The sequence below is a fragment of the Clytia hemisphaerica genome, unplaced genomic scaffold, assembly GCF_902728285.1.
Source record: "Clytia hemisphaerica strain Z4C2 unplaced genomic scaffold, Clytia hemisphaerica genome assembly, whole genome shotgun sequence".
Lineage (NCBI taxonomy): Eukaryota > Metazoa > Cnidaria > Hydrozoa > Leptothecata > Clytiidae > Clytia > Clytia hemisphaerica.
In genome coordinates, this window is record NW_027103968.1 from 2,087,268 (window position 1) to 2,159,356 (window position 72,089).

The 72,089-nt window shown below is 34.9% G+C and overlaps 3 protein-coding genes and 4 long non-coding RNA genes across 7 annotated transcripts; 4 read left to right on the top strand and 3 right to left on the bottom strand.

The window, feature by feature from the left end:
* Positions 1–18,180: 18,180 nt before the first annotated feature.
* On the bottom strand, positions 18,181–19,416 carry LOC136810532 (uncharacterized). The gene is made up of 3 exons (XR_010847126.1): positions 19,341–19,416; positions 19,042–19,101; positions 18,181–18,348 (listed from the first exon to the last, which is right to left on the bottom strand). It is a non-coding gene; the product is annotated as an uncharacterized lncRNA (long non-coding RNA).
* LOC136810563 (uncharacterized) lies at positions 19,415–25,390 on the bottom strand. The gene is made up of 9 exons (XM_067067126.1): positions 25,238–25,390; positions 24,401–24,575; positions 23,665–23,910; positions 23,006–23,121; positions 22,478–22,584; positions 21,617–21,899; positions 20,824–20,997; positions 20,014–20,264; positions 19,415–19,664 (listed from the first exon to the last, which is right to left on the bottom strand). The coding sequence occupies exons 1-9, from the start codon at positions 25,388–25,390 to the stop codon at positions 19,415–19,417; spliced, it is 1,755 nt and encodes a 584-aa protein (XP_066923227.1).
* A 13,137-nt stretch (positions 25,391–38,527) lies between these two features.
* Positions 38,528–41,232, bottom strand: LOC136810534 (uncharacterized). The gene is made up of 3 exons (XR_010847127.1): positions 41,084–41,232; positions 40,638–40,688; positions 38,528–38,823 (listed from the first exon to the last, which is right to left on the bottom strand). It is a non-coding gene; the product is annotated as an uncharacterized lncRNA (long non-coding RNA).
* A 924-nt stretch (positions 41,233–42,156) lies between these two features.
* On the top strand, positions 42,157–42,612 carry LOC136810564 (uncharacterized). The gene has a single exon (XM_067067127.1). It carries the CDS (start codon positions 42,157–42,159, stop codon positions 42,610–42,612), a length of 456 nt encoding a protein of 151 aa, XP_066923228.1.
* A 2,775-nt stretch (positions 42,613–45,387) lies between these two features.
* LOC136810381 (uncharacterized) lies at positions 45,388–45,892 on the top strand. Its single transcript, XR_010847101.1, has 3 exons — positions 45,388–45,429; positions 45,602–45,679; positions 45,866–45,892. It is a non-coding gene; the product is annotated as an uncharacterized lncRNA (long non-coding RNA).
* A 4,137-nt stretch (positions 45,893–50,029) lies between these two features.
* LOC136810535 (uncharacterized) lies at positions 50,030–50,659 on the top strand. Its single transcript, XR_010847128.1, has 3 exons — positions 50,030–50,043; positions 50,245–50,322; positions 50,595–50,659. It is a non-coding gene; the product is annotated as an uncharacterized lncRNA (long non-coding RNA).
* A 12,424-nt stretch (positions 50,660–63,083) lies between these two features.
* Positions 63,084–64,328, top strand: LOC136810565 (zinc finger MYM-type protein 3-like). Its single transcript, XM_067067128.1, has one exon. It carries the CDS (start codon positions 63,084–63,086, stop codon positions 64,326–64,328), a length of 1,245 nt encoding a protein of 414 aa, XP_066923229.1.
* The last annotated feature ends 7,761 nt before the right edge of the window (positions 64,329–72,089 follow it).

The following is a 72,089-nucleotide window of genomic DNA, read 5'->3' on the forward strand; positions in this document are numbered from 1 at the left end:
AAGCCTCTTTTTCATAACTTACACGGAAATATCCTCTCTTTCATCCATTCCCAACTCAAACTCCTGGGCACTGTGTCTAATCTCCTTTTTTGCTCTTTTCAGGAAAAGCCACCTTTTGCCGGTTTCCCAGAGGGTCTTCTCGTCGAGTACCTTTCTCAGTAGGTCTGATTTTTCGTTTGTTGGTTCCGGGGTGCATATCAGAGTGAGCTGGAGCAAAACCATCCAGTTTGGTCAACGTACTGTTACTATACCACTGGTCTCCATACCCTCTTCTCATCTCTGTCCGGTTTTGGCTGTGTCCCGTGCCTTTTCCCTCACCCCAGGGGACCTTCCTTGCGATCAAGCCTTTTGTTGGAGGGATTCCCACCTTGCCTCGAATCGGGTTTTTGTGTACCGGGATTTCATGTGCATCCTTCAGGCTCACCTCTCTCGTTCTGGGCTCTCACCCCGTCAATATGGGTCACACTTGTTCAGACGTGGTGGGGCCACCTTTGCTTTTGAGGCCCGGGTACCTCTTGACTCCATTGCAGTCATGGGTGATTGGAAGTCTGATGCACTATTTACATATGCCCCTGTTCCAGCACTTGCACGCCCAGCATTCTATTTCTTCATATATTTAATCTTTACCTAACTAACACCCACATTGGATTTGGACATTTAATTCAATATAATTAGGAAAACAGTTCTTTTTGGGGGTTTTAAATCAAGTATATACAACACTGTCAAAATACAAATTCAAGTTTAATGCATGCATGCCACTTTACCAAACTTTGCACCCATTTTAGAGAAAAAACCTGAACTTATTAGGTTGGTTGAAGTAAAGAGTTAAACATCAAGAGACTTGGGTTAGTTAAAGTTTCAAAGAAATCAATAAAGCGTAAACCAGCAGAGATAAGGATAAAAATAAATTTCAATGAAATTACCTTGGAACTTAATCTTAATTATGTCATATGTATTCAAAGTACAATCTGGAACTGTTCGTCGTTTGTTCTTGACATTAAGACCTGTTGGCCAATATAGCATTCTTTCATCTTTAGATAGCCACCTTTTTGGTACTGCACACTCGCTCTCCACCTCTCCCTTTTTTCTCTCCATGAAAACCACAACGCAAATATCATTTTCATCACTCATTTTTATTTCTATTTTTTATATGTCTGTTGAATTGAATAAAACAACATTAATGGATACAATTTGAATATACTTGCCCAGAACATTAGAAAATATGAATTACCACATTAGGTGGTCAGGTAATACTTTTGGTGAGAATAAATTTCATGATTTTTTGTCCTTTTTTAAATCAACGCAAAACTCCTGGCTTGCAAAATTTAGTCTTCCAAAAATTGACAAATGATTGCATTGTATTTCAAAGCTGTTCTATAAAATATCAAATTTTTAAGTTATGCAACAACCTTTCTGAAAATTGACTTGTTACTAATATCTGCAATAGTAAAGTTTTGTTGAACTGAGTCCTTGAGAACAAAAATGCCAAATGTTTTTGATTGACATGGAAATCATATTTATAGAAACTAGATTGCTGACGTGTGGAAAAGAATTTCGGCATGACTGATCCTTTTGTCTCGATAATAACATCGAAGCGTGAATTAATTTTCTTTTCGTTTCTTTCTTTCTTTTTTATTTCTTATCAGTTCACGCTTTCCCTCGCCGCCTACAAAGCGTGGCTAGCTCAAGCTCGGGGTTCCGAGTTCGACTGCAATGGATGTCCAACTTTTCAATTCTTCAATTTTCTTTTTTTTTATTATTCAAGGCTGAGATATAGGCGTTTGCTCCTGCGTTTGCTAACTGACAGTCTCAGTTTCACTTTCACTTTCAGCCAGCGAGTGGGGGAGCGATTCTTCTTTCAGAATCATTGAACTTCTCGTTTTATACTTAAAAGGCAGAATAATAATTGATTTCCGGGTCAAAATGTTTGACACTTGAACCAATCATTTGCTTATCTTTCTTGAGTGGTCGTTATTTGAATTTCAGTATTCAATGCTTATATTGAACGCGTAATTACTAATACCAATTAACATTACATAAAGCGTCGATATCTCTTCACTCTAATGAAAATAAGATACAAAATTAAAGTGATGAGAGAATCACAAAAACAAAATCAAGAATTGAAAAAATTGGACACCCATTGGAATCGAACTCGGAACCCCGAGCATATGAGACAGACGATCTAACCGCTTGAGCTAACCACGCTTTAAAAGTAATGAGAGAAAGGGTGAACTGGTAAGAAAGAAAAAGGAAAGAAAGAAACAAGAAGAAAATTAATTCCCGTTGTTATTATCGAAACGAAAGGGTCAGTCATGCCGAAATTCTTTTCCACACGTCAGTAATCTAGTTTCTATAAATATGAAAACTAGATTGTAAGGAAAATTCTAATAAATAGTAGCTGTTTTCTTAGACGACTACGTTTAAGTATTAGTTTCTGTTTTTTATTTGACGTCAAATAGTCAAGACGTGTTCTACATCGCTTTCAAAAAAATGGTGGAAACTCAAAGAAGCATCGAAATTCGCTAAATATGAACAAAAATCGCGACAAAAACACCCAAGACCCACAAATTGAAACAACAAACACAACTGCAACATGCACCCTTGTTAGGTGTATTGATGATAAAGATCAAAATCGACTCAAATGCCGTAGCTGCCAACGTATGGTACATTACGAGTGCACACAATTGCCACTTGAGCAACTGCAAATATTCGCTAACACGTATAATAATCAATATGTATGTCACAATTGTGAGCGAATAACGAGATCCTTAACCCTATTCAACCTTGGCTTTTAGGGGCGGTCCAAACCTAGGGGGGGGGGCTTTTCCTGTACCACCCCTTAACGTTTGATCTAGTGGGTCTTTTTGGATGAAATTTGGCACATAAGATCATTGTCACTCCAGGAAACTTTTGACAACAAATTTTTTTTGATGACAATCATGCCCAAAGTGAGCAAAAACCGAAAATATAAATGGCTATTGTATTCTAACAAAGGCTTTAACAAAAATTTGCCTGAGTTTAAAAGGCTTATTTTATCCTAAATATTCAATAAATTACGGTTTAATCGATATATTTGACATAAATTATAAATTTGTATTGGAAAAGTGTCAATTTTTATGACACCCTACTGTCAGAAATATCATCATGCTCAAGGTGTGAAATTTTTTAGTAGTCAAATTTTTATTTATTTTGAAGCTAAATAAAAGTTAGGAATTTACAGAAAATTTCATGGCAAAAGCTCTATTATTTCAGGAGCTAAGATGAGCGACTTAGAAGGGTATGCACTTCATATAGTACAATATATAGTGTCTTTTTATCTCTTTTATCTCAATAATGATATGACTCTTTATTCCCCTGTTCCTCTGTCACCTTGTGTTCCTCTTGTCTTCTAACACCAACAAGAGACTTTGTTCCCCTGTTCCTCTGTCACCTTGTGTTCCTCTTGTCTTCTAACACCAACAAGAGACTTTGTTCCCCTGTTCCTCCGTCACCTTGTGTTCCTCTTCTTCTCTAACACCAACAAGAGACTTTGTTCCCCTGTTCCTCTGTCACCTTGTGTTCCTCTTGTCTTCTAACACCAACAAGAGACTTTGTTCCCCTGTTCCTCTGTCACCTTGTGTTCCTCTTGTCTTCTAACACCAACAAGAGACTTTGTTCCCCTGTTCCTCCGTCACCTTGTGTTCCTCTTCTTCTCTAACACCAACAAGAGACTTTGTTCCCCTGTTCCTCTGTCACCTTGTGTTCCTCTTGTCTTCTAACACCAACAAGAGACTTTGTTTCCCTGTTCCTCTGTCACCTTGTGTTCCTCTTTTTCTATAACACCAACAAGAGACTTTGTTCCCCTGTTCCTCCGTCACCTTGTGTTCCTCTTCTTCTCTAACACCAACAAGAGACTTTGTTCCCCTGTTCCTCCGTCACCTTGTGTTCCTCTTCTTCTCTAACACCAACAAGAGACTTTGTTCCCCTGTTCCTCTGTCACCTTGTGTTCTCTTGTCTTCTAACACCAACAAGAGACTTTGTTCCCCTGTTCCTCTGTCACCTTGTGTTCCTCTTATTCTATAACACCAACAAGAGACTTTGTTCCCCTGTTCCTCCGTCACCTTGTGTTCCTCTTCTTCTCTAACACCAACAAGAGACTTTGTTCCCCTGTTCCTCCGTCACCTTGTGTTCCTCTTCTTCTCTAACACCAACAAGAGACTTTGTTCCCTGTTCCTCTGTCACCTTGTGTTCCTCTTGTCTTCTAACACCAACAAGAGACTTTGTTCCCCTGTTCCTCCGTCACCTTGTGTTCCTCTTGTCTCTAACACCAACAAGAGACTTTGTTCCCCTGTTCCTCTGTCACCTTGTGTTCCTCTTGTCTTCTAACACCAACAAGAGACTTTGTTCCCCTGTTCCTCTGTCACCTTGTGTTCCTCTTCTCTCTAACACCAACAAGAGACTTTGTTCCCCTGTTCCTCTGTCACCTTGTGTTCCTCTTGTCTTCTAACACCAACAAGAGACGTTGTTCCCCTGTTCCTCTGTCACCTTGTGTTCCTCTTGTCTTCTAACACCAACAAGAGACTTTGTTTCCCTGTTCCTCTGTCACCTTGTGTTCCTCTTATTCTCTAACACCAACAAGAGACTTTGTTTCCCTGTTCCTCTGTCACCTTGTGTTCCTCTTATTCTATAACACCAACAAGAGACTTTGTTCCCCTGTTCCTCCGTCACCTTGTGTTCCTCTTCTTCTCTAACACCAACAAGAGACTTTGTTTCCCTGTTCCTCTGTCACCTTGTGTTCCTCTTATTCTTTAACGCCAACAAGAGACTTTGTTCCCCTGTTCCTCTGTCACCTTTGTGTTCCTCTTATTCTCTAACGCCAACAAGAGACTTTGTTCCCCTGTTCCTCCGTCACCTTGTGTTCCTCTTCTTCTCTAACACCAACAAGAGACTTTGTTTCCCTGTTCCTCTGTCACCTTGTGTTCCTCTTCTTCTCTAATGCCAACAAGAGACTTTGTTCCCCTGTTCCTCTGTCACCTTGTGTTCCTCTTATTCTCTAACACCAACAAGAGACTTTGTTCCCCTGTTCCTCCGTCACCTTGTGTTCCTTATATTCTCTAACGCCAAAAAGAGACTTTGTTCCCCTGTTCCTCCGTCACCTTGTGTTTTCTTATATTCTCTAACGCCAAAAAGAGACTTTGTTCCCCTGTTCCTCCGTCACCTTGTGTTCCTCTTGTTTCTCCGTCTCCTTGTTAACCTCGTGTCTCTGTTTGCCCGCTAAACGGAAATCGTCGGGCCACACGCACTGAATATTTTCTTTAGCTTTAGAGGGTATAAGATGCATGAATCGAGTGACCACGATTCGAAGGATTTTTTTCCGGTGGCATGGGATAGGAAGCCCAAAATGGCGGGAGTTCTTGATGTATGGAGACCTGGTTGTGGAAGATATATCCTGTTTTATCAGCATCAATACTGGGACAGCTCTAAAGGAATCAATTCTAAAAAAACAGGCTGGTGCTCTTTAAAGGCAAGAACGCAATAGTTTTTTGTTTGAAGTATTTTTTTCTCTTGTAAAAGGCAGATGTGTGATGACCAAAAAATGGAAAACTATGCAATTTTGGAGGATTAATTTAAACCATCATAACATTGTTCCCAAACATGTTTGTTCTAAAAACGTTTACTTTAATGTCTGAAAGTGTTGCAATCAAATTTTTCATCAGTCCCTTTTGGGCTTGTGGTTGCAAATATGGGAAAAATCAATGATGCTAGAAAATATTTTTGAAATCTTGGATTTCCGCCTCATAACAGATTTTTTAATGAAAAAACCCCAGATTTTTCTATACCTGACAATGGGCTATTCCATTTTTAAACTGTACAGGGGTATTGATAGCTAAGACAAATCAGCCACTTTTTTTACTTTTGATATAGTGGCTGAGTTGCAGCGAGGATGCCAAAATGGCATCCTCGGCTAAAATTTACCTTCGTCGCTGGACTTTTTTACTATATTTCTTGGCCAAGAAAAATGAAGAAGTTTTGATTTAGTAAATACGAACAAGGAAAAGTAAACAAGAAGTTTGCGAAATTTGATTGGTTCTTTTTATCAACTGCCTAAATTCAAACTTACTGGTGCAACCATGCTACTTTTTCATCAGAATCATAAAAAAAGAAGTAAGAGGTCTCCATGCTAGGGTATTGACAAACCTGTTTCAAGCTCCCCTCTAAAAATTTCCTCAAACAACCTTTTTTCTCCATGTCAATATAGTATGGTTTTCGGGAGGGTTTTCTTGTGTCTCTTAGCTGTTATCCATAATGCATGACATTTTCACAGGGTTTGATGCTAATCCTCCTTTGGACACGGGAGTATTCCTAGATATTTCAAAGGTATTCGATAGAGTTTGACATGAATGAGGGTTTGATCTAAAACTCAAATCTTACAGGGGATCTGGCCAGTCTGGAATTTGTGCACAGTACGCTGATTATATTCGGAGTGAGAATGCCCTCAGATTAGCGTAATCTGTCTTTACCCTCAAAACATCTTCGGCGTGGCTTTTGCACAGATTCCATACTGGGGATCTGGCCCCTTGCTTTCCCTTTTGAGCATTCTGCCAGAGGTGTCAGAGGGTTGTTTTGAATGGTAAAACTTCCGAGTGGAAACAAATTAAGGCAGGAGTTCCTCAATGCTCAATTCTTGGTCCTCTGTTCTTTCTTCTTTCTAATAGAGTTCACGACCCTGGACACCGCCGTTCTTTGTACGGTGTTGTCTGGTGGGCGGTTTTGGAGTGTATTATACGGTGGAATTTTAGGTTAGAATGCCAAAACACCGTAGATTTTCCCATATCGTACATTAAAAACACCATGTACCGTACAAAGTATGGCAGTGTTGTTAGAGTTCACATGCATGTACCAATAAAATCCCTGCTTACATTATACAAATCTTACATCAGACCGTATTTAGACTATGGGGATGTCATATATGACCATCCTGGTAATTCTACTATTGTGTGTAAACTAGAGTCTATTCAATATAATGCATGTCTGCCTTGCTATAACAGGCTTTTTTCTCAAGAAAAACTCTATTCTGAACTTGGTTTTGAGAGTCTTGCTAATCATCGCTTTAGTAGAGAATGATCTTCTACAAAATCTTAAATAACTTTGATTTATTAATGTTAATAACTCAATTTTTATTTCTCAGGAATATGCAAAAAAATGGTTATATTAGGTCATGAATATCAACAGACAATCAATAAACTAATGAAAAGTGTCAAATCTGACCCAAAGAACCCAAGATATTTTGAAGAATTTTTATTCAACAAATATGAATGTGGAACTCCTTTGCATATTTTTATCTGGAACCCTTTGGAAGCTTTCACGAACACTACCGTTAAATGTTTGAAACATGATTGTGAATTTTATGGTGCTGATTGGACATGCAATGTAACAACACCTAATTCTAGGCTGAATCCACGATTGGTGTTTTGTTTATTCTACAACGTTATTCTTATTCAAAGGTATTATAAATGCTCAAACAAGGAACATCCCTGCTTGATGGCTTCAGGGTCAAGAGATTTTATGGACCTACTTGATAGAAATGTATCAACTAGTTTTCCTTACAAGCTATACCATCGATCTGCTTACTCCTTTAAGTTGATCAATTTTTTGTTTGAAATGTTGGTAAGTGGTAACAACTTCAGCCAAATAGCCCAATCAATTGCAAACATCAAAGCAGTGCAATTTGGGTCATTAAAAGGTTTGACAAATCCTTTGATGAGCTTTCCATCTCCATCAAAGCTAGAAACTATGTTCCTTGATATATTTCAGTCCAAAAAACACTCCTACATGCTTGCTTTGGAAAAAGTAGTACCAGAACATGTCATTTCAGTGGATCATACATTTAAGGTTGGAAAGAATGTTGGGGGTTTCAGGTCAACAGATGGAAAGTTCGTTAGAGCCGAAAAAAAACTGTTCATTGTATTGGACGAAACATTAAGAATTGCTTCGTGGAAAATGACTTCGTCCACGACACATGAAGAAGTAAGGGGTATTTTGGAAAATTTGAACGAAAGGTGTAAAGAAATATTTATGATATTAACAGATAATTGTTGTAAAGATAGACAATTTTATGTTGAAATATTTGGTGACGTACTGGTGAGATTGGATTTATTTCATGGTGTTCAAAGGGTTGTGAACACGATCCCTGTGAATCATTTTTGTACTGAAACAAGAAATTTTTTAAACGACTTTGGACTTGTTTTTCGAGCGGCTGGAGACTTAGAACAATCCCGTGGAAAACCTACTCCCCAGAAAGATGAAATACTGAGTAACATTGACAATTTCATATTACTGAATTCAGAATTTATTTCAAATCTTCCTCAATCCAAGAAAGACGATTTTAATAAGGCAATTGAATCAATCAAAAAACATGTCAATAAAGAATGTTTATCAGATATTGGTGTTGGTCATGGTACCGAGGGTAATGAAGGATTGCATCGACTCTTGAATCGAAGCTGTTTGAGAGGTTTGTACTCTTACCTCACACACATGGGAACCATGGTGTCCTCAGGGTCTCAACTCCCCAATAAAAGTTTTTTATGCTTAAGTTTTATTTTGTTTTTTATCACCAAGGGCACCACGATTAAGATATCATTTGTAGGGTTCCTGCATGGTTCTTCCCTAAAAGAAGGCAAGACAAATTTAATTTTTTATCTCAAACTTTTTGGGGAGTTGGAAAGCTCTTATTTTCTCAGCTACAAAAAATAGCAGAAGTTTTTTCCTTAAATCTCAAGTGGTCAGGAGTTATGGCCAAAAGACTGGGTACCGGTAAAACAACCTTTTCGAAACGTATATATACGTAGTCTGCGTGGAAAAGGTTAAACCATATTAACAAAATCTTTTGAGCGCCAAAATTAATATGCGCAATCCAAAAATTTCTACAAATAAGGTAGTACTGCCAAAAATGTAATAAAAATTAATGATTTCGAATTTCAGGTGCAACTGTTATAAGTCCAGAACTGATGGAATCAATATTATTTGTTCTGTTCTACTATCATAACAGCAAGATCGATGGGAAGCCGCATACATGTAATGTTTCAATTATCCCTGTATTTCCTCCTGAACATATTGATTTTGACAAAAAGGATCCAGTATGTCAGATTGAAGATTCTATGCTGAACTCTGTGAAACAGATAAACAAACCATCACAACTGAATCAAAAGAATGAACAAGAGAAAGTAGTTATCGAAAAAGCACTTGATCAAATTAAAGTTATTGTGAAAACACTGGTTGCGGTCGAGCAAATGATAAAGCTAAGACATGTCAATCCAGAGTTCTTATTCAGAAGAGCAAATGCATCCTCATCACTTTGCACTGTCGGCCAACACACACAATTAGAATTCAACCTCAGTGCATTTGGTCTCCAACAAGATCCAATGGAGGGGCTCAACTTTATAAAGATGATCATTGTTCACTTGTATCAAAGTGTGAGTTTTGAAACTGATTGCCCTTTGGTTCAATACTTCAAAAGCATTGGTTTGACTGGCTTGGTTGATGAAGACTCATCGTGTATAAGGTAAGATTTCAAAAAGTATTAAATAAAGGAATTTCAGATGTACCCAGTTAATTTTTTTTTCAATGAAAATCTTTTTCAAAACTTGTTTATCAAAAAGTCAAGTTTACAGCATAAGGATCAGATCCTTATGCTGTAAACTTGACTTTTTGATGATTAAAGTTTTGAAGGAAGAAGTATTATGAGATTTCAGTAACAGTCCCCAGGGCTCAAACCTGTACCTTGACTCACCCTTGTATTTTTAAGGTGCGCATTAAACCAACTGAGCTAACCACCACAAAATAAGCATAACTGTTATAAGCATATTCAGGTTGAATTTGATAAAATAATTAAGTAAATACTAAGCATATCTCCAGTGCAAACTTACAAGACCTGTTTGAAAAGAGAACTGTTTCCTGTCATTAACAAGACATACCCAAGAAATGATTGGATGTTTACTATTCAGGATGGACATATCAGCAACATCGTTGAAAGTAGAAACATTGAAACATTATATTTAATTTCAATTTTAACCATGAAATATTGACGTCAATTCTATAAACAAGTAATTTTTCACTCATCTTAGGGAAAAGACCATATTTCTGAAACTACATTTGCAAACTTAATAAAACTTTCAGGAAAATTTTGAAATGTGATAGTGATTATACCTGTAACTTTTCAAGTATATAGCATAAGTAGAAAAATTTACTATCTACTATCTATATGTTTCAGTTCAAATACATGCTTGAATTTGGATGTGGCAGACCACAATGAAATGAATGAAGACAAGCAATTTCAAATCCTCAACTTGTGCAGTAACTTACTCAAAATACCTATCATTGTTATTCAACCGTTTTATCGACTATCTGTATTTACCATTCTCCCTGAACATCAATTAACAGACAAACCAATCATTTTGTCTTATGATTCAGAGAACAGACGCATTATGGGAACAAAACCACTTAAAAAGATTTGACTTCGGAATCGGAACTTCACGGTAAGTTTACTTTGTTGATACATTTTCGTATTAAAATTGTGCTCACTTATATTTTTTGGTCTTCAATAACCATTTGATTGAAATAGCCAGTCAAAAAGTTTGTATCAACTAAAAGGTTTTTTAGGGTTTTCTCGAAATTGGTTCATTTGTTTTTTTTGGATTTTTTGCACAAATATGGTTATCTGGATACCCTAACTAACATATGATGGAACCTGATTCTTTTGGGGAAAAAATTTTCACTGCCGATTATAGCCAAAAATGGCCCGAAAAATTGGATTATGTCAATAGATTCTGAAAATATCCTCGAGATTTCATAATGAGTTGAACTACTTGTTCTTAGGTTTGTTTAAGATTATTTTGAATTCTTACATGCCTGCTGTGGTTATCTTAGCATATGATTTTCATCATGCATGTTGATTCAAAGTTGCTTATTTTATTTATCAATTTTTTAGTTCCTTGTCACTGTAAAAAAGGCTGCACAGAGAGTACAAGCAAGAGGAAATGCCCTTGTGTATGCAGTGGCAAAGAGTGCAGCATGCAATGCAAATGTCGAAATTGTCGAAATAACAAGAAAGTAGTGCTGGATCCCTCAGGGTGCAAATGTGTTTCTGGATGTGTCAATGTTGAAGGAAAGCGGAAATCAAAATGTAAATGTTTGAAATTAGGGCTAAGTTGCATCAATTGCTCGTGCTTGAACTGTCTTAACCCAGCTGGTCAAAACAACAAAAGAAAGGATTCTTCGTGTGAATCTAAAAGTAGAGCCACGAACTCTCACACAACTTACAAAAAGAAAAGAACGGAAGATTACGTTTCTTCTACACAGAATTCTGTGACTCTTGGTCAAGGACCCTGGTCATTAAATGAGACGGTGTGTTTGTATGTCAGTTCTGAATTAACGCTTCGAATTCATGGTTGTTATGAAGTTGAAGAAATACATAAAACTTATAACTTTTTCTCAGGAGAAAAATTATCTACAGAAGACCTTATGCTGAAAGCTAAAACGATAAACCAAATCAAGGGTAAACTCAAAGTAATGGGATACCTCCTTGGCTGAAGAAAGAACAGATGGTGTAACTTGCAGATATTCCTTTACTTACATTCGGCTTCAAATCTATGATTAATATCCCTCATATCGTTTTGAAACTCTGGTTGAGTCCAGTAGAATTTCATCAAAAATACGGTCAACCTAGAAATAATTAAATTTGTCCTAGCCCATGCTAGTTTTGTTTTAGAAGCACTGAGATGTACCAACGACAGGTACCCTGTGTCGTTTACTACTCGAGGTGTTTAAGTGCCTGATGTATCAGGTTTTGGATTCATAGTGTTTATGTTTTTATCTGTGCTCTTGTAGTAGCTTCACTTTTAGGCAGCCTCTCTTTCACTCAGTCTCACTCTCATGAGTATTTAAAGAGCACATGGTACCTGTTCAGCCTCTTTTTTCAGTCCTTCACAGCTATTCCTGGGATATTTTTGCTCTCCACCCTCCCCATCAACTCATGGTACTAGTATTAACTATAGGGAATTTTCTATACGTTTGACTATTATTTACACATTTTATTGCGCTATATGTTATTATTATTTCCTAGTATTATATTTTAATTGCTTTTGTTTGATTAACACTAACACATTTAGTTGTATATGCCTCTTTTAGTAGAGGCTGTTATGTCTTTCACAAATCATTGGCTATTTGTATTTAATTCTATCAACAGAGAAAAGTATATATTTATCACACCTCAAAATTATTTTGGGTTTTTAACGACGTAGAAAAGTATATATTTATCACACCTCAAAATTATTTTTGGTTTTTAACGACGTAGAAAAGTATATATTTATCATACTGCAAAATTATTTTAGGTTTTTAACGACATAGAAAAGTATATATTTATCACATCACTTATACCGGGTGCGCCACAAAAAAGTTTCTCTCTTTGAAACCAAATTTCTAGAAATCTAAAAATTTTAAAAGAACCATTCCTAATTCATTGGAAAGAAGAAAGATAGACTTAAATTTTGATGGGTCATTTATTAAATTCGATTAATTAGATCAAAAGTTATGCTCAATTGAATAAAAATGTTACTTTCAGAAAGTGCTCGAAAACGTTAAAAATCGACCTATCAAATTTTTATTTTAAATTTGGCAATCGCAATAGCCTTTACATGATTAAGAGCATTTTTCATTAACTAAACAGATAAATTTTGAAACTGAAGGGTCGAAAGGGTTTAAAATCCTCATCAAAATTAATTTAATTTAGTTTTACCGAAATTTTCCTGAGATTTTTGGTTCTAGACTGGATAAAGTCTATGTAAGGCTGGATCTACCTCGAAACCCATATTTGATGTATTTTTATGAATTCTACTAGATTTTTTGGCCTTTTTCGACGAATTTTCTTCCTTTCATTGAAATTCAACCTTTCTTTAAATAACAAAAGGTCATTTAGACAGCTAATTATCATTTATAATGACTGAACCGAAAATACTTATATATCATGTAATTATGCTTCTGTTTAATTTGATAGGTCGATTTTTAAAGTTTTTGAGCACTTTCCGAAAGTAACTTTTTTATTCAATTAAGCATAACTTTCGATCCAATGAATCGAATTCAATAAATGACCCATCAAAATTTAAGTTTATCTTTCTTCTTTCCAATAAAATAGGAATGGTTCTTTTAAAATTTTTAGTTTTCGAAAAAATTACTTTTAAAGAGAGAAACTTTTTTGTGGCGCACCCGGTATATAACCAGAGTTTTAGCATAAGAGTCTCTTTGATTTATAGGTCAATATCTAAATAAAAAGATTTAGAAAAGCAGTATAAATTTGAAGGAAATTCTGCTTTAAAAGCCTTTTTTTATCAATATTATATGAGGAATTTTCACGACAGATTCAACGCCTCATACAAAATATAATTTTCATCGCTAATTGTTTTGGGAAAGAGTATTTTCCTCATGTTGGCCAAACATTTTGAAAACAATATACATTTGTTGGCTTTTTTGTGATTAACTTTTGATTAACTGCCTTTTTGCCTACTATTTGTTTTTATTTCATTTCTTAGTTCATATTTCATTTCTTAGTTCATATTTGTTTTGGTGTTACATCAATAATTTTTTCTGCTTCAATGTCCTGGCACATCTTCAAGTCGGTCGGTCGGTCATTAAAAAGTAAGAATGTGGTCATGGTCATTTCGGTGGCTAGCTTTATGCACTTATGATTTCTTTCTTCTTTTAAAAGTTTTTTTCTATAAGTGCGTAGTAGTTCATGGCCATTTCGGTGGTTAGAATAAGCATGGCCATTTCGGTGGCTAGCTTTATGCACTTATAATTTCTTTCTTCTTCTTAACATTTTTTTTCTATAAGTGTGTAGTAGTTCATGGTCATTTTGGTGGCTAGAATAAGCATGGTCATTTCGGTGGCTAGCTTTATGCACTTATAATTTCTTTCTTCTTTTAAAATATTTTCCATGAGTGCGTAGTAGCAGTAGTAGTAATAGTAGTTCATTGTCATTTTGGTCGGTCGGTCATTAAATTTCATCGGATTTTTTAAGATCTAAATTCCAATGGATCAAGCCAGAACTGGTCAGAAAGATGAGTTGGTCGGTGGACACGAACAGAACATATTATTGACGGTTGCTTTCATATTCAATACTTTTTGCTTGAAATTTTTAGATTTTTTGAGCTACACATTAGTCAAAAGTTTGAATTTCACCTATGTTTCATTACAGCAAATTTATAAAATTCGACACTTCCTTAATTTTGAAAAAATTTCAGTTTGTCACGTTGCCATAGAAAACACCTGTCCAGTCATCCGCGTTTTGTGGAGTGATCGGCTAAAGGAATGCTTGCGTTGTAAGCAATCTGGTTTTCTTTTTTATCCTGATTAAGATTACATTTTGGTCTAGAAATCTTAAAATGCACTGTAGAGAAACATTGTTGATATTTAAAATGATGAACGATATTTCTAAACTTTTTCCGTGTATTATATTTTAAACATTAGCTTTTATGACTTTAAAGTGTTCTTTTTGTTGAACATTTAGCAGTTAGTTTATTTTGTTGCCAGCTATTATATATATGTCTTAGAAATATTTTAGATTTTTAGCATTAAGTGATGACTTTTTAAAACTGTGTTATTTTGTTGTTGTGTCTCTTTTGTCTGATACAATGAGGGTGATGGTGCCAGTGCACAGTGCAAAATTCTTGTTTTTCTTAGCACAGGAGACACCGCCATACATTGTAAGGTGTAGTACGGTGGGCGCGTACGAAGATAACATTTGATCTGACAATATTGGATTCTAATAATTTTTTTAATTTCTCTTTTTTGATCAAGTTCCAATTTGTCAATAAATCATGTATCGTCTCTTTGGACGTTCGTTCTAATCCATTGTTTACAAGTTCAAAACGACTGCCCAATAGTATATTAGGAACATTAAAGGCTATAGCCGTATACATATAATAGGGGTCGTAGTTTGTGGCACTTCCATGGTATACGCGGTTTGAAAGTATAGCTTAAATGTTGTTTTGTTTTAAACAGCAAACGAAAGTGAAATGAAGACATCCTGTTCTTTTTGCAAACAAAAAGATTGCAAAGAAGTTTTCGAATAAATTCACAATAGAATGTCTTCATTTAAAAATAGAAACACTCGATTTCATTTAAAAGAAAAGAACATTCTTTTTTTCTTTCAGTTTTATTAAAGTTTTTTTTTATTATAGTCTCTTTCATCACCAAAATGTGGTATATATAATAAGTATGTACATTTTAAAAATCTTTTGTGAAGCATAAAATAAAATAAATCTTTTCGTTTTTCTTTGTCTTAAAAAATTAAAAATTAACGAAGGAAGAACATCTATCTTGCTTTAACAAGCACAGAACAAGTGACGGAAGGAAGGGGGATGTCTGGGGAAGGGCGGGAAATTTTGTTTGTAAATTCACGTTACCGTGACTGACCCCTCAACCCGTCCGCGCCTAACGGCCGGGTCTAGGGCCCTTCGCGGAAAACGTCTACTTACATCGTGAGAATTGACAAGGAGATGACTTCGTCGCAGGTTAGAAAATGGGAGTCCCCAAAAATGTAAAAGTGTTTTTGTGTTGTTGAACATTTCTTTGTATTCACTTTTTGAATATATTTTATGGGGCAAAATCACTTTTGGTTTTTGTTATGATCCAGCAAACCACCACAAATTTCGATTGTATGGGAAGTTCCACCCATTAAAGCAGTTAGCAAGTAGCGTTTTGAAGTCCCGTTTTTCATCAGCTGTTGAGGAAAGTCATTTTTCATTTGTTATTTTCTTGACAAAATGACACCGATCAACAAAAATTTTGATTGTATTATAAAAATTGACGATTGCGAAAAGCATGTGCGCCTCTGGAAGATCGATTTAAGAGGGATTTATATTGTTTATTGTGGAATTTTCCTGGATTTTCATTGTTAATTCTTTTGTCTTCTGAGTCTTTTGACATTTCAATGAAAACATTACGTATTTCAGTCTTAGTTTCGCGAATATTTGCTAGGCCATATGGCTGAGCCATAGAGGTAGGCCAGGTTTTCAACTAACCCAAATAAAACACTCCATGGCTCCGAATGGGGTTCTAGGTCCCCCCAACAAATTTAGGTCCCCCCTACGATTTAGGTCCCCCCACTTTTCAGTAAGGTTCAGGTCCCAGTTGAAATATAAAGGTTCAGGTCCCTGCAAAAATTACTTTCAAGGTTCAGGTCCCAGCAAAAAAAGCTTCTGTCAGTTCTGGTAGTATTATTACTAGTTTTTTTACGTATCAACATGGCACGTCAACCAACTGAGGAAGAGAAGAACGAATTCATGTACATCATAAAAATGCATAAATATTTGGTTACATATCTTGGCAAAATGCTGATTATACAAGCCACGATGATAATAAATTTCAAGAACCTGAACTACCATGGGCCCCGGGTTGGGATTAAAAGTCGGGGGTCCAAATTGAAAATTTAAATAAATGTTGCCCACCATGGTTGGGCAACGAGAAAATTTTGGAATTTTAAGGGTAGAAATCTGCCATTTTAGCCTACATTTTGATAGAATGTAAGAGATAAGTTCAATAGAAAAATCCTTAACTTATTAACCAAAACAATAGTGAGGGGGTATTTTACAGTTTTCTAATTAGCCCCCAGAACTTTAGTGCTCCCCCCACTTTTTTAGGTCCCCCCTGAGTTTAAAAAATGAGACAGCTCCCACCCACTTTTAGGCCAATTTAAGATTTACACCCCCCAAAATAAGTGGGGGGGGGGCGGAGCCATGCACTCTATCGTAATGTCTTCTTTTTGGACCTACGTGGAGGTCTTATAAATTAACCTGTGTCCATTCGTCCGTCTGTTACCAGCTCTTCTCAGGATTAGCTCATTAGTTTTTTTCTGATTTTTGGCACAATGATGCAAAATGGTAATACCCAAAATGTGATGGAGCCCGATTTTCATAACCTCGTACCCAGGGCGATAAGCTTTCTGACATTAGATATGACGCTTAGGTAGGCTTCCTATTACCAGATAGCCTATTTGCATCTCATCATTTTCCCGCACACCCGCCGACCGTTCGCCCTGGAATCGAGGTTGCGATTTTCAAAAATATATATTTTCCGGTCGCTAGAGGGCCGGAAATATGACGGAGAAAGTATTTTTTTCGGATTTTCTCGAGATTTTATCATTAGTTTTTTCAATTTTTTGCCAAAAGACGCGTAATAATAATTGTGTCCGGTTGTTCGGGAAATATTTTTTTCGGCTAGTAGAACATGCCGGAAATCGCCGTTTTTGCAGATTTTCATTTGACTTTTTTCCTAACATTTCTTTGATTTTTCACTTAAAAACATTATTGATAACAATGACCACCATTAAGCATGATTCAATTGTCAATAAAACTGATTTTCGAAGCCGGAACTTTCTAAAAATCGCCGGAACAGCCGATTTTCACCGGATAAAACGGTATTGCTTGAATTTCTCGAGCTGTACTTTATATTTTTTCATGAAATTTTGCACACTGATGCAAAATGGCACTTTTCTCCTTATTTCTATCTAACTTTCATCATATCAGGAAGGTCAAAGCAGCATCCAGCTTGTTCTTTACAAAATGATCAAAACGTTAAGTTGAGAAGATTTTTTTATCAACGGAGAAGTGCGAGGGTCAAATATAACATATATTGGATACCCAGTATTAAGATTTATTTAGGTTAGCGTTTTGCTTAGAGGTGGAAAATAAATCAAAATATTTGTTGAGGTCATTCTTGGAGTGTTTGGATAATCCCCACAAAGACTTAGCAGCACTCCTTAGTTGCGAGTCCATATATATTTGAAAAGATTTCGTAAGGTTTGTGAGTTCTATATCATCGCGAAATTTTTATTTCATGCTTTTTTTGCCGAAAAAAAAGGTTAAAAACAATAATCCCATTAAGGCATTAAATAAGTTTCTCTATAAAATTGGTTGGGGAATTTGTTCCTAAACTTTTGTTATGATTGGCGTTATTTTTGGCCCTAACTTTATCTCGAAATGGTGAGCTAGTGGCGGAAAAAGAGTTACCTGAATAGTATCATTATTTTGTATATTTTTAGTCTCTTTTTTAAGATATACAGAAGCTTAAAAACTATATTACATAGTAAGTTAAAAAATAAAACTATATAGTGGGTTAAAAAATAAAACTATATAGTGGGTTAAAAAATAAAACTATACGTGGGTTAAAAATAAAACTATACAGTGGGTTAAAATCACCGAAATGCAAAGATAAAAAAATAAAAACTCCATGTCCAACGTTAATGTTGATGTGTATTTCTTCTTTTTCCTGTTACATTTTCGTTTTTCGACAAGTCGTCTCTCAGCAGCCGCATGGCTAAATAAAACAATCAACATGCTGAATAATCGAATGTAAAGAAAACAAGGCTAGAATGGCGCGAGACCAGCCTAGAGAAGCGAAAGCCCAGAAAGTGAAAAACTGGAATAAAACCTTTATCTCAAGAACTAAAAATGCTCCCTCATTTTAACGTTTCAAAAGACAAATCGAATCAAAAAAAAATAGTTTTTGAAAAATTGGGGGTCTGGGATTTTGGATTTTTTCAATTTTGGGCCTAAAAGACCATAATCTAACCATTGAATGACTGAAATCATCCAAAACTTGTAAAATATAGAAAAAGATTTGTTCCAAAAACTTCAAAATTTTAGCTAGAAATCTCTCAAAATAAGTGATCTTAGTTGTTCAGCAGTATCTTAAGATCAAGCATGTTGATGGCCTGATTTGCTTATTTCTTGTCCCATTTTCTACGCTTTTAAGTATACAAAGTATATATTAAAGTATACAAAAGGATCTAAAAGTGATTAAATACATTTTGTAGTCATATTTTGTAGTATGACAACTGCTCTTTACTTATTTTTTTGTTGCAAAACGGATGATTGAAACAGTTGTATTTTTATTTAATTCGCAAAAATTTCTTCCGCGAAACACGCAATTTTTGAGAGCTCAATTCGCGAAAATTTCTTCCCTTAAGGTAAGAGGGTGGTGCTTTAATGGACGGAATACGGTAATTACCTTTTGTAACTTTGGCACTTTCCTCAGTGCTTTGTGAATGACGCTTTTTGCCACAATGACCTAAAAATTAAATAAAACACTTACTCAGATAATCAGATTAGATTACACATCCAACTCTGACATCTAAAGAAAGTTGACAAGATTCATCTCAAATGAGCAACACTCATGAGAATTGGTACGATTTTATCAAAATTCCATTAAACTTAATTCTTCAAATCAAAACTATAATATATCCTAGAAACCTATCCTTTCTTTTTAAATATCTACTATGGAATATTATTGAGAGGATCTTAATATACCTGCATTGGCACTGGCTGTTTCGTTTGTGTTGGCAGTTTCGTTTGTGTTGGCTGTTTCATTTGTGTCGGCTGTTTCATTGTGTCGGCTGTTTCATTTGTGTTGGCTGTTTCATTTGTGTTGGCTGTTTCATTTGTGTCGACTGTTTCATTTGTGTTGGCTGTTTCATTTGTGTTGGCTGTTTCATTTGTGTTGGCTGTTTCATTTGTGTCGGCTGTTTCATTTGTGTCGGCTGTTTCATTTGTGTCGGCTGTTTCATTTGTGTCGGCTGTTTCATTTGTGTTGGCTTTTTATAAACAATTATAAACAATTCTTTTATCGCAAGCCTTTTGAGCAAAATTCATCATAATACATACACATACCTTATAGGTACAAAAATTGTTAATGTCAACTTTAGTCTCTCTCAAAATTATGTGGACACTTTACTTTTTTAAATTCTCTCATTTAGATTTTTCTAGGCCATCTGTAAAAAATTGTATGTTTCTAGTCCGCGGGTGAGTAAAGAGTGATTTCTAAACCAGTAGAAAAATGTTCATTTTTTTAAATTTCAATCAATTTTTAAATCAATTAAAGTATTCTGCAAAAACTTTTCTTTCCAACAGTATAACTTTTTAATATAGTATGAATGGGTGCTGAAAAATTCTCAAAAAAGTAATAAAACGTAACAATTCAAACCATAGCTTACTTTTAATTTTTGTGACAATATCATCATCTATTGAAGCCAATTTGATATGGAAGCACGGCTTTTGCTTACCATCCACCCAGTACTTCAGAGTACGCCTCATGCACCCATTTTGGGCAATAAATTTCTTCACACTTTTGTGAGTTTGATTGCTTAGCCCCTCACAAATCTTCGTGTAGTTAAACATGAGCACCTCTCCACATGAAGAACAGTTGCGCGCACTAATGCGCAACCATGGAAACTTCTAAAATAAACAATGAATAAGCAACCCGATAAAAAAATTATTCAGATATAAATACAAAAAAATGGAAACAATAGTAAAATACGCGGACAAGTCACAAGGATACCAAAACTTATTTCATAAGAAACCAACACATTTTTGACATGTGCAAAAAATAATGGGGGAGGGAATAATGCTATAATATTGAGAAAATTCAACTGTTTCTTTATTGGTTGGAAAGATATCAGAGATTCTAGTTTTCAAAAAAAGCCAGCCTTTTACCTTGTAAAATTGGGTTTAATTTTTAAAATTCACCAAATGTGGGTTGACAAAAATTATTTTTAAAAATGAGGCTAAATATAACTTCTGAAACTTTAAGACAATAGCAGCAATTCAAAACCTTAAAAATAAATTTACAGGGGGATGTGCCAAATAGGGTTAAAGGGACATAAATAAGTACTAGTAAAACATGCAAACCATGTGTCATGACACTAAACAATCAAACTTTTGACACAATGTGATTAATTAAAAACAAGCATTCCTGTGAACAATTGTTTTGACTTTTTTTACAAGTAGTACTTACTGTTGGAGAGGTGCATGCTTCAGTTAATTTATTTGTCAGTGCTTCTTTGCCTTTCATTTCAATTTCGTTTCCAAACCCATGTGCCTCCGGGTCATGTGCTTGGATGGCTTGGTCAAAGAAGCTTTTGAGGATCGATGATATTTCTTCATTGGTACAGCCACTATCTTCCAGGATCTAAATAAAATTACAATTACAATAGTTTGTGTTTTAAACGTCAAAACTATTGTTTAGGCTCAACTTCAGTATCTTTCAAATTATTTGGAAGCCCAATTGTAAACTTTGTAAGACACATAATTTCAGTATTCTTTAAAATATGCTAATAACTATTTTTTTTTGGGACTGAAAGTTTAAGCTTCGTGTTTTGGTGCGAAAACTCGTCACCAGGCCTCAAAAATGAAAATTTTTAAAACATGGAAAAAACAGCCCCAGGTATTCACCCAAGGAACAAATGTGCAAAATTTCAGCCAAATCAGATTATTTTTGAGGTCTCCAAGCTGCCCAAAAGTTTTTCAGACAGACATACATATTTAGTCAGATACTAGCTCAACTGAAGTTGAGAATATCCCTAGGATTTTGGCAAAAATCAGTTGAAATTTTGAGAAGTTTTCATGGTGGTCTGAGAACCGGTGAATTCTGATTGTAGTGTTACATACACTCTTTTCCGGTATTTTTCAGTAAACAAAGAATCTCCTCACACACAAAATTGAGTTTTTATCACCCAATAACAGTGGTAAAACAGTGCTTGAAAATTATATCAACTGCATACAAGAGAAAAATTGCAATTCAAACTCACTTTTTTCATTAGAAACATTAGACAATTGTAGTTCTTAATTGTCCGTTGGTCAGCTTGATGGTTTTCATAATCGTCCAGCAAAATATCATTAAGCAGTGTGAAATCTGTTTTGTTCAAGCTGAAATCAGCAATATGGTTCTTCAGCTGCAGAAAATAGCTGAAACAATTGGTTGCGATGTGTTTATTTGACAGGAGCATCGACTCGAACTCCAGTAAACTTTGCACGCTTTCAATTTTTGAGACTACTTTTTGAAATGGTATAATAACCATTCTTCCAATCAATCTATAAAACAGAAATTGATAAATAAACTCAGAAGTCTGACTTCCTCCAAAAGAATCATGTAAGGCTGGACTTAACTTTATTGCCATTTTAAAGAAGAAATTTTTTTCTTCAAAAACTTCAAACAATCAAATCAAAACTCGTATCTAAAGTGGAAGTGGAATAATTACGTACTCCCAAGAGATGTGACACTTCATCGTCCTATTTTAAATGTGTTGAAATCATTAGATTTGCACTTTCAAATGTATCATGAACTACTTACTTTTATGTGCCCAATGCTATAACACACAAAATAATTCAATTTGAAAGAGATTTGATAGTTTTTCTTTGTATTTATAATGATTAATTAGCTCATTTGCCATCCTCTTTTCACAAACCCTGATTAGCCGAAAGAGCCCAGAGAACTATTGATTGAACTATTGATATGACATTCATAAAAAAATGAAATGACCTGGCAATTTTTTGAGTTACTTGCAACATTGTATAATATACAAAAACAAATTAGCAGTGTTTTTTACTACTCTGCATTAAAAAAGTAATCAAAATTCAGTCAAAGAGAAACTATTACAAATGATCCTTACCTTTTAACATTCATCTCAGATGGCGCATCTTTGAGAAATCCATTGCTGGTTATTATGGGAAGAGACTTCGGTGGATTTCCCGAACTTACTGCTGTGACTTTCTTGCCCTGAAAATACCAAATGTTCTTAAATTACTATTGTAATTGTATGATCAAAAACTTAGCAGTGGAGAGATAAAGTTTTTACAGAGATTTACAGGTTATAATTTCATTTTCTTTTGTTTTTTTTATGTTTTTAGATGTATTTTTTCTTACTCTTGTAATTAAAAATGTCAGAGAGAAAATGAATTAAATGATGATTTCTGATTGGGTTCTTTTTTCAACATTCAAAGACGGAAATTGAACGATAAAAAGAAAAGCGAGAATTTGCTGTTAAGTTTTTAGTCACAATTACACAGAATTGCAACATGTACAAAAAATGAAACCAAATGTATCCCAAAAATCTCTTTTTAAAGAACTTAAAATTATTGCCATATGAAATAATGTTATTCAGATTTCCTTATTCATGGACATATTGACTTTTAATTACCTGATTGAAAATTTGCATCGAGATCTGCTCACATATTTTAAACTGATCGACATCTTCCCATAGTATTGGTATACAATCTTTTTCAAGTATTTTCAGCATTCCATTATAAGTACAATCTAAACATAAATCGAACAGTATTTTATAACGATTACATAAATCGAAATGAGCCTCATATGATTTTTAAATTTGAAAAAGAAAGCAAGGATAATTTTTTTTAAATGTGCGAAAAAGAGGAAAGAAACAAAAATTTTGACTGAAAAAAAAAATTTGAACAAGGCTCAGCATTATTCCTAAAAAATTCTCAAAATTTTGCCAATTTGAGTTTTGTGATTCTTATAAAAGAATTCTTATATAAAAAAAACTGTGTAACTTACTTCAAAATCAGTCTTTCAAAATTGGGCTCTTAGGGTGTTACTCTCAGGCGTTGATTAACCCCCCCCCCCGCTTGTTAATTTTTTCCAACCTCTGGACCTTATTAAGACCCTCATTTATTAAAATTTGAAAATTTTCTACCACCTGTTTATTTTGACCCCCCCGTTTAAGCATTATGGTTTAAGGCTTATTTCTTTGAGTTTCTGCATTTGCACTTCAAAAGGAATGAGGAATATACATTGCTAAAAAGTAAGAGCTGAAAATCAAATTTTATGAAAACAACTTACTTTCATGAGCGGTATGGACACCAATGGCTTCCATTGCCAAAACAGCAATACTTGATTTTCCTGATCCAGGTTCCCCTACCAATGCTGGAACTGGGACACCTTGCTTTACTGACTTTACTGTTGAGAAATGCATTGCAATTGCAGCAGCAGCAAATGAAGCGACAGTGGATGGGAAATTTGACCCCATGGGACCTTTGAGAATCTCCAATAAGTTCCTGATTGGACCAGCTCCGTTCACAAGGTCTCCTGTAGGCAATATAAAGACATACCAAGGTTAGTTTTCATTCTAGGGAATAGAGGATCACAGTGTCATAGATTTTGAAAAGGAAATTTGTTGCCATTTTTTAATGTTCAATTATTTAAGTGAAAAATTGCTAATTTTGCAAAATTGTTGAAACAAATTTTCTTCATACTCATTACATCTTAACCAGTTATCCCTGGATCTATTTGCAAACCAAACAAATTCTAGATTTCCAGAAGAAATACGGGTAATATTTTGTAATATTTCTGAGAGTAAAAGAGTAGATTTCCGTAATTACATAATTCTTCTACATCCCCTCAAAAGTCATCAAACAATAAATTGAACTAATGGAACTAATCAAGAAAAGGATGGAAATTTTGATTAATTCAATTAAATTACAAATCAAAATGATTTGATTCCCTAGTATCAAATGTTAACTTTTAGGAGTCACTACTAATATTTTAAATTATTTGCAGTTTAAAAAGGTGTACCTACTTGGCATTGAAGCTTTGCCTTTACCAGATGGTTTGTTGACAACAATTAATCCAACATCCATCCCACTGACTCTGGTAACAACTCCATCCTTAACAGTGTAAAATACATCATCGATATTGTTAGGGAAGCAATAGGTATCCACTTCCACTTCATCAATATTCTGAATGCCATAGGCCTGAAAATAATGATAATTAAATAAATAATAATTAACTTTAATTTTGTAAGATTGAAAAACCTAGTGTGAAAGCAGTGGTCAGTATTGTTCTTTTGGGAAATTCACATCCTTGAAGTTAATTTGAAAAAATTGTCACTACTCAAGAGCTAATTTTTGTGGGTATCAAATTTTGCTTTTTTGCCAGAACGGCACAAATTTTAGTCTGCAATTAGTTATTTCGTAAATTAGTTACAAAAATAAATTCTCAAGTAATTGATTTGACCAATTTGGCAAAACAAAGTTTGAACGAGTATTAGTACCACAAAGCTTAAACACAAGGTTTTAGATGCCACACCCTTTCCTTTTTATAAGAACAATTTTATAAGAACATGAACCTGAATTGGGCCAAAAACTAAGAACAAATTAAGAACAAGCTCAGCCTGAGAAGGTTCAAAGTGATTTCCCATCAATGAATGAAAAATACTAAAGATAAGACACATTTATAGGCGTTGGATTTTCAAATGGGAATTTTCAAATTCAACATCATGTTCTTAATTTAAATTTCAATAAGAACATTTTGAGCTTATGATTCTCGAAAAATTAAGAAAAACTGAGCCTCAGCCAAAATTTACTGGTTGTTATAAAAAAAGTGTAGATGTAGAAAGAAAGAACCGAATCCTTACTGTAACTGGTTTTAAAATTGCAGGATCAGGACTATCTTCATAATCCATTGCCTTTTTGTAAAAATAGGCTGGCAGATACTGGTCTTTAGATGGGGCTATCCAGAGAGCCTCACTTCCATTCATTGCGGATCGTATTGTATTCTGTGATGACATATTGTTCATCGAGATGTATGAAGTGTAATCACTAAAAGGCAAGTGCACGAGTTTGACATAGGAATTTCATCCAATCTAGTACGTGTTACAAAAATCCAATCCACTCTCTGAACAGATCCCTAAATCATGAAAATCGAAATTTCCCCCTCTCTCAAAGGGTCTCAAATTCAAAGATGTCAAAATTTTGGAGATAAATTCTCTAAGGGTCAGTTTTTGATTTTTGGCTTGGACATATATAGTCTTCACCTCGCAAACTGAATATCCCTTTTGTTCCTTTTGGATGGCACGATATTTTCTAATGGCCTGACAGTATCAATTTATGTCTGCTTAAGTGCAAATGGAAATCTTAAATCAACATAAAAGGGGTTGCGGAACGAGCGTTCTGTTTTCGCAAAGCGAAGAAATCTCAAAATGTACAAGAAATTGACTCCATTATTAATATGCAGAATTTAAAGAACAAACTAGACTAGTAGTAAACTAGTCAGTTATTACTTATAACCTTATAATAAAACTGTCAATCAAATAATGTAAACACTAATTAAATATTCAGCGCCCGTGAGAGAAAAGGAAAAATTCAGAAAAGAGACGCAACTTCACCCCTTCGATTCTTTTTATTTGGAGCTTGATTTTTTGTATATGGGTCTGTTTTCAACGACTAGTTTATTAGTCTAAGAACAAACTAATAAGACCTTACATTTCACCTAGAATATATTAGCGAGTCATAACAATAATGCCAAAAAAGAGGATGTTGGAAAATTAGAAGACAAAAAGTCATTTGTGCTCGATTTTGTAATACTTGTAGCTTTAAATAAATTTCCCTGATTAAAAGTACAAGAATATCATTCTGTTCAATACAACTTTCCACAAAAGTAAATAACAAAAATAAAAAATTAAAACTCTAAAGAGTATAGCATTGTAACATGGACGTAATAACATAGGGGTATTACAGTTTAGACTAAGAAACTCACGGAATGCAAAAATTCACATACCTTAAAGGAAGAAATTTTGGCAGGAATTTAATTTGGCGGATGGATGAAAATTTTATCCTTAAAATGGCGTAAAAACTGCAAAAAAAATGCAAAAACACCTTAAAAGAGATCATATTTAAAAAAAAATTAATTTGGCAGGAATTTAATTTGGCGGATGGCGGAAAAAAGAAATTTTGGCAGGAACTTAATTTGGCGGATTCTGGCAATTTTATGAAATTGATCTATCTATCGTCAAATTAGCTAAATCCCCGTCAAAAAATTGTATTTTGGCCAATTGCCAAATTAATTCCACGCCAAAATTTATCCACTTAAAGTATATTCTAAGGCGGCGATCACAACCATCTTCATTTCAATTCACCAAAAACACGCTCAAGAGTTTTGAGGAAAATGCTTCAAAAGTGCTTATTTTATTTGGGAATTATTTAAAGTGTTTGAGCTGAATAATAATGATCACCAGCACCAGAGAATTTGAAATTTTCTACTACTAACTGAAAAAGATTCAAATAAAATGGAAGTGTATTAGTGATTGCTGCCTTAGTATATGTAAAAGTTATAAATGCCATTGAACATCACATGTCACAAAACATGATCACAAATTGACCCCCTTCTTGTGTTGCATTAATACGTACATAATAACAAATAAGCGTTTGCTTGATCTCAAACCACAACAAAGTCTTTCTAATGCCATGATGAATAATTAAGCAACTCCTGCAAATATTTTGTCTGTTCTTCACAGCAGCGTACCTCCTCAATCAGCCTCAAGGAATGTTACTGACCACAATCACTCAATATTCGATATGGCGTATGATCCTTTTCGTAAAAGTGTTACTCGAATAGTCGAACAGTACAGTATTGGCTGACAATGTGACAAAAAAAATCATTGTTTGGCAACAATACCCGCTGAATGTTAAGTTTAACCATGACATAATTCCAATAAAATCATAGGGTCTAAAAAGTTAAAATATTTCGAAATCCGAATGTTTTTTTATAAATCTGACTTGGCTGTTGCAGATATTTGGTTTGATCAAGCAATAAAAATAGTTTTCCATGAGATTAATTGATGTAATAGTAATGGTTACTCCAATCAATTATCACAAAAATGTGCCATGAAGTTTGAATGCCACAAAGTAAACAACCATCACACCATTTATGGAAAATTTCAGCAGTTGACGCATGACAGCCACCACCATCAGCAAGTGGAGGATAGGACAGCTCTCACCTCTCCCAGAGGAAGTGGTTAAAAAACCTCAAGAATGATACTCGTTTAAAATTTCCAATAAGTGTGAACAGCAGCAACGTCATTTTACAAGCAAAAGATGCCTTCCAGCTTAAAAAATCAGCAGGATCCTGCCTTGACAAAAATCGCCATCTTTGTTTATTTTTCGCAAGTGTGCAAAAGTGAAAGTAGCAGCAACGACACAAAAACAGACATCTCGCACTTGATTGGATAGTCAAACTCGATATAATTTTAGTACCACTTTTACTTTTTTCAAAAGTATGTATATTAAAAACAAAAAACGACAAAATCAGAACCAAAGTTTTACTAAATTTAATTTTCAATAAAATTTACGAGGTAAATGCTTCTTTTCGCTAGCTAAACAGGTACCATTCTTCAATTCAGAGCAAAGTCGATATTTTTCATTTTGGAGGTAGCAGTTTTGGGGACATTTTTTTGCACATATACAAATTTACGTCCCGCGTACGCAGATCTTGCCAAAGGATGCGGAACGCGCGTTTGAGCGCGCTGCGCGCGCTCAAACGCACGTTCCGCAAAAAAGTGGTACCCTTTGTTTAGTTGGGCTGAATTTCTTGGTGGGTGTTCCACAACAACTCCAATGATAGAACCCCGCAACTTGACAGATGCCACAACTTTCAAGCTCCAATTAGTGAGTGCAACAAAATTGTTTTCCTTGTTGACAAACCCAATTGTACCATCTTGTTCTTGCAACTCAGAAGTTATGATGTACATTTCTGTTCTGAATTCACTATATGAAGTTAAAATCAGAAGTTACATTCGATACAGAGTCAGATAGCTCCTGCCTGAGAGCAGCAGACAAATTTTCGTTTCCCATGACATTATTTCTGCAATCATACATAATTTAATTACTGATTTTATTTTAAAGATTAACGCATGTGAAATTGAAAAATCATTATCTTACCTAGACCAGTCGCTGGATGAGAAGAGGCTCACCTGCAGAATACAATCGATATTATAAAGCATGGAGCAGTGAGCACGTGGAAAACCGCTCTCCTCTTTAGTGCCATTCCCCTTCTTGTTGGGCATCCCGGGATCCCTCTTGTTGTATTGTGTTTGTGGGTTCCTGTTTTGTGTAACATACACAGCGAAGGAGCGTAAGAAGGGCGTAAGGCGTAACACCTGCAGCACGCCCAGTATTATTTTCCACGCGGCGCGCGCGCGATATTAGACGAAAATGAATATTTTTGCTTGGCGGCTGGTGAAAATAAATCGGCCAGAATAAACGCAACCCTGATATGACCTCCGAAATCGAAAACAATTGAAAAAAGGAGGTGTTTTCAAAGTGAGAAATGACTCAAACATTATTATTTTTGTTCCAGACTCTTAAAAGGAACAAATTTCATTTCCTGAAAACCATATTACTCAAAAAATTCTGAAACTTGCAGAATTAACTTTCAAATTTGATCAACATTCAAAATTTTAACCAAAGATATAATAAAGCCTCGGCTTTATTACATCTTTTTTTCAACCCATGACTTCTTTCCTTATTTTCTCCTGGTAGAATATGAATTCCGACCTCAAATAACTTGGAGGAAAACAATGAATGGTTACTTTCACTAATTGAATAAAAAAGATCCTCTACTAATTGTTTTTTTGGTGAAAGAAACCACACTTTTGTAGTGATGCAGGAACAAGTTCATCAATTCGAGGGACTTCAATCACAAGGAGAACGACAACGACAACGACAACGGCAACGGCAACGGCAACGTGAAAACATAAAATCAAGGAACAGAAATAGGAATTTATCGTAACATCTGTTCTTTTTTTCCAGCAGAAGAAATTTCAGGGAAAAATTCAGGGAACTTTTCCTTTCCGAACACCCCCAAAAAATCTAGGAAACAACCAGGGAAATATCTGTTCCAAAAATCCAAGAGCAATCTGATTTTTCAGCATCACGACTCTGTCCAATAAATCCAGGAGCAATAATAAGAATCAGTTTGATTTTTCTAGCTAGGAGAGCATGTAAAAAAAGCTTTCAAGGAGAGCATCAGAGAACATATATTTTTTCCAGTAGGAGCACTAGAACTGGTATATATTTCCAGGAATCCAAATTTTCTTCATGAACACATAATTATTCCAGGAGCCCGGAGGAAAAAGAACAGATAAATTTTTCCAGGAGAAGAAGGCCTCCTGAACAGATATTTTGTATTTTCTAGCCGCCGACGGCTGCTCTTGAACGAAGTACCTAATCGGACAAAACAATGTCGGACTAATTTTTCGTCGGACAAAATTATTCGTCGGACATAATTTTCGTCACCCACAAATATTTTCGTCACTTTTGTCCAAAAAAACGCAAATTTTAGCCTAAAAAACTTTTTTTTTTGGACTTTTTTTTCGTTGGACTAAATTATTCGTCGGACAAAATTTTCGTCAACTCTAAAAAATTTCGTCACTTTTGTCCGACATTTTTTTGTCCGATAAGGTGAGAGAGAGTAGGAAAAGCATTTCTATTGTTTGGTGATTTGCGTATTTTGAATCATCCACGTTTCCAGTCCGAGCGCGAGCCCACTAGAAAGATTTATTTAACGAGAATATTTACCGACAATTTATGTTATATATATTATATATATGGTGAAGATCAGAGATCTGACCTCAAGGAGAGAAAGTGTTGAAAATACGAAATAAAATAAAGATGAAACATAAAAAGGCACTAATATTTTTATAATTATACGTTTTTTTTCTTTCATTATATATTTCAAACAAAAAGAGTAAAAACTGCTCCAGATAAAAAGAACGAAAAGATTAAAACAGTTTAAGTACGACGTTTCGACAACTTACGTGCCTTTTTCAAGTGATTTTTTAGATACAACACATCTAATTTATACTATTACAAAATGTCATCACTAATAAGGGATGTTACCGCTTTTGCAATCAATCCATGATAGTTAAATCATGGCAAACAGAGATCAACTTTAACAGTCCCGTGAGGGTGAAATAATACCGTGAACAAAAGAAATAAAATATATTTTGATTGATAATGATTGATGTTGACTTCACGATCATATATATAATATTCGAACTGAGCGTTTCCGGAACTTTTTTTATCCTTACCAGGGCCTACTGCTTACTGTATATCAGAGTGGAATAACCTAGATGATTGCATAAGGAATCTCCCTTCAGTGTCAATTAATCTTTGAGTTTCTAAGACCCAAACCCTCTCCTGTGTTCGGAGCTCGTGACGAACAGGGCGTGGTCTTTTATAACCGTCTTCGATTAGATTGCTGTCACCTCGATGACATAAATTTTGCTCGTGCAAGAAATCTTTTATTCAAGAAAGACTTAAATATTTATAAACCCTCCGAGCGAAGCTTTTCAATCTTTTGTTGTATGGCGACCTAAACTTAGTCTTCATCATTAATAATGCAATACTCATCAATTTTACCATAAAATTTATTCTTGCATCTGAAAGGTTTAGTAGTGCCTTCTTCTAGATTAAAGATTTCTTCCTCATAGCTCATCTCTCTTTTTTTCTCAATTTCTTTATTATTATTTTTGATTTACTATAGTCTAGTACCCTTGGCGATATCACATTAAGTGTCTAGCTGAGGAGGTACTATATGTTTTCTATTTTTGTAGCGTTTGTAGTATGTTTGTGCACTATATCTCCTACAATCATGGTCATGATATTTGGGACAAAAGGGAAATTCCCATAACAAAATTTTAAAACCACGAGTGATTTGGAAGTGCTTTAATTTAGGATGGGAATGCAGAGTTTTAACTCTGAGTTTTAACATTATACATAAGGCCAAGGATCTCAGGATCTAAGAGTTCGATAATGTTCCAATAAGGCTGAGAATATAGCCTGTAAGTCAGTAAACCCCGAAGTCGTCATTCTCGCCCAAACTTTAATTTTCTGAAAAACGTTGAAATAACGAGAATTACCAATATAGTACTATAATTGTGTACGTGGGAAAGAAAATGTAAAAAATTTTCAAAATTTCGTGTGAAAAATTGTTGAAATTTCTTGTTGAAAAATGGACATCCATTTTTTGACAGTACAAAAGTGCTGATATTTCATCTCGTAGAACCTTTTTCGAAAATCATGGCTAATATGTTATTGGAAAAAAGTTGGTCTTTCTCAACCACGTTCCCAGTGTATCATCAGCTTTATCAACGAATTTAATGGTCGTAGATAATACCCTGGCGTTGGCTGATGCTAGCCCCCCCCCACTTCAGAAGGCAAACTCTTCAAAATTGACGTAATCGAAAAATTCGACGTTAGAAAATGGAATCACTGAAGTTGACCAACCTCGATCTCATAACGATACGCTTTCTTATAAAGGACGGCGCATATCGATTTGCACCTACCAAAATATCAAAAAGCGCTGGGGTCGAGGTTTTGATTTTCCATTAGCATTACGTAAGCGCATATCGTTCGAAAACCATGGGTGATAACCAATCCTGCAAATAACCCGGTTGAGCTTGTCGGTACATCAATGGGCGATTACTATCCCTCTTCGATAGGATATTACATTAGCCTGCTCCTTTAGTACCATGAGTACCACAAGTCTCTTGTTGGTGTGAGGACAAGAGGAACACAAGGTGACGACAGAGGAACAAGGGAACAAAGTCTCTTGTTGGTGTGAGGACAAGAGGAACACAAGGTGACGACAGAGGAACAAGGGAACAAAGTCTCTTTTTGGTGTTAGAGAATATAAGGAACAAGAGGTGACAGAGGAACAGGGGAACAAAGTCTCTTGTTGGCGTTAGAGAATATAAGGAACACAAGGTGACAGAGGAACAAGGGAACCAAGTCTCTTGTTGGGCGTTAGAGAATATAAGGAACACAAGGTGACAGAGGAACAGGGGAACCAAGTCTCTTGTTTGCGTTAGAGAATATAAGGAACACAAGGTGACAGAGGAACAGGGGAACAAAGTCTCTTGTTGGCGTTAGAGGACAAGAGGAACACAAGGTGACAGAGGAACAGGGGAACAAAGTCTCTTGTTGGTGTTAGAGGACAAGAAGGAACACAAGGTGACAGAGGAACAGGGGAACAAAGTCTCTTGTTGGTGTTAGAGGACAAGAGGAACACAAGGTGACAGAGGAACAGGGGAACAAAGTCTCTTGTTGGTGTTAGAGAATATAAGGAACACAAGGTGACAGAGGAACAGGGGAACAACGTCTCTTGTTGGTGTTAGAGAATATAAGGAACAAGAGGTGACAGAGGAACAGGGGAACAAAGTCTCTTGTTGGTGTTAGAGAATAAGAGGAACACAAGGTGACAGAGGAACAAGGGAACAAAGTCTCTTGTTGGTGTTAGAGAATATAAGGAACACAAGGTGACAGAGGAACAGGGGAACAAAGTCTCTTGTTGGCGTTAGAGGACAAGAGGAACACAAGGTGACAGAGGAACAGGGGAACAAAGTCTCTTGTTGGTGTTAGAGGACAAGAGGAACACAAGGTGACAGAGGAACAGGGGAACAAAGTCTCTTGTTGGTGTTAGAGAAGAAGAGGAACACAAGGTGACGGAGGAACATGGGAACGAAGTCTCTTGTTGGTGTTAGAGAAGAAGAGCAACACAAGGTGACGGAGGAACATGGGAACAAAGTCTCTTGTTGGTGTTAGAGAATATAAGGAACACAAGGTGACAGAGGAACAGGGGAACAAAGTCTCTTGTTGGCGTTAGAGAATATAAGGAACACAAGGTGACAGAGGAACAGGGGAACAACGTCTCTTGTTGGTGTTAGAGAATATAAGGAACACAAGGTGACGGAGGAACAGGGGAACAAAGTCTCTTGTTGGCGTTCGAGAATATAAGGAACACAAGGTGACAGAGGAACAGGGGAACAACGTCTCTTGTTGGTGTTAGAGAATATAAGGAACACAAGGTGACGGAGGAACAGGGGAACAAAGTCTCTTGTTGGCGTTCGAGAATATAAGGAACACAAGGTGACGGAGGAACAGGGGAACAAAGTCTCTTGTTGGTGTTAGAGAATAAGAGGAACACAAGGTGACAGAGGAACAAGGGAACAAAGTCTCTTTTTGGTGTTAGAGAATATAAGGAACAAGAGGTGACAAAGGAACAGGGGAACAAAGTCTCTTGTTGGCGTTAGAGAATATAAGGAACACAAGGTGACAGAGGAACAAGGGAACCAAGTCTCTTGTTGGTGTTAGAGAATATAAGGAACACAAGGTGACAGAGGAACAGGGGAACAAAGTCTCTTGTTGGCGTTAGAGAATATAAGGAACACAAGGTGACAGAGAAACAGGGGAACAACGTCTCTTGTTGGCGTTAGAGGACAAGAGGAACACAAGGTGACGGAGGAACAGGGGAACAAAGTCTCTTGTTTGCGTTCGAGGACAAGAGGAACACAAGGTGACGGAGGAACAGGGGAACAACGTCTCTTGTTGGTGTTAGAGAATATAAGGAACACAAGGTGACGGAGGAACAGGGGAACAAAGTCTCTTGTTGGTGTTAGAGAATATGAGGAACACAAGGTGACGGAGGAACAGGGGAACAAAGTCTCTTTTTGGTGTTAGAGAATATAAGGAACAAGAGGTGACAGAGGAACAGGGGAACAACGTCTCTTGTTGGCGTTAGAGAATATAAGGAACACAAGGTGACAGAGGAACAGGGGAACAAAGTCTCTTGTTGGCGTTAGAGAATATAAGGAACACAAGGTGCGGAGGAAACAGTGAAAAGATGTATGTTGTCTGCGTGTGTAAATAAGAGAGTTTAAAAACAATATATAATACGTATATGAACACATCCCCTTAGAAGCCAAAACAAGGAAAATGATAAAAAAAGAGATACAACAGACAAAAGATTTTATGAAAGAGTCATCCGTAAAACCTACGCTGATATAACCAAAGCACACAAAGAAAATCTTAAATCTGTTGTTGCGGAACAAAAAGAAGAGGAGAGGAGAGAAAAACGAGACATCGAATCAAGAAGAAAAAACATCATAATTCATGGACTCCCTGAACAAGTTGAAGACACGAAAGAAGAAGATCAAGAAGATGACAAAAGGGAAATTGAGGATCTGCTCAAAGATATCGGCATCCGCGACATCAAACCAACGCATCAACATCGTATTGGGTTCGAACATGAAAATGGGCCGAGGAAAAATCGTCCGATAAAGGTGACCTTGCAAAGTGAAGAAGAAAAAGAAAGAATCATGAGCAACCTTAAAGCCTTAAAAAAGTTGAAGTGGCTTGGATATCATCTAAGCATCACTGATGATTTCACCATCAATGAAAGCAGAAGAATCAAAGAGATGTGCGAAAAAGCTAAAAAATGGAACTCCGAATGTGATGATGATTTCATTTGGCGTGTGAGAGGAAGTCCCAGAACAGACAACCTTCACTTGATAAAAACAAACAAAAACTTTGCCAACCAAAAGCTGTCAATATCTAGCCTCAGTAGCACCGACGATGAGCTGCCAACAAAACATTAGTCTTTTTTAATTGTAAAGTAGCGTTGACTCTTATTAGCCTTTGTTGCTACCTTTTCGTCAACATGAAATAAACTATTACATACATACATACATACATACATACATTAGTCAGGTAGAATTAGGTCATAAACCACCAAAACCGGGACAAAAATGGTGTAGAGATGAAATTTTGCACATAGGTCCAGGAACATGTCAGGAATCACCAAAGAAAAGCCCCACCCCCAGGAAGATGGGAAAACCCTCAAATTCATAATGGCGGTTATGGTACTTTTTTCTACAATTAATCAAGGGGGCAGGACCTTTTACGCAAGCCAAAAATGCGGCCTTTGAAAATGCGCATGCGCGGAAAAACCAAAACATATTCGTTTTCGCCCGGAATTTTCGACCAGCAAAAATCACAACACACCTCTAAAAAAGTGCTTCATTTTGAGATTAAAAAGGATAATTTGGCCATTTCTTTTGAAAAATTAGTTTCATTAAGACTTCTTCCCAATTACATTAAAATCTGCTTATTTAAAACATTTCCCACGTCAAAAACAAGTAAATACATCCCAGCGCCTAGGTGGGAAAAAAAAAGAACATCAAAGTCCAAAATAAAAAGATTGCAAATTTTCTCATGAATGGTATTAGTCTCCATGAAAAGAGGATGATTTTAGCTTTCTATATCTGTAAAATCTTTTTGTTCTAAGCATCCATATTGTCAAAATTGACCTCTGAAGTTGACCAATTTTTGTGCTTGAGTTTTACGGCTGTAAACTGCTTTAGGGGCGAGATATGCGATAAATATCACTGTTAGAGTGCTTAGAATCTATATCATATGTAATCTATTTTGAAAATAATTTTCAAGGCAGTTCTTTCCCCCCTAATCTGTCCCAGATTTTTCTTCCAAGGAGACTGTCATTTTTTGTTTACATTCAAGAGGACTAGGTTCGAAAAACAAACAGCAAAGTGTACAATTTTCCTAAAATCTTTTCCTAATCATTGTTATATGATGTTGCATTCAAAAAACAATCCTCTTTTTTATAATTTTGCCCAAGAACAACTCTTTCAAACATAGCTAAGCCTCCCTCAAAGATAATATTTAGGTACCCCTGGAAGCAAACTAAAGAAAACATCTCACTGGATCCTCCAGCCCTCCTCCAGCCTATAGGTCATTACTTAGAGTCTGTTTCTATGAAAATTATGTAAATAAGTGGTAAAGCGGAAAAAAAACAAACACTTCTATTGCTCTCCAAACTATTGAAACAGATTTGAGGAGTTGATTTATCAGAATAATGTCGTTGTCACATGCTGAGATTTTAGAGAGGCTTTGTAGAGTTTTTGGCGGTGTTCTCGACCAAAACCGCAAGACGCATTTTGTTGTAGCCAACTATTTTGAGGAGTTAGAGGCAGATTTTGGATTTGTGATATAAAAAATGACGAAGCGGATATTCACCCAAATGAGTTTTGCCTACCTTGCTACAAGTCAATGAAAAATAAAGAGAACGGACACACATCAACAACAACAACAGAAGTATTTCGCTCATGGATGGAACACAACCCCGTGGACTGTAGTACTTGTTGCCGTCGCGTTGATCGTTGTCCCACCAAAAAGTCAGTTGCTCGCCCAAGGAAAGCAAATGCAAAAGGATGGACTATTCACGAGAAAGCCCCCCTCTGGAACAGAGCGTTTTCAGATACATTAACACAACAAATGAAAGATTCATTTGTACATGACAATTTGAATGTGTCCCATTTCGATATAGCAGTGAACCCATCATTACAATTTTGCAAATGTGGTATTTGTGAAAATTTACTAGGAAACCGGTCATGATCCAAAGCTGTCTGCGTTCATTTTGTCTTGGCTGCATGATCATTTTATTCGAGGGCAAATTTACTTTAAAATGTCCAGAGTGTGAAAAAGCTTTTTCACCTTCTGATGTTGTCAAATGTAAGGTTAGACAAAATCAATTCGAGGATTTAAAATTGAAATGTTCTTGCGGGGATTTGTTCAGCACGAAAAGCACTTTCCAAAGGCATCGAGATCACTGTACTGTTATGAAGGATGGGGAAACGATCACAGTAAAAGAATTACTTGAAATGGATCCAAACGAAACCCCACTTCCTCCCTTGGTCGAAAGAGCAACGTTAAGTGCTGAAGCATAAAATTGACGAGTCAGAAGATGGAACTGCTGAATTTGCATCTGGTGGCCCTAGGGTATGTTTGTTATAAAAATAAGATTTTTTGAAAAATTATAAAATTCAACTTTTTTAATACGCGAATATTTCAAAAAACTAATCACAAAGTTTACACAAGAGATATTTAGAGCCAGTCGTTCTTTTACATTTTAGCCCAAAGTATTTACGTCTTCGCCGAAAGCTTACAAACCGTCAGATGAGTGCTGAAAAAGACAGGTTCAACGTAGGAACAAAGGAAACTCTGGAATTTTCAAGAGTAGCTTCTGCATCTAAACAAACGGGAATTTTTGTTAAATCCTTCTCCAAAGGGCAACATAAGATAATTGCCGATGTTTCTGGTCTTGTTGAAGCCCGGGGGGGGGGTACTTAGGCAAAAATGGGTGCTGGGTATGTGCGTGCCTTAAGGGTAGGGTTTTTCACCCTCCCAAAGTCTCTCTAAGGGTTACCAAAACAACAAAAGTCAAAATCAGTCTCTCTAAGGGTCGGTTTTTTCACAAACTCGGGTCAAAGAAAAGTGAAAAGTCAAAAAAGTGAGAACATTTTTAAAAAAAGTGAGAAAATTTTTCAAAAATTAGAGAAATTTTTCGAAAATTGGAGAAATTCTTTTAAAAATCGAATTTCTTTGGCCCATTATAGAAATTTTTTGTGAAAAAGTCTCTCTAAGGGTTGGGTTTTTCTACACTGAGTCTCTCTAAGGGTCACCTTTTCACCAAAATTCAGTCTCTCTAAGGGTAAGGGTCCAGAGGTCTGGCACGCACATACCCGACACCCATCAATCCTAGTACCCCCCCGGGTGTTGAAGTAAACATTACTGCGGAGGAAATATTGGCTCTCAAGTCGAGACTAGGTGTACCATGGGAAATGTTAAAAACAATTGCAAGGTGAGTCCTATTAGAAAATGTACTTAAATAAATATACTAACTAGTCCTACTCCTAAGTGGTAATAATATGACATACAAAAAATGTAAAACCTTGAGACAAATAACTGAATTCCTACCTCTTCAGGTTTCCCATTTTGAAGAAAATCAAACTTGGTTCACAAGCTAAGCAAAGAAAGATACACACACATTTGCATGGGACTAATTGGACTGTCCAAATGGCAATGTTAACAAAGAAAGACAAAGTTAAAGATAAAATCAAAACTCAAGAAGCAGCATGGTCCTACATCTTAGATCTCAAAATCACATTTTTGATCGACTCGGTGAAATGAAAAAGTAAATTTTGAATTTTTTTATCACCAATTGTGATCCCTTAGCTTGATTTTGTAATATTTCTGAAAAGTAAATTCATATAAAGTATATTTATAATCTCTAAAGGAACAACCAACTGAAATTTGAAGGTTCGATGAAGGATGAAATTCATGTCAAAATAGGTGGTGACCATGGTGGTCCGACGTTCAAACAATGTTACCAGATTATCAACTGTGATTCGCCAAACAGCAAAAATAACACATGCATGTTCAGTACCTTTGACGGTAAAGACTATCGTATCAATCTTGAAACGTCACTTTCCCGTTTCACAAGTCAAGTGGATGATATCCAACAATCAAATTGGGAGTAAGTCTATAGTTCTATTCGCTCCATAAATCTCCAATCCCAAAGCATTTCCATCTAAAATGAAAAAAAAATTATAAATAAATTAAAAAACAAAACTGGAATCGATTTTTCACCTCCTCCTTTGCTCTAAATTTTTCTATAAGAATTCTAAGAATTTGTTTATTTTTATATTTTTACTAGGGAAATAAAAATGAGAGTCTTTATCACGGGAGATTATGAATACCTATGCAACATTTATGGCACTACAGGCGCAAATGGTACGCATCACATCATTTCAAACTACTTTGTGAATAGGATCTTTTTAGAAGAGCTAAATGTCTAAAACGGTATATTTTTCAATTTCAGGGAGACATTGCTGTATGTTTTGTCAAATCTGCAACCAGGATATGCAAATTTCACCAACAAATAGAAAGACAAAGGCAGCATTACGAAATTATGAGAAATTTCTGGAACATGGATCAAATCCAAAAACAGCTAAATATATGAGTTACACTGTCATCAATCAGAGACTGTTCAATGTTCCTTTGGACCAGGTAAATGTTACTCTTTCAAACTGAAGCTATAATTATAATAAAGGCCATAAATAGGCTACCGACATTATTTTTACATGAGAAATCATTTTTTTAAATGTGTTGCAATTCCAGCCTTACATGTTACCCTGGGGTGCTTCTTAAAAATTTTCAACATGTTAGAGGCAGAATGTTACCACATTGATTTTGATATGGCTGTGACGTCAGGTGAAGGCAAAGGGTTGACAGAAGAACAGGTCAAGGCGATGAAAGACGCATGTGATTTAATTCGGAAATGCGAAGATTATATGGTTGAAATTGAACACACCATTTCATTGATTGACCAGGCAATTGCATCACACATAGCAGAAGATCCGACAAATGAAAAAGAGATCAGAAAAGTGTATGAACCCAGATTAGCTTACTTTACAAAACTAATTGAGTTCAAGGTAAATTATTTTTCAACGTACATACATGTTGAAAATGAGAATCCTTGATAATTACAAAACAAATTCAAGGATGCCATGTGCAGAAATGTAGATCTTCGACATTTAAACTCTGAAATTTGCTTTTTCTCATTTCAAGAAAAGACAATTTCCAAACTGTTGAAGGACAACCCATACAAAGGGATGCACGGTGGACCTTGTGTGAAAGCACTGGATCAAGCCTTATTGGAATGTCATGTTCACAGACAGACATACCATGGCCGATCGTTTGTTGGGAATCATGTTAACAAAATGTTAATGGTATTTTACAATTTATATTGAAGTTTTTAGTAATAAGCAAAAGGAATTTCAAGTGACAAAAAATAAAAAAAATTAATTTACAGTTGACGCTCTCTAATTCGATCTTCAAGGGGAATTGGATTTTCATCGAATAAGGGAGCTTATCGAATAAGGGAGCGTCGTTTATGAGAGTTTCATGTTGACGGGGACTTTAAATTTCATCGAATAAGGGAGCCTATCGAATAAGAGAGCGTCAACTGTATGTAGAATCTTGAAAAATTTAAGTATTTTTAATTTGAATTTACTTTTAACAGTAATTTCTTTTTGAAAACAACTTTTACATTCATGCAATCACGCAAACTGCTGGGGGCCTCTTGTAAGAGGAAACCTTGTTTTAAAACTACATAACATTTTTTAGGTTAAAAATCTCATCAAGATGTGCAACTCTTTGCCAATCCAAGTCTGTAAAGAGGGATTCGCAAGCACTCAAATCCACACCAAATCTTTGGCAATCAGAGACAAATTCATGCAACTTTTCTTCAAATATGGAGTGTGTCATGTGGCAATAAACAGTGCAAAACATTGCTCCGACAAAGAGATAGATAACCTTGGTAAGAAATTAACATTTATTTACCTTTACTTCTTGGCTGAAATCAATTGCACCAGTGACAGTTGAGCTTGAAGCCTGTAATTAAGTAAACAAGTGAATAAGTTAAAGTCAGATTAGACAGGAGAACCCGTCTTCGTATTTAAATCTGATTCTTATCAACGGTTTTTTGGTTTAAATTACTAGCCCTGACCATGCTATTCATTTCGCCATCAGTCTATAAATAAGAAATCAAAGCGTGGATTTCCAGGCTAAAGTCAGATACAAGTAATTTTTATGTCTTAAGATAAAAGTGAGAACTTCTTTTACTTTAGCAGGGTGCCTTTTCTCCAATTTTGCATTTATTGAATCAAATTTTCATGATTGAAATGAAAATAGGTGGTTGCTTTGTAAAAAGAATTATCAAAAGTAGTTTACAAAATATTTGTTTCTATTCTTTGACAGATGTTGCCATCAAAGATTTAATGTCTTACTATCGTGGTATCTTTAAGAACCAAACAATAACACCAAAGCTTCATATGTTGGAGGAACATGTTATCCCTTTTTTGCGCAAGTGGCATGCACCGTTTGGACTGTATGGCGAGCAAGGCCTCAAAAGTCTCCACGCATCAATGAATTAGCTGATGGCATCATTGGCATCCATGCCAAATCCTGTTGAAAAGATGAAGTCTTATATGAAAGAGCATTACACTTGAGTTAACCCTAACTTGAAATAGACATACACGCTTCTATTTGATCCAAAGTCGAGGAAAAATAAAAAATCTGAGGAGTGAAATCCACAAAATCTAATCTAGAATATGTTTCCACTTGTTTCCACTTGTTTCTTCAAACTTTATGTTTCTTTGTAATCAGCATTATTATATTAATATATGTTTCTTTGTAATTAGCATTATTATATTAATAAAAGTTTCATCAGTTTCCCATTTGCAGTCGCTGAGAAAAGTTCATTCCTATTAAAAAGTTTCAACGTCTACAGCAAACTTTTCCAAGAAGCAACCCACAGCCACAGAGTGGAAACACAATCAGACAAATCAAGAATGGATAGGATGGATATATTTTGTTAACAACAGATTTAACCATTCAAGCAAAGCATTTTTCCTAAAAAAATAATCCTGATTTTTTGTTCATTTTTCTTCATTTAGGCAAGCCTGGTTTGGATCTCTTACGGTCTACTTAGAATTTTTTGTTAATCTTTCATATAACATGTTTATGTAACATAGTCATGTTGAAATGTTCCAAGGTGGATAATGACATTTTACAAAGAGAATTTGAAAACTAAAGTTGGAGAGATCGCCAATTTTTTTTCCATCTTTCTATGTCTAGTGCCGTAATAATAATATTTTATTTTCACAAATTGAAAAACGGAGAGGGAATTGACAAGCTACCACTTCGACCTATTGTTTCGAATATCGGCATAGCTACTTACCAAACTGCTAAATATCTTGCAAAATTGTTAGCGCCACTAAACACATCAACTTACAGTATAGGAAGCACGAAAGATTTCCTAAAAGAATGTGAACCGATCTCTATAGCTGAGGATGAGGAAATGGTAACATTCGACGTCGTCGGTTTGTTTACAAATGTACCACTCGACCATACCATAAAAAACATCATTACAAGAATCTATGACAAAGGTGAAATAAAAACAGATATACCACGAGAAGACATGACTTTACTTCTCGAAATGTGTACTAAAAATGTTCACTTTACCTTCAACAACCAAACTTATCAGCAAATTGACGGAGTCGCAATGGGCTCACCCCTCGGACCTGTTATTGCTGGTATCTTCATGGTTGAGCTAGAAACCAACATCGTACCGAAAATGTCAGACAATGTGAAAATATGGAAACGATATGTCGATGATACCTTTTGTGTGATTAAGAAAGGTAAAGATAACATTATCCTCAAAGAATTGAATAAAGATGAACATGTTAAAGGGGAACTAAACATTTTTTTGAAAATACCTAAATCACATCACATACTTCCAAGGAATGACCTCTGAAAATATTTTTCTCTAAAAACTTCAGAAAATCTAATCTTTTTAAAGCAATGCGTATTTTGTTAGGGGAATAGGTCGAGCCATCTGTTTGACGTAAACACGGTCAGAAAGTAATTGGAAAGCTCTTACTTTTAGTTGATAGAGAACCTTTAACTTTTTTAGTGTAGCCATAACTTTTTATCCACAAATAGTTTAACCAAGAGATAGAATTCATTAAAAAGCCATTTTTGAGTGGAGTAAAACTATGTTTGAACTTTCGAAAACAAGTGAGTGAAAATGATTTTAGAGTCGATTGAAAAAATTGAACTTTTTATTGGAATAAGCTGAAAAGCCTAAATTTAGTCCACGTAAAACTGAATCCTTCCTGAAATCAAAAATGATTTTACTATCTTCCTAATATTTCTTGTTAACGAAATATTAAGCTTTAAAGTCGATGAACATACACAAAATTCATAGAAAATATGAACGATATGACGTCACAAACATGTGTAAAGTGGGGGTTCATTTTAAACAAATTATACGTTTTTTAAAGAAGGTTTTATACAAAATAGGAAAGACATTGAGAGTGAAAATTATATTTGTTCGAAGTTATACTGTGTTGTGTAGTTCTTGGAGACAAAAAAAGCATGACCTCAAAAAATGTTTAGTTCTCCTTTAAATTTACCAGTGAAACTACAATCAGTGACGAAAAACTTGGCACAAAAAGGAAACCCACCGGGGTGTTTTGAAACCACAATCGATTTGCAAGTGCTCTAAAGTAGGTTCGAAGGGTAGAGTTTTAACTCTGAGTTTTAACGCCTTAGGATCTGAGGATTCAAAAGTTCAAAAATGGTCCTGTAGGGCTTGAAATATAGCCTAGAAACCAATAAATCCCTCCCAGATCGAAATAATCGTTCAAATCAAGTTGAGGGCCCGAAATTGACATTCTCGCTCGAACTTCAATTTTCGAAAAATGGTAAATTAGCGAAAAGTGCCAATATGTTATGACACTGATTGTAGTTTGCCCCTGATACATGGAAAAAGGGTACTTTAAAAATGCTTATTCAACGTGCTTTCCAAATCTGCAATAAACCGTATTTCCTAAAAGCTGAAGTAGACCACTTGAAAATGGTATTCCACACAATCAATGGATACCTACTCAAAGTTATAAACCAAAGTATAAAGGAGGTGAAACGTAAACTACAAACTCAAACAGAAACAAACCAAAATGAATCAGATGAACCAAAGCCTGCGGAAGCAAAAATCGTTCTACCCTATGCCGGGATAAAAGGTGAAATCATTGGGAAAGAAATCAATAAATCAGTTAAGAAAGCTTTTGATAATAGAGCAATCGCCAAAGTTGCATTCAAAGGAAAAAAGTTGACATCATTCTTCAGTGTGAAGGATAAAACCAAAACCGAACACAAACATAATGTAGTGTACCGTATGAAATGTCCTAATTGTCCAGCTTCCTATATAGGTGAAGCAGGAAGAAGAATACAAGAAAGAGTAGATGATCACGGTGGAAGAGATAGAAATAGTCATGTCCTGAAATATTCAAACTCTCGGGACGTACAAAAGTTAAAATGAAAGACTTTACCATATTAGGTAATAATTTTATGACAGAGGATCGCCGGAAAATTTGTGAGGCATTCTTTATCAGAAAATACAAGCCCACGATAAATGTTCAAAGACTATCAAAACCTATTTTATTATTTAATTAGAACCTTAAGAGGCCCTTACCTAGTCGTCATTTTCCTTTACACGTATTCACTTGAGAGTCATTTTATTGCTAATTTATTTATTTATTAATTGATTTTATAGCAGATTTTATAGCGTATTGTTTTATTTGATCTTACCAATTATCCTCGTTTGTACATTTTTTAAAACATGATGGTGGTCGGATGACACCGAAACGTCTTGAATAAATTTTGATTTTATGAAAATAAAATGAAGTCGCTTCTGTGTTTGAAATTTTTATTGAACTCATTCAGGAGGATCAACCAATTTGAGAATATTGTATTTGTACTCTATTATGAGTGAACCAATCAGCGCGCGTTATTTCCTCTTTCTTGAATTTGAGATTTTTGGAAAAAAACAGATGAAAATTACCTGCTTGGCACGGACAAAATAGAAGCGTTGTTAGAAAGAAAGATGGCGGATGAGATTGAACTAGAAACAGAGTATTTGGGTTTTGAAGAAATTGATTTTGATATACCAGTATAGATATACCAATTATAGGCAATATCCTACCTACCATTAGATGATTTTGATTCGAATGTTATTGTGGATGAAAATAAACTTTATGAACATGGTGCTCACGAAGAAGATAAAAAGATAGACTTTAAAATTCCCACTATAGTATCTGTGGACGAAGAGGGTATTGAACATGTGAAGGAGGACAGTTTTGATAATAAGATTAATAATTCAAGAAAGATACCCAGAAAGAAGTATTCTCAAAGAAATCGAAAGCCTAAATCAAGTGATTCAACCATACCACAAACAACATATTCCACCACTACCACTGCCACCACCGCAAATTTTTTTCCATGAACGGACGGAAGTATCTTCGACGGTCAGAAGTATCATCTTTTGACGGGCGGAAGTATCATCGACGGTCGGAAGTATCTAAAACTTATGTTTCCGAGAATTTTGACGGTCGGAAGTATCTTTCTTTATCTTTTTCCCAAGTCTTTGCTGTTTCAGCGGTTTTCAAGGTTTTTTGTTTCAATAATGGTAGATAAGCTGTATGCGCTTGCAGCAGAACACAAAACAGAAGGCAGGCAAAGGAAGAATACTTTCACTTTGTAAAAATGTCTGATAGTAACGATACAGTTTCAGGTAAGTTATTTAAGAAGAATTTTTTTCTCACTCTGTCTCTTTTGATTAAAAGACAAACTTTAGCTTTATAGAAATAATCTTCTTTTGATCAATCAATTACCATGAACCTGAACCATCATATAGCTATATAAATAAATATATTCTCAACACGTTTTATATATTTTTTTTACAGGAGAACCTCTATCAACCATCGAAATATTAATAGAGGATGGAGAAAATAACGAAGAAGCAGGACCATCTGAAAGAAAAGGTAAACAGAAAAGTAGGTCTGTTATAACTATGGTATTACTTTATTATTGATAAATATCTATCCATCGAGACGACCATGAGACGACTCAAAGGGATCAAAGATGAATTTCAAAACCACTATCATGAACACAGGTGAAGTTTTATCCTACATAACAATGTCTAATTTCACCTTTTTTTTATTCCGCAGGAAAGAACAGTGCCAAGTACAACGGATTCACAATGTTTCATCAAAAGATTTGTGTAAGTAAAAAGCTCATTATATATCGATATACCACTATATTTCCTAATTTTCTCTGGAAATTGTCATCATATATCATAAGAAGACAAAACGATTCTAACACCTGAAATACAGAGTGGCTTTTTCTGCCATAACTAATGAAACTGTAATTGATCGTTCTCAAAAATAAATTTTTTTATTTGTAATATCATACACATACTTTCAGTCCAGTCTGCTAAAAAATGAAGGAAAACATTCATTTATTTAACTAATTTTAATTCTTTTTCTCAGAATTTTATTGGTGAAAATGCGAAAAAGGATAAACAAAAGGCACCATCTATAAAAGAGATGGCAAAAATTGCAGCAGGCAAGTGGAGACCACTTGACGATAATAGGAAAAAGGTAAGAGAAAAGACTTAAAATACTTGAAGTAATACTAGTAACTCGAAGTCCCTTTAACGCTTCTACACAGTAATACAAAGACTCAGCTGAATCATTTTTGATAATTTTTGATAATTTACCCATCAAAAACCAAGGGAACGTAAGGATTTTTCATTCAGTCATCTTTCTTTTTAGTTTTAGGACCGGAATAGGAGCGCACAATTAGAAAGGGAGAACAGAGATTGCGATGTCAGCAGACTCGAATGTGAACGCTGCAAGAATATTTTTTCAAGAGAAAAGGAGAAACGATACCACGAGCAGTTTTGTTACGAGGTAGAATGCCCTGAATGTCACAAAAAGTTCAAAAATGGAATTTTGATGAAAAAACATTTAAAAACACATACAAAAACCTTTGAGTGTGCTGAGTGCTCCAAAAGATTTGGCATGAAGCAAAGTCTGGATAGGCACCTGCTCTCCCATGGAGCTAAATCATATGAATGCTTCTGTGGAAAAAAATTCACAACAAAAGGAAATCTTACCAGACATAAAAAATCAATCCACTGATTGAATATTGAATAATGAATACTGAATAATGTGTCAGTATATACTGTATTTATCAGTGAATGGATTTTAGGCGCAGTAGAAGATCTCCTTTATGTAGATTGATTCTAGGAGTATTTATCAAATATGAAAGAATTTTGTTGAGCATTTGCATAGTTTTCATTATTTAACATATTGAACTAACTAAAGATATGTTGAATATATTATACAAACAGATTCTGTTCTAACAAAAGAATTTGTAAATTGTTGTCTTCTATCATCCCTGAAAGAAGTAAAATCTAAATAAGGGTCCCTAATTTTTTTTTGCTTTTTTGAATAAAGTATGGTTTAAGAGGTTTTTTTTCTAGGATTAAAATGTTTGAAAAATTTATTTGAAAAAATGTTTTTGCAGTTTTGGTTGACAGCATTAACATAAATTTTTATTTTTGAGAGAAATACACAGAATGGTATGGGAGATAACCAATCAAAAATTATATTTTATGCTAAGTCCTATTTGCTTACCTTCAAAGCAATTAAACATTGTTTCCAAATTTTCAGAGCCAAATTATTCTTGGTGAAATTGCGTGTAAATATTATTGAAATCCCTTCTCCTGGGCATTTTGGATCGATCAGCAAGGTTGATGTGAAGTTGTATGTCATTTTTAGAGTATTGTTTTACATTATGTAGCATCTCACGATATGCTAAACCTGGAGTCAAACCTCTGTCAAACATTTCCTTTATTTTAGCACAAACATCAGGTGGAATATCTTTAAAGGTTAGTGACTGAAGTGAATCATTGCTATGGTTGTGCTGGTGCTCAATTTCAATATCACAAGGTTGCTCATTGTCTTTGTCTTTCCTTAATTTGATTGCAAGACTGAAAGGACAGTTTGTGTTTTCGAATCTTTTATTTGGTTTGGCTTTTATCACTTGTGCATGGTTCATTGTCGGCTGATGATAAGTATTGAAGTGACAACGATAATAATAAATAACCTCGTAAATGCTTTTTGCCCCAGGTCTTTTAGGTGTTAATTTACGAAGTGTTTCATTTGATCTTTCCATGTACGATCCAACAAACTTTTCAACTTCTGTCACACTGAATGTGTGCTTTAAAACAGGTGACTTTTCCATTTACAGATTTTATTTTTTATCCCACATCAGTTAGATTCTAGCAATTTCATTGGTCAAGAGGCGTCACGTGGAGGTGGGATATATACCGTATCTGTCTTCCTCGCATTCGATTGAGAAAAAAAAGAAGACATTGCATATTGACGAATGCGCTTTCGAATGTTTTGCTCAAAATTCGAATGTTTTGTTTTGAAAAGACAGAATGAATTGTAGTGATTGAGGAAGTTTGCGAAAATCTTTATTTGTAAAAAGATTTTTATTTTTCTTGAGTTTATATGTAATGAGCAAGACTTTCAATTGCAATGCAATAAAATGTCACTTTCACTGATTCCACTTTTACAGTTTACTCGGTTTACTCTTTGTAAGTATCTACTTGGAGAGTTCTGAAAGTTTTCCGTGCTTTTGGAAAACATACAAAGGAACTTCAACGGGATAAATTCGTTGCACGATCGTCTCAAGGTGGGATACGGGATATACAGGGATCAGTAAAAACCGTATTGGGACTCGGCAAGCCTCGCCACCAATACGGTTTTTACTGACCCTGTATATCTCGTATCCCACCTCGAGAAGACCGTGTAACTAATAGTATCTATCATGTTCCAAGGGGATCAATTCTTGAACACATTGAAATAATTCCTCTGTGTCACTAGGACCAGCAACAATGTTTCTGATTTCTTCAAGTGCATCACTTTTTTCTTAGGATTTCTTGTCACGTATAAATCAGCAATGTATATTAAATATATTATCTTAACTTATACAATAATAAAAGTCGGAGGCATTCCCGGTACGCTATAAAACAATTCTAATAAACTTCTTTTATTAAAGGAAGAAATCTTGGAGGAAAGAAAATTTGGCGGATTTGGCGGATTTGACTGAAATCCGCCAAATTAAGTTCCCGCCAAATTAAACATTTTGAAAATATGATCTCTTTTAAGGTGTTTTTGCTATTTTTTCGCTGTTTTGACGCCATCTTAAGGTTAAATTTTTAAGCGACCGCCAAATTAAATTCCCGCCAAATTTAGTTTTTTCGTCCATCCGCCAAATTAAATTCCCTCTGAAAAAACTTTTTTGGCCATCTGCCAAATTAAATTCCCGCCAAAATTTCTTCCTTTAAGGTAAATAAAAATTTAGAAATTGATTTTGGAAATTGCTTCAGCAATTTCAATGTCATTTGATTCAGTGAGGTTTTGGTCTCTCAATGACCGTGAACCTCCTTGCGCCTTGATGTTGTTCTTTATTTTTCGCTGTTCGTTTTGATCCAGATTATATGATCGTGCATTACTAACATCAACATCAAGCTTTATTGATACCTTCTCCATTTGGTTATGATCTGCTTTTGTTTGTTATATTGATTTGTTTGTATATTGATTTGTCTGAAATAAAAATGTGCAGTGAAATGAAATGAACTTTATTTTATGATCTTGCATCAAAATAGTATTTATTGTTAGTAGGTTAGCCTAGATATTCAGGCTGTGAACTATTTTTTTATGTTTTTGGTTTACAGCCTGGAGAAAAAAGAGACAGAAAAAGAGCTGGGAGGAGTATAGATAAATCAAACGTCAAACGACTGAACAACATGGAAGTTCTCCTTAAAGAACTATATTCTCTTGAATATAGCAAGAACTATATTCTCTTGAATTTATACCCCCATTCCCAGGCAAAAGCTGTTAAGCTTGCATCATCTTCAGAAATGAATAATTACTGTATCTGTCTACAAACTGCCTCCAGTGGAAGTCTCTTTTGTTTTAGCAAACCGCCATTTTGCATACAAAAAGTCAATCTATTTTGCCGGCTAACGAATATTATACCTTCACCGACCGTCAAATTCTCGGAAACATAAGTTTTAGATACTTCCGACCGTCGATGATACTTCCGACCGTCAAAAGATGATACTTCTGACCGTCGAAGATACTTCCGTCCGTTCACGGAAAAAGAAATTGCGCCACCACCACCGCCAGTACAGCAACAACAAAAAAAGCAACACAGCCAAAAGAAAAAACAACAACACAGCTAAAAGCAACAACAACAACAACAGTAGAAAGGACTTTAATCTGTCGAGTCTGTTCCAAGATTTATAAGCGTGCACACCAAGCAATATGTACGTAGAATCTTGTTTTTTTAAATTAATTTGAATTTGCTTTTTACTAAACAAGCACGCACAACTGCCTAATATACATTATATACATAATTTAGCTCAGGTTTCTCAGGCCATTCAAATTTTATAACTTGCTTCTAGCCTTCAAATTTGGTTTTTCTTCTCAAAACTTGTTATACGATCTATATATTTCATTTGATTCAGGTGTTACAAAACAATGGGAGGCAGATGAAAGTGTTGTAGATGAAAATGCAAAATACAGTGTCATCAAAGACAAAGAGGGTACGTTTTCTTTTCAAATATAGTCTTTATCTTTCTTACAAATTCCAGCAAATTCAATGTTTGATTATAAATTGAGTTAAAACAATATAGCTGGATAAAGCATGGCTAAAATCCGATAAAGTATGGCCAGTTCACGGTGTTGTTGCTATTACTGTAAATGTTTTTTTATTCAATTTTATCAATTGTATAGGTTTCAACATTTAGTATTTAGTTGACACTTCAGCAAATATTAAAGCCTGATATTGTTTATAATTTTCCAATTTTCCTTTCAGCATATGAAGCAGAAGGAATACGCCTTGTCGAAGAGTCGTTAAAGTCCATAAAGAATGATAAAGACCTTCAAGGTCGCGAACCAGGGAAAACCGTATCAAAGCTAGCGGAATCGATGCTTTCCATAGATAAAAATGAACTCAAAAACATTTCTGATTATTTCTGTAACAAAATGTACCTGTATGTCAAGTTTCATAAACAGATGAAAGCTGATTACCTCTCAATTAATCGAAAAGTCTTTCCCACAAATACAACCGTCAACAATGTTTCAAATATACCAGTATTTTTTAAAACACTTTCTTCAAAAGACTTTAGCACTTTGTATTAAGCCAAACAAGCAAACATTGGATATAAGCAGAATTTCAATTACTCGAGACTAAGAATCTACTCTCAGATACCTTATTGGTATATATTTTCGCGTGTTACAAATTTTCGAGGGTACTTAATTTCGCGAGTTTTTTGGTCAATTTTCGCGAAATTTAATACTGTTTAAATTTTTCAAAATTACAAAATCGCGAAATTAAATACACGCGAAAAATTTTTTCTTAGTATTTTGTTAGTATTTTTACATCAAAAACGTTGTGTTTCAAGCAAAATCAGTCTTTTTCTTGCTTTATATTCCCACTTTCTGAAAATACCTAGTTTAGTGAATCGCGAAATTTAATACACGCGAAAATTTTCCAGAAGTCGGCAATCGCGAAATTTAATACACGCGAAACACGTTTTTTCGAAAAAATTTCGCGATTCGCGAAAATTTGTAACACGCAAAAATATATACCAATAAGGTATGTTGCTGGATTCCTCATATTTTCTCTGAAAAGAAAATTGAGGGGGAAACCTCTTCTCAAACTAAAACAGTCGTTACCCTACTTGAACAGCTTTCTTCTAAAAATGACGAAGATCTTGGCGACCAAATTTCACTGAATGACTTTACTTGTCATTGGGTGGACCAGATCAATCGAGGTGGGCTCATGAAAATCACCGATGACTTTTGTAAAGCTAATGGAAAATTTCGCTAGGGTTATTTTGAATAAGAACACCTTAATAAGGTATTGTGGTAGTGACTTGAGGAAAGTGGTAATCGATAGATTTGACAAGAATGTCATGTTGAAAGAAAAATGGAATGCATTAACAATTGGATTGAGATATAGAGAGATGGCAAACCAAATCCTGGAAGCTATCTTCTGGAAATGGGCAAATTTGAGAGTCAATTCCTTTATAAAACACTGGTTAGAATTACGCAGAAATGAATTGTTTAAAAAGGGAGAGGAAGTTGCAGAAAAAGCTGCACCAGCAATGCGAAAGGCATTGAAAGCTAAAAGAAGGTTAAAGCTAGAAACTCAAACAACTCCCATAAAAAGTTCTTCAACAAAACTTGCTGCAAAGAAAACTATTGCAAAATATAAAAAGAATGTCACGAAGAAAAAGAAATGATCAAGAACACTTTTTTTATGAATATATGTACATCGTTGTTTTTTTCATTAGTTTTGTGTATTTTATTTGTCTTTACTTTTTTTTCAAAATTACAATATAAAGAAAGAAACAAACAAAAAAACCTCAAAGATCCAGGCTCAATTCTTGCTAAAACTCAAGCATTGCCTATAGGAATTAGAACATCCAAAATTTTTGGAGCCTTTGGATGTTCTTAACTTGTTCCCAACATTTCGGACATCGAAGCCTTATGTTCTCATATAGTTTCTTCTTATAAAAACGTGTATGGTGAGCCACAGTTTCCAAAATGTTAAAAGATTAAATCTGCCTCGGAAAACCTCAATTACAGTAAGTTTGTTAGTTTTCGAGTATTTATAGAGTGATTTTCAGACTTAAATCAATGATATCAACTTAATAAGAAACAATAAAATTGGGGTGTTGGATTTTCACAAGCTTAAGCATCAAAAAACATATTTGAGGCTCAAAAATACTTTAAGGGAACTTATTTTGGCGAAATTGGGTTCCCACCAAAATTAATTTATTAGGTTGATTAAAGAAATTAACCATACGCAGACCCCCCCCCCTCATGCAGTTACTTTAATCGTAGAAACTTTAGCGAGACTAATTTTAGCGTTTTAGCGAGTTTTCCCTATTTTCGCTAAAATAAATCTCGCTAAAACACGCCGAAATTTCTGTTTATATTGGCTTGATACATTTTTATCAATAGGAAGGGTTTCAGTGCAAAGAAATGCTAGAAAACGAGTTCAGTCAATAATGTAATACGAGTATTCGCTAAAATTTATCCACGCGAAATTTTTTGAAATCGTGATTCGCTAAGATAAATCCTAAAAAAAATCAAGATTTTCCTGACTCCTAATATACGCTAAAATTAAGTCTCGCTAAAATTTCTACGATTTAAGTAGTACACGACATCATCAGTAGTAACTGCCTTTTTAAAGCTAACAATTTTATACCACCACCCTTTGCAGTTACTACACTACACTACACCAGTCTGTTTTATTTAGAATTCCTTTTCTTGATCTCACAGGTAGCCACTCTGCATCTTTTATCAAAACTACCATTGGACTCAACAGTATTGGAGCAATGTTAATACCTAGATCCAAGAAGGCGTCAAGAAAAAGGATCTGTAGGTGCAATTTCAAGTTTGGCTGAAAAGCTTACCAAACCATTGGAAAGTGTTGTAAAGGACGTATTCCCAGGATGCTCATCAGAAAGTGAAGTGGTTGATGTAATCAAAACCGAGTGGAGAGAGTATCAAATGGAAATTATACCGGAAGGTTTTTATGTGTCAACTCCAAATATGGCTGGTAGAAAGCAATTCTCTTACTGGGAATATGCATTTGATGTTGCAGGTATCTCCAATGATGAAAGCAGTGAAGTGCCAAGAACAAATCTCGATGTTGATTCCTTCATCATTTCAATGGAGAAAAAGTTTTTGAAGGATGGGTCTTATAAATATCCCAATCTTTGCCAGCTATTTAAGAACATAGCATCGATTCCTCATGGAAACGGTGCTCCTGAGAATGGTTTCTCTATTAACAAGCGTATTCTTCAATTGCACGGTACATCAATCCAGACTGATACTCTAGAATCTATACGCTTCACCAAAGATACTATTCTAACTTATGGTTCTCGTTTTGAAATTCCAATAACGAAACATCTACTTGAATCGGTCAAGCTCTCTCATAGTCGCTATGAAGCTGATCTGAAACACAAAAAAGAGTTGAAGGAGGCTGAACAAGGAAGATCTGCAGAGCTTAACCAAAAAGCTGCAGAGGAGGAGCGCATGAAGCAAGAAAAAGCCCAAAAAAACGAAGAAAAATATCAACTCTCAGCTTCTCTTCAACAGTTAGAAAATGGAATCTTGGAAATTTGCTGTTAAAAAGATCAGTAACTAAAAGACAATTACAAACATGTCAATCTAAAATTGACACTGGTCTCAAACGAAAAAAAGAACTTGTTGATCAAAAACAGGTAATTGAAAAGAGAATGAAAGAATTGTGAATTGTATGCTTTCATTTGTATACCATCGACATCGTTGATATTAAACTTCTTATTTTTGTTCATTTCCTCATCAAAGCTCACTTTTTGAGATACATACATTTATTTCATCATTTATGGCGTCTTTTATGCCAATGCTTATTTTTGTTATACTTATGTTTTTACAAAAGTAGCTGAAAGTAGTGTTATGTTTTTCTTTTCGGCACTATCATATTGTTATACGATCGATAGAAATATCTAGGAAAACTGTTGCTTTGTTTTGTTTGAATATTTTTAACCATTACACTAGAAAATTGGAAGACACTATATCATTATGACTGTATGAGTTATTATATTCGTGTCTTGACATCAGAAATATGTGAAAACTTTGAGTACACAGAAGTTTCTACTGTACAATTTTGTTTCTATTTTGTTAATACAGAAGGTTTGTTAGGTAAAGGTGAACACATCACAAACATCCTTATATTCAGAGAGATTTTCCTTCAGATGGTTTGATTCAAGACTTCATTTTCTGCGAAAATCATTATTTTTACATTCTCTTTATCTTTAAACCTTCAGGCCTACCACCTTATATAAGCGTATATGATACTTATACAAGAAGATCTTTTTTATGATCTTGTTTTTCAACATTTACCTTTGTTTACACTGTTGTGATTTTTTCATTATAGTTTATATTTTTATGATACTTGAACAATTTTTACTAGTTCGACACTCTTCAACTTAGTACTAGCTGTTTTTTGGGGTACTGTGACAGTGGGTAATAAAAGCACAATGATAACAGTGTCACAATGTGACATTGCAAGAGGGCCTTGATTTACATAATTTCTATTCCGCTTTTACTGGACTTGTATTGATAGGGAGTTTGAAAGAGTGCAAGAATTTTTCTCATAATAATGTCCTAACTTTTGTTGAAATGTCATAAATTGTCATGAATTTTACACCCAAAAATGTCATAAAATGTCCTAAAAAAGCATTAAAAACTGTCATAAATTCATAAAAAAATTAGCTAAATCAAGAGTGGGAGACCTGATAGACGCAAAAAGACTTAAGATTTACTATCAGGGATACCCATCTTTCACGAAGAAGATGTTATTGAAATTGAAAATGGTACAATAGGCAATGGTCAATTTGGAAATGTGAAAGCTTTTAGATTAAAAAGGCTCAATATTGTGGTCGCTTGCAAAACAATGTCAGATGAAACATCGTCTAAAGATGATGTTTTAAGTGAGGCTGTTGTAGGAAGCTACACACTTTTCCAATCCAAAAACATACAATATTCAACCAGGAAGTGACACTGCAAAAAATACAATACATATCATCGTCACATTGCATATGAACTGAGAAACATACCAGGATCAAAACAAAGCGTTCAAACCGATATATTTTCTCTTGGACACATGCTTAAACATTTATCTGCTTTTGTGCCTTGTGACCAAGTTGTAGAACTAGGAAGAAGTATGAAAGTAAATGAGGCAGATTTTCGAATCCCCTTTAAAACAGCATTGACTGTGTTGATGAAAATGAAATGATATTGCACATTTTTATTACTTTGGTATTTTACCTTCAATAGTAGGATGAATTTTTTCCTAAGCTATTTATCTAAGGCTTAGCTGTTACAAAAACAGTGTGATCAATTCCTAATTTCATGGATTTGAGTCTCTAATTGCACGGTTTAGGAAAAGTTTACAATTTTATATATTTTTGGATATCAAAAGAGAGAAATCTTTGTCATTTTGTTGTTTTTCATGTGTGTTTTTGTTATGGCAGTCTATTTAAATTGTTTTAATGACTTATTTTTTAACGTCATTTGAAAAATGTCATTAACATTTAAAAGAAGAGAAACAACAGTAACAAAGAAAAAAGTATCATAGTTCGGACCCCCCCCTTTCTTAAGGGGAGGATGAAACCTTCCAAAAAAGTGAAGAAGGGGGGGGGGTCAGAAATTTTCATTAAAAAGGGGGATATCAAGGAGGGGGGATTGTTCAAGAAGGGGGGCTTGTTTAAGAAGGGGGGGCTTACATATTTTGTAGATTATTTTCCAGCACTGTTACTTCACTTTCACTAAAAAGTGGTATTATATTTGCCAGACTTTATTTTTATTTACTGTTTCCCTTCACTTTTTACCATAAACAAATAGAGAGAGAAAACAAGGGAATTGATTTTTACAAAGGGGTAGCAGCGAGAAGGGGATTATCGGATCGCACTATTCACTATATATTTTCGAAAATTTAGCCCGAATCCCTTGGGGGATAGGCATTTTTAAAGGTTGGGGGGGGCATGCCAAGAAGGGGGATCATTTAACAAGAAGGGGATCAGACCCCTTTCCGCACTATGAGTATATTAACCTTAATTATAATACCCTAAATTATTATAGGTATCATTGATTATCTATTAACAAAAAATAATGCAATGATTTTTTTAACTGGAATTCAGATGAATTTCTTTAATTTGTACTGCAGTCCTATTGATAATTACATTTTATCTTTGAATAACATTATAACTGTTTCATTAATTTTTAGGAAAATCACGAACATGGGAGACACAATATCCCAATCTATCAGGAATGTTGGTGAACTAGTTAAAAGCCAAGGGGAAAAGATTGAAGCCCTCGAAACAAAACTTCAATCCATCGAAAACAAATTGAGCCAGCACCTGGAAACGATTAAAAAGTCAACAAAAGTGACTGTTCCAAAATTTTTTCAGGTAAGACTTTGCAGGACTTTGATTCATTACTCTGAATTAATATTATTAAAGACTTTCCAATTGTTTAAATTTAGTTTTGTCACTAACTTTTTCATTTATCATCGTCACTTGAAGGAGCAAAAAAAAAACCCACATTTGTAGTTTTGGTCCTCTGTTTTAGGGTCAGGCCTGGAGTTGCTTGTAAGGTTGCTTATGAACCAAAAGCTTAAAATGGGCTAAAAACATTTTTCATTCTTAAATTGACAATAAAGGCATTTCTCAGATTTGCAAGGCCTTCTGTTATTTTTTATTGCAGAAGAAAAAAGTTGCTAATTTGGTTTTGAGGTTTTTTTGAGATTTTACTGAATTTAAAAGAAGGGGGGCTTGTGAAAATTTCAAATAAAAGGGGTGGCTTGGACAAAAAGAGGGGGCTTGGAAGATTTGGCAATTTGCAAAAGAGTGTTTTCCATTCATTTTTAAATTTCTCAACAATTATTATATTTCCATTCATTTGAATGAAGCAAAAACTCTTCTTTCTACAACTCTTGATGGAGTATGTTGCTTTTTCAACCTTTGCAAGACAGCTGCTTTTGTTTTCCACCACTTATTTCACAAAAGATCGAAACAGAGGGGGGTTGAACTTAAACCTGGGAAAAAGAGGGGGGTTGAGGAATTTTCATTTTTAAGAGGGGGTTGAGCTAAAAGAGGGGTGTCATTTTTAAGGGGGGCTTGATACCCCTCTGCCCACTATGATTTTGAGACCTAATCCCTTTAAAGTAGGGCTATCTTGGGATTGGTGACACAGGGGTGAGTTAAAATTAACTTTTGGAAAGTTTTATGCTAGAAATTTTGAAATTTTAATAGCTCATAGACATTATTTTCTTGTTTAGAAAAGGATCGTGCGGACTTATGGTTTGTGCCCAGAGGAGAAAAAATGGGATTTACTCAACAGTAAGTTGTATAATTCTTTGATTTGTTTGCATTTTAGGTCCAATTTATAACAGTTTGGTAAACTTTGTAACAATTCAAGTCTTACAATTTAAAGTATCTATTCGAGTGAAACGAACAGTCATTTTGGTAGTTATTTTGACGTTGTATCATCTTTTGATTAACAAAGTATTTTTTCTTTTGTTTCTGTTAGATGGAATTCAAAGGTTAATGGGAAAATAACGGCCCAAATCCTTGCGGACATTCATGCCCAGTTGAAGGGAAAACAACCCGAAGATGTGATTTTAGGTAACACACGGGACTACTTTTAATCTGTATCTTGACCTCATCTCTTACTGAAATAAGCAGAGTCAATGAAAACTTTGCCAAGCTTGGCTAAGGATGACTACAACCGTCGATCATAATATATATTGGTTTATTATTGTAATTAGAAAAACGAAGTGATAACAATTTAGGTGGTAAATTTAGGCTCCTAATTATAAATGTGAATGAATATACTGATTGGACTTTTCTTACAGCGGGTTTGAAGACACATTTTACATCAATTAAACGCGAACACGATGCGGAGCTGAATGATCCAGGGAAATACAGAGAAGACAAGCTTAAGAAGAAATATCGTTCTAGAAAACAACGGGTAAGCTTTGCAACCTTAAATGCTTAAGCTAGCCTCACAAAAAATTACTTCATGGGTAATCAAAACTCTAAACTAAGCTCACACTTGTTTTAGTGTGTACAAGATCAAACAATCATTGGTTGATATAACTCAGAGGACGGAAAAGAAAAGCTTTCAGTTCCTTTTAACTTCTATTTTAGCTTTATAATGCACGTACAAAATATATCAAGGATGGTCTTGAGGAGGAATTGTGGGCCGGTGTAAACCCGAATGACATGACGGATGAAGAGGATGGCGCAAACAACTCGTTTAAAAGGAAAACCCCGAAAGATCGTCCCCTTGAGTTGACAGAACTCATACAGAAACTTGATCGTCGTCACGAAGAATCAATGGCGAAAAGGGATAAACCTGCCCTGAAAGAGTTTCATCAGACTCTCCCGTGAAATTCGGGTAGTTATTATTTATTATATACTTATAATTGTAGCAGGTGGCTCAAAAAAACTTTGGTCGTAAAACCAGATTGACATTATATTTTTCCGAGGTCTGAATCGCTGTTTCAAAAACGCTGAGCTGTCGTAACTTTTGCATTTTTTCAACCAATCATCAAAGCATAAATTTGATGCCCTTTTTACGTGTTTTTCACAAGTGAATTTTGACTTCAAAAGCTCATATCTTGACAACCACTTGAGCAAACTTAAAGAATTAAACATCAAAATTTAAAGTTAGACTATCTTCTTCTTTCTAATAAAAGTGGTTTTGAGTTCAAAAACAAGGCTTTGCTCGGTCTCAGTGGGCCACCAAACGTCAAAAGTGAGTCACCCAGTATATTTATTGTAACATTACATTTCTTTCAAACCATTGTATAATAAAAGTAGCTACCTGTAAGTAATGTTTTCAAGATTTTTGAGAGAGCTTTTGAGTTTGGTTGAGTTTTTAAATCGCTTTTAAATTTAAATACGCGTAATTTTCTTTCTTCGGGACTCAAAAAAGTGTCAAAGTAAAACTTTCTTAGAAATACCATGACAATCTCTGAAATTTGTTCAATTAAAAAAAAGGTTTTTCACAACGTTTGCGACTCACTCATAGTACACGCTTTTTTTTATAAGAACCAGTAAATTTTGGCTCAGGCTGGGCTGTTCTTAATTTTCCGAATTTTTTAGGCTGAAATGTTTTTATGATGTTCTTAATTACGCTTAGTTTCTTTATTTATAAACTTAAAATGGCTTAAAATCTGTTAAAATCCCTTAAAATCACTCAACGGTCGTAAGGGGCTCATTTTCGGTTTTCTCAAAACTGCATGTACTTCCACCTCATAAACATACCTATTTTTGGACTTTTTTGAAGAAGCTTAATTTAACCGTCATGAATGTGTCCTGTCAGATGTCCCATAATGCACCAAACTCGAAAAATTTTGGAAAATCCTTGAAAAATCCGCCATTTTGATGACGTCATTGACAGAAAAACTTGAATAAGTTCAGGTAGAAAAAAGATTTCGAGCTCAAATTTTTACCAGAGATTCAAATTAAAAATTAAAAGCATTTTAAATCGAAATTGTTTTGATTTTTTGATGACGTCAGCGTTTTTTCGCAAAAATGGTTTTTCAGCCATTTTTGCTGACGTAAGCATTTTTTCGATTTTGTCTTCCAATTTTCTAATTTGTTTTATTTATATACGTCTATGGTCGAAATTTCAGCTCGAAATCTTTTTTCTACCTGAACTTATTCAAGTTTTTCTGTCAAAGACGTCATCAAAATGGCGGATTTTTCAGGGATTTTCCCATTTTTTTCGAGTTTGGTGCATTATGGGACATCTGACAGGACACATTCATGACGGCTAAATTAAGCTTCTCCAAAAAAGCCCAAATATAGGTATGTTTATGAGGTGGAAGTACATGCAGTTTTGAAAAAACCGAAAATGAGCCCCTTACGACCGTTGAGCAGTACCTTTTTAGTAATTTCTGAAATCTGAGGCTCAGCTTGTTCTTACTTTGTTCTTAGGTTTTGGCCAAATTTCAGCCTCGTGTTCTTATAAAATTGTTCTTATAAAAAAAAGCGTGTACACTATGTTTATTGAAATTTTATTTCCATATAGCGCATGATGGCTTTTCACAGGATATTTTTATGTCATTTTACTGTACATTCATTTTATTACATCATATATAACGTGATTTCAATTTGAGAAAATTTTTTAGCACCATTGTAAATAATATTTACCTTTACGTTTGAAAGAACCTTTCACCATAATGATAAATTAATCTGACTTACATTTTTTCTCAATATTCCACTAGTTTTAAATTACTTCCACCTTCCTTGGGTACATTTTCGCACAAAAGGCTTTTTCGGACAAATTTCTTAATTGAAAAAAATGAAGTTTCCGAAGGGAGAAACTGGATACACAAAAACTAGCAGTTTCCACATAAATTCTCATCTAGAAATTAAAGTATCCACCTGAGAAGCGAGCTGGAAATTGGGAATTCCCAAAACCACCAGGATTTCCGTAGAATCATCACGGTGTACTATCTCGGAAATTTGGAGTCTGAAGCTAATATTTACACTGGAAATTATCGGAAACTAGGTGTAACTTTCCGGTTAGTATTTCAAGCAGGAAAATAATGTGGAAATTTCGAATTTCCTTCCTATTTTCTACTTCAAGAACGGCACTGAAACTACAAATTTCCATTAAGTTTTAGTAATTTATACCATACGGAAATTTACATATTTATCCCAGTGTGATGATAAAATTAATTCTCTAGAGAAATCTGAAAGTACAGAGTGTGTTCGACAGAGAGATAGTGATATTGTTTCGAATGACAGTTCTTCTTTGCCACCTATAAACCGTTCTTTAGTGAAGATTACAGAATGTAGAAATAAAAAATGTCTTTTGAAATCACCCCTTTCCTTGTCTTTAACTTTTCAGAGCTCAGGTACTAAAAGATCCTATGATTGCATTTTTCCATCAGGTACTACATCTTTAAATTGTAACTCTGCTAATATTGTTTACTTACTCACTTGTTCTACTTGCGGTCTCCAATACGTTGGAGAAACAGCACAAACATTAAAAGCTTGGTTTAACGGTCACCGTCAAAGCATTAAAAATCCTGAAAAACATGGAACTTGTAAATATTTAAGTGGACATTTCAACAACGGTATTTGTAAGGGCTCGGAATTATTCAGTTCAAATCATAGAAAAGCTTGAAGGGTCTGGAAGAACTGAACATAAGGCATTAGACCCTAAACTCACAACAATTAGGAAAAAGAGAGAAGATTTCTGGATAAGGACTTTGCGCACGGTTTATCCCTATGGTATAAATGATAAATTAGGAGATGACTACATGAAAGATCAAAACAGTAGCCTTATTGGAAAAATTTTTTTACATTAAAGCGTAATTTCAACCGTACGCACAGACGTTTTTCTAGGGTGGGCACAGGAAAGTTCGATCACAAGACCTTTCTAGAGGAACTTAATAATGTTTTGAATACTGAGATCAAGAAAGCATCTAATCTTATTCGAATGTCTTTGACCAATATGAAGACATCAGAATTAAGGAAGCTAGCCGACAAAATAAATGATATACTTTTATCTAGTCCTCTTAATTTTCCATTTTCTCAGTGGTACTCTATCACCTTAGACATTATAGATTGCCGTGTTTATTCACCTCCTCCACTTAAAAATGTTTCACATGTAGATTTTTGCAACAAGGGAATAGAATTAGTCAACTTGCCATCCATCTTACATGAAAGATCTGTTTTAGAGACAATCCCTTCTATCATCAATACCTTTTCTCCACCAACCATTGTTTATTCCTTAGAGCCAGCTATTGGGTCGAAAATCTTCAATTTCAATCAATTTGTGTCAAACTTAGACATTGAAACTTTTCTTGCTGATCCTTCCTCCCTCCCATGTGACTGTGGTGACTCTGAATTCAAAGATGACTATCATGGTCATATCATTTCTGGTGATTTGAGAATAGTTAGGGCCAATAAACTTAAAAAACTTTTTACGAAAGGTCCAAAATACAGGGAGAAGAAATTTATAAACTGGAATGTTGTAGAAGAAAAACTGTTAACAGCAATTAGGAATTGTACAAAGGATTGGTGTAACAAACACAAGAAAAATATTGTGCATCTTAAAGGATGGATTGCTCTAGTTTCTAGTTTTCTAGTTGCTCTAGTGAAGAAGAAAATTGAAAGTTTGAAAAGCAACAATAAAGCTAAACCTTGCATTCCTGTGTTAAATTCAAATGGTGGTCGCGAAGCTCTTCTTGAACTTCAGAAACAGAAACGGTTTGTCACCCTATTGATGAAGGTGCAAGTAATATACCTTTGTTTGTAAGAGATTTTATGCTCAAATTTTAGTTAAAGAACTCGGATTAGATGGGGTTGAGGGTTGCGCCACTTATGAGAAAATCTTTGAGCCAGTGACGGACATTATAGAGAGGGATATTAAAGCTTTGGATGAAATTTCTGCATTCAAGTACCAGAGGAAAATAAAAAATTACCATAAAAATCCAATAAAGTTTAGGTTTATTATAGCTGCCCCTTGCTGTTCCATCAAGCCGCTTTCTAAAGTAATCGTATGACTGATTACAGCAAAGTACGAAAGTCCCGAGCTCGCAGGGCCGATTAATCATTAATTGCCCGCTCTTGTAATCGGCCCGCATTTAATTTTTATCACAATGTAGACAGTGCCTAAAAGATTCGAATTCGAATCTTTTCAGATTTTCGAATGTTTTTTGTTCCATCAAAAAAAAATTGTTTTTTGTTGTGACTACCAAACCAAACAAAATAAAAGTAAAATGGCGAAGGGCAGATTCAAACTGTTGAGTGAAGAAGAGCTGCAGAAATTGAGTGAGAAATCTGAGAGCAAGAATACAAGACGATCGACATCGACTTGGTTAAATGCTTATCAATCATTGGCCAAAGAAAGAAACAAGAAATCAGACCTTAAAAATTATACTGCAAACGAATTGGACGATGTTCTGTCTCAATTTTACGCTGAACTGACGAAAAAGGATGGTAAAGAATATGAACCTGACAGCCTTCGTGTCATGCAGGCCAGCTTATATCGATATTTGAAAGATAAGAACTATCCAAAATCAATTATTACTGATATTGAGTTCACTAAATGTAACAAGATTCTCGAAGGAAAAGCAAGAACACTCAGAGAAAATGGACTAGGTCGAAGACCAAACGCAAGCCATGCTTTAACTAACAAAGAAGAGGAAATCCTTTGGAACGTTGGAAAGTTAGGCAAAACCAACCCTAAGGCTTTACTCCATACAGTCTGGTTTCTTACCACACAGCATTTTGGATTGAGAGGCCGCCAAGAGCACACAACTATGTCGATGGATAATTTCTTGTTTAAAACGGATGAAAGTGGAGAAAAGTATGTAGAATTTTTAGAAGATCCTACCAAAACAAGATACAAAGGACTACACCACAAACCCAGAGTAACAAATCCAAAAATGTTCTCGACTGATGGAGACCGTTGTCCAGTGAAATTACTCGAATATTACATTTCGAAACGTCCTGATTCTTTGAGAAAAACAGGAAGATTCTATTTGACACCAAAGGCTAACTTTACTAACTCCAGTGTATGGTACACTACATCTCCTGTTGGGAAAAATACAATTTCCTCCTTTATGAAAGCACTGATTTCTGACACTGAAATTTCTTTAGATGAAAATCTAACTAATCACAGTCTGCGTAAGAACACGGTTAAAAAGTTGAAAGAAGCAGAAATCCCTGAGACCGCAATCATCAAAGTTACTGGTCACACTTCTACCAAAGGATTATCGAACTACGACCCTGGAGATCAACAAGAGTTCAAAAGAATGTCGAATGCAATTTCAGGAAAACGTCCTATCAGTGGAATGCTATCTCAATCATCTTTTATGCAGTCAGTGCAACCTCAAAGTTCATCGAACGCGAATGTATTCAATAATTGTACGTTTAACATAAACCAAAGTGCTTCTCCAAAGCCCAAAAAGAGAAGAAAGTGTGTTATATACAGTGACTCTGAAAGTTCCCAGTCGCAATAAACTTTCTATGACAATGGATTGGCAGTTGTTATTATATGAGTAAAGTGTTATTGTTATGATTACGTTTATTGAAAACTTTTTGAGTGAATTGTAAAATTTTAAAAAATATCTTGCTTTTTAGAGATGTTTCATTGGGTTAAAAATAATACTGTTTTAAAAATGATTACAAATGGCATAATCGTGTCTCTATATTTTTCACTGTTTTCTGGAAACATTTTTCGGTTAAAGATTTCAATAATAAAAAAAAGTTTTTAAGTTATTAAAACTATTTTCGATTTATTTGTTTTTTCCAAAATTTATTTCATGTCAGTATTTCATACGATTAATCCGGAATAGTATGATTTTCTCTGGCAATTTTGGGAAAATAGACCCTCGGTTCAATTTAACGTTTTTTGAAATCAATTTCAAAAAACGTCAAAATGAACCTCGGGCTATTTTTCCCAAATTGCCCTCAAAGTCATACGATTACTAACACCAATTACAAAAATTCTGAAATTATTCTTTCGTCAGATAGAAAATTATAATGCTAAATCTTTTTTCTATTCAAGTGTCAAAACATTTTGGGTTATTCAAAACAATGCCGATGTTATCAAATGCATTAACAAATTGAACAAGCGAGGTTCTTTTAGATCTATGGCCACATTTGACTTTTCAACCCTTTATACCAAAATTCCACACGAAAGTTTACTTGATGTGTTGAACACTCTTTCTGATTTTTGTTTTCAAGGAGGTGCTAATGATGTGATTTCTGTTTCTGGTACTAGTGCGAGATGGGTGACAAAGAAAAGTAATCCTGGTGTAAAATTTTCAAAAGATCTTTTCAAGGAGGCCCTCTCATATCTTATGGGGAATTGTTATTTCACTTTTGGGGTTAATATTTTTCGTTTTAAAGATGACCTTCTTACCATCAACGATAACAATCTCTTCTTGGAAAATTTTGAGTCAATTTATCCTCCAGAATTAAAATTAAATCTTGAAAGTTCTGGTGATCGAATTACTTTTTTAGACATTGAATTGAAAAACATCAACGGTTGTCTAAAAATTTGGAAAATTTTAGCTTGGCGGGTAGAGTTTTAATGGACCGTGCTTTGAAACAAGGCGGAACAGTCTTTCGTTTACAAAAGACATTGAAAAAAATATATGGACGCCAGCAGGTATTCCATTCCCTTGCTAGCAATATAAAACTATTTGTAGAAAGTCTTCTCTAGTTTTATTTAATCATCATCATCATCATCATCATCATCATCATCATCATCATCATCATCTAAAACATTTATCAGATTTGTCGTTTTCTTTTAACATTTTTAGTTTGAAAATTGTGAATGTCTCGTTTGAACTTATTAGAAAGTCTAGTGGTTGGTAGCGCTCCACTTGTTTGCAGGATATGTGAATTAGCGACTCACATTAGTAAAATTTAGGTTAAAGAAGTTCACTTGATTGATATCAACATAAAAGGGGGTTGCGGAACGACCGTTCCGTTTTCCCAAAGCGAAGAAATTTCGACACTAGCAAATTATTTTTATAAGTCAAACTTTTATTTATAATGTTTTCCAACTCAGCTCTTTCTTTTTTATAAGAATTTTATAAGAACAATGCGAGGCTCAAAAATTAAATACGCCGGGTTTTGAGCAATTCAAAAACAATTTCAGGCTCAAAGTGCAAAAAAGGACAGCCAAACCTTTAAAAAAATTTACTGGTTCTTATAAAAAAGAGTGCAAGTGACAAAAAAGAACACAACTTTTTCTTGGACAATGGCTGAATTACCAACAACAAAGATATTACATTAGGCTTTAGGCTGGTAGTTTATCTGAATAAATTGAAAGACTTTTATCCCATCTTTTTCTCTTTTTGTGACTTTATGATATCATTCACTTCAAATGTAGTATCAATTTTCCGAAAAGGAATCAGCAGCCTTGCAATAATATCCAGTAACTTATTATCAAGACTAGTGAGATTTTTAGCGTGATGAAATTTTGTCTTTTTGTGAGTCTATTTTTGCGATATTGTGTGTTCGGCAAAAAGATGTTCCCAATGTTTCATTTATAAAATCAATCCAAACCAGTCCAAACTAATGTTTTCAAGAACCTTGCCTTGCAGAATAAAATTCAAAAACTTCTATAATTCATATAAGTATATTAAAGTAATGCCATTACTATTTATTAGGCGGCAATAATAACAAGCGTTATCTACAATCTCACATCAAAGAGTTTATAGAAATATAAGTTGACTAGCCGGTACCCGGCGTCGCACGCCGGTTAAGCTGTAGCTGAACGCACTAAAAGTCCTTTGGATGTTGAAGCTGGCTTAAAAAAGCGATCAAATAAAAAAAGAAATCTCTACAACGTTTAACTCTAACCCCCCGGGTGTCTTATCTTTTAATCATACTTGGATCGTGTACTGTCCCCCCTTGACATAATTTTTTTTTTAAGTCAAAAGTTATCAGAAAGAGCATCGTTTACTGTATCAGTGTCGTTTGAAACGACTCTGCAGGTAGTTATTTTTCTCGCTTCGCTCGCGTTAAATATGCCGTCCAGTTTGAATGACCATTAATTTTCAGGAAAAAGTGGGAAGGTCACAAAGAATGGTGCAACTCTTTGTTTTATTAGATCGAAAAAAAAAGCTAATTCTAAGTTGCTTTTTTTAACCCTTGTCGTAACTTTTCGAATTTATAAACATAAGAAATGACGTACACACTTTTTAACAGTAACGACGACTTGAATATTTTTATAAGAAAAAAGAAGTGAACTAATTTTTTCTCATGCTTTTGTTGTTGTCCGCCACAAACTTTTTGATTTTTATGTTTTGATTTACTTTTGAAATATTCATTTCTATGAAATGAAATTGTTTTGTTTTGAAAAGAATTCGAATGTCATTAATAAATAACATCGTTAAATACATTCGAAAACATTTAAAACAAAAGAAGAGAGAAAAAGGATGGGCAGAAATTAAAATTACTAAATGTAGATGGGCCCTAAATTTCAAAACAAAGGCTGAATAAAGTCTATAAACCAAGCTCTATCCGATCTTTTGAAAATGGCGCGAATCCAATAGAACAGATTTGTGGAGCAAGATTCTAAAACACAAACAAAGCGAAGTGGTGACAGACAGACACACAAAGCACCGCTATTAATATACAGATTCGCCAGTAAAAAACACTTTTTTGTGAAAGATATCTTGCTTGAAAATATATTCGAGCTGGCAGCAAAAGTAACATATAGGTACTTTTATCATTTAAGTTGTCTTTTGGGCTAAAGTCATCAATCATGCTTTTGTTATCACTTTATCGTACAAATATAAATCGGCATTATTCTAATTGATGATGATCAAGCTCCAATGTTAAACAAAAATCTCTCGAGAGTCAAGCAAGCGATAATGGAATCAACAATCAATCAAGCCAAATCAAAATGATTCCATTATCGAATAAATATTGAAGAAATCTTCAATGACGAAAATAGCAACTAGTAATTATCATTTTGATTATTCTGCTTTCCATTACAGTCTTCTCTTTTGTCTCGTAAACATTGCACGGAATAACATGGAACTGGCACAATTTATATTCACTTCAGCAGGACTATTTTATTATTCTCCATCAATCACAACCTGTTCATACAGTCATAATGCTATGTATATTTTGGTTTTATGCTGCTTCTTTGTTGTGCACGTTCATCCACCAAAACTCTGAAACACTGCTGATTCAGCTCAGTCGGCTAGTCCAGGAGCTGGAGCTCAACTACTTTTTGCCTTTGAAAATCTGATGATGGAAAAAGTAGATCGCAGCGCTATCATTCAAATCAAAAAGCGAAGATAGTATACGGCAGATTCTCTGACTACCCCAGTCGGCCGATCGGTAGTTAAAAGTCACCCATCACATCAATCAAGCTCCTTCACCTGAACCCTCCTGAAGACAGAAGAGATGAACATAGTTATGGTTAGAGTAAAATGGAATAAACGCACGACCCATATGAATAAAAATAAGCCGGTGGAAAGAAAACATGGCCATATGATATCCATGAAACACATGGCCGAGAAAAAAACATTTTGTTTCATGAGATGAAATCCAATTTAATACAAAAAAGTCAACACAAAGAAAAAGTACTAATGTAACATTCCAAAGGTAGTTGAAACTAGAAAGGTGAAAAAAACTGAAAGTTTTGGTACTATTACTATTATTTGTACAAAAGTTGCATTTTCATAAAAGATCTTACATTATAATACTCAAAACAAGTAATCTATGAAACAAATACTTCAAATAGTGCTAAACTAATTTTAACCCCATCCAACATGAAGCAAAGTCGATATTTCGCCATCCCACCGGCTCATTTTCAGAAATTTTCGTACATATACAGATTTTTTTACGCCACGCGCAGATCTAGAGAAAGGATGCTACACTCCCTATTCGGGCGCTTCGCGCCCTCAAAACGGTCGTTCCGCAATCAATTTGTGTGTTTTTTGTTTGAAGTTCCTTCTTCTTTTTCTACCGTACGACCACTCGGATACGGCACGCCGAACCGGGCTCTGGGCCAACTTTTCAAACTTTTCGATTATGCGTCTTTCTTTCTAAATCTTTTCTTTTCTAGATTGTGCTTGATCAACACTTTCTAACCTTTGGTTAGCCAGGAAACACTGTCTAACCTTTTTCTTTTTTCCTACAACATCCAAAAGAGAAAATGATTAGCCAGGTCCATTTGAACATTTCAAATTTTTCAACTGTCACTTTCATTTTACACCTCACTGATTTTAACAAATTAATTAGGGGATAATTTGTAATAATTCGCATAATTATAATGGCAGATTCAAGATGGCTAAACTTCATAACAAACATTGAGTGAAAACTCAAAAAGAAAAAGCTGTAAATTTAAACACTGAAAAAAAACTCTCTTTTTTTACAGATTAGATTCTATACCCTATTATTGAAAGAATAAAGCAAAAAAACATTCTGTAATAGCGAAATCAATGAAGAAAACATTGTATATAAACTGTTAATACACATGCCGGAGGTCTGATAGTACATAACAGCCAACAAAATACAAAAATCCAAGTCATTTTCAAGCAAACAGCACCACTTCTGCTTCTCCCGGCAGCCATTTTTCTTGTGTTCCAATTTCAATTTTCGAAACTTAATGTTTACATACCCTAGGCCTTTTTCTATGGCGCGCCAAAGCGGAAATAAATACTATCTTTTTAAAACAATACTATCTTCGTTTAAAACATACTATCTTTGTTGTAAACATACTATCTTCGTTTAAAACATACTATCTTTTTTAAAACATACTATTTTTTGCTTAAAAAATACTATTTTCGTTTAAAACATAGTATCTTTAAAAAATAATACTATTTTAACTATCTTTCATACTATGTTTTTAAAACAATACTATCTTTGTTGTAAACATACTATCTTCGTTTAAAAAATACTATCTTTTAAAAAAATACTATCTTTTTAAAAAATACTATCTTTTTTCGAATATAGGTTGCCTCGATTATTCAAATTTGTGTAATTTTCATTTTGAGGGGCGTGTAATGGGCGTTGGTTTTTCGTGTTTATTTTATATGGCCTCATCCGCCCACATGCAGGACCAACAACATAACAAGATGGCTTCCGGCTCCCTACAAGATCTGACCTGAGCCTGACTGACAGTAAAATGGCTACTCGTGGCAGACCATCGAAAGATATCAACGAAGACCAAGTCCTTGCACTAAAAACAATAGGGTTCAAATGGAAGGAAATTGCTGATCTTATTGGAGTCTCGGATAGGACACTTAGAACGCGAAGAAAGGAATTTACTCAAGAAATTTTAACATATGATGTAATTAACGACTATGAACTTGACAACATCATTCAGGACATCTTAGAGGACTCTCCGAACTCTGGAGAACGGATGATCACAGGTGCTTTATTATCTAAAAGCATCAAAGTCAAACGGCAGCGTGTGAGAGAGTCACTTGATAGAGTAAATCCAAACAGACAATCATTGAGTAGAAGAATTACAAGAAGAGTCTATAATGTTGCTTCTCCAAATGCCTTATGGTATGTGATATAGTCCAGGATGATCCCAGTTCTTAGCCATTCTCATGGAAAATAATATGGCATAGTTGCCAAGTTTCACATAGTGCTTTTAACGATGATAATGCTTATAGCAAAAAAGGAAGGCAAATGAAATCTCTGCTTGAAAATGTTGCTAATGATTCCAACATGACTGTTGATGGTTTCTGCAACTATGCTCAAAAATGATTTTGTTAGCAATGATATTTTGTCAAGAATTTCTGCCCGAGGTTATCCTATCCAGATCGCTTCGGGCACTATTTTAACTTCAAATTTTGACGGGTTTTAGATATTAATTAGTACTTTTAAAATTTTTCAAAAAAATTTCATGAAAATGATGACGTCGTCAATAATGACGTCATCATTTTTCGAAAATTTTGCTCATCTTCAGCATGGATTTTAACTTCAATTTGAATGTTAGATTAAAAACCGGCAAATATGTTGAAGATATACCCTTTGGCTTTCAGAAAATCAAAACAGAACTGAAAAACCTTGCTTTGTTCGAATTTGAATGCCATTTCAGTAAAGGGTACTTTTTAACTGGTCAGCGGTAGGCGAAAACTTTGTGATGACGTCATTGCATGTATGATGACGTCACGAACTTGAAATTTTTCCCACGAGTTCCTATTATGGTAGTGAACATTCCTGCCAAGTTTCATGTTCATGACACATCTAGATCAAAAGTTATGGCCGTGTGGTGGATTCCACCCCCTGATAATACCAAACTCAAAAAAGCTTGATAATAATAGGGTTAAGCCTGAGTGCCTAGGAAAGTTTTATGTGCATTTATTATGGATTTTCTTTCATATTTTAGGCATATGGATGGGTTTCATAAGATGATTCGTTGGAGACTAGTCATCCATGGGTGTATAGATGGATACTCGCGTTTAATTACCTTTTTGAATTGCTCAAACAATAACCGTGCTGATACAGTCCTAAATCTTTTCATAGGCAGTTTGAATCGATTTCGTTGTCCTTTAAGAATTCGCAGTGACCATGGCATGGAGAACACTTCTGTCGCTAGATGGATGTTGGAGAATTTAGGAGTTGACAAAAAGCCATTCATTACGGGACGATCAGTCCACAACCAACGAATTGAAAGGTTGTGGGTTGATGTGAAAGGTTATGTCGCTTCTTTGTTCATTGATTTATTCAGAGCAATGGAAACTGACGGATTGCTTGATATTGATGATGAGCTACATCTATTTTGTTTACATTTTGTGTTTATTCCAAGAATAAACAGATTGCTTAATGAGTTTTCAAGTAGTTGGAATAATCATCCGTTGCGAACTGAAAAGAATATGACCCCGAATCAACTATGGTCACGCGGGTTTCTTGAATCAGAAACATTAGTTGATGACACATCTTTGGTAGATGAGAATTATGGTATTGACGATTTTGGACCTGAACCTGAGCTTCAAACTAATAACAATATAGAAATACCGGAAATTGAAAATCCTTTAACTGAAGAAGAGGAACAATATATTATTGACCATTTTGTTCCTTTGGAAAATGATGGGAATTATGGCATTAATATCTATACACAGTTGTTAGAGTATTTATCAAACTTAGAATAAATTTTAAAATGATACCGTCAATTGGGGTTACTTTCATAAGTCAGGGGTAACTTTCATCACCTCCAGCTCACAACATTTTCTGGTCCTTTAATTTATCAAAGTCGAAAGTCATGACATGACTTGTTTACATTCTAGCTAATTTTG

What these genes read in the sequence shown, in the direction of transcription:
- LOC136810564 (XM_067067127.1), top strand. Translation starts at nt 42,157, where the DNA reads ATGGTAACATTCGACGTCGTCGGTTTGTTTACAAATGTACCACTCGAC.
- LOC136810563 (XM_067067126.1), bottom strand. Translation starts at nt 25,390, where the DNA reads ATGTCATCACAGAATACAATACGATCCGCAATGAATGGAAGTGAGGCT. An exon ending in CGATGCAAATTTTCAATCAG is followed by an intron (nt 22,585 to 23,005) that starts GTAATTAAAAGT and finishes TGGTATTTTCAG; the next exon opens with GGCAAGAAAGTCACAGCAGT. An exon ending in AAGCATGCACCTCTCCAACA is followed by an intron (nt 20,265 to 20,823) that starts GTAAGTACTACT and finishes TGTTTATTTTAG; the next exon opens with AAGTTTCCATGGTTGCGCAT.
- LOC136810565 (XM_067067128.1), top strand. Translation starts at nt 63,084, where the DNA reads ATGGCGAAGGGCAGATTCAAACTGTTGAGTGAAGAAGAGCTGCAGAAA.